This window comes from Microtus pennsylvanicus, chromosome 10 (genome assembly GCF_037038515.1).
Source record: "Microtus pennsylvanicus isolate mMicPen1 chromosome 10, mMicPen1.hap1, whole genome shotgun sequence".
Taxonomy (NCBI): domain Eukaryota; kingdom Metazoa; phylum Chordata; class Mammalia; order Rodentia; family Cricetidae; genus Microtus; species Microtus pennsylvanicus.
The window spans coordinates 88,275,697-88,347,785 of record NC_134588.1 but is presented as its reverse complement, the minus strand read 5'-3'; the positions used below and the strand labels follow the sequence as shown (position 1 = coordinate 88,347,785).

At 44.2% G+C, this 72,089-nt stretch overlaps 1 protein-coding gene across 1 annotated transcript; it reads right to left on the bottom strand.

Annotated features, from left to right (window-relative positions):
* Nucleotides 1-27,695: 27,695 nt before the first annotated feature.
* Rft1 (RFT1 glycolipid translocator homolog) lies at nt 27,696-71,474 on the bottom strand. Its single transcript, XM_075988935.1, has 13 exons — nt 71,348-71,474; nt 67,738-67,823; nt 65,891-66,007; nt 64,752-64,941; nt 64,094-64,195; nt 59,826-59,963; nt 50,682-50,760; nt 47,255-47,305; nt 45,994-46,124; nt 43,925-44,069; nt 36,136-36,241; nt 29,350-29,599; nt 27,696-28,930 (listed from the first exon to the last, which is right to left on the bottom strand). Exons 1-13 carry the CDS (start codon nt 71,408-71,410, stop codon nt 28,763-28,765), a joined length of 1,626 nt encoding a protein of 541 aa, XP_075845050.1. The 5' UTR covers nt 71,411-71,474; the 3' UTR covers nt 27,696-28,762.
* Nucleotides 71,475-72,089: the final 615 nt, after the last annotated feature.

Here is a 72,089-nt window from a genome sequence, read left to right as displayed (position 1 = left end):
TCTGACACTCTCAGGCATATGGGCAGCAGTAGGTGGACTGCGGGTTAAACATGAGAGAACATGAACTTGAGGAGAACATGTAATGGATAGTGATCCTGGAGGAGTTAGATGGGGGAAGAAAATAGTTCTAATCAAAACACTTTGTATATAACTGGGCATGGTGGCACACGGGAGGCAGAAGTAGGTAGATATCTGTGAGTTCCAGACCAGCCTGGTCTACAAAGTGAGTTCCAGGACTAAAAAGAGAGATTTTGTCTCAAAACAATAACAAAATACTTGTACATATATTAAATTCTCAAAAAATCAATAAAAATACTATTTTAAAGGGGCCCTGAGATGGGTCCGTAGGTAAAGTGCTTGTCACAAAACATGAAGACCAGAACACAGATTCCCAGCACCCAAAGTATGTCAGCCCAGAGTTTGGGAGGCAGAGATGAGATTCCAGAAGCAAGATGACCAGCTAGATTAGCTGAATCAGCAAGCTCTGACTCAAAATATAAGGTAGGGAACAATCAAGGAAGACCCTGGATGTCAACCTCTGTTCTACATGTAAACACATGCACTTATATGTGTATGGGAACATGCGTTTATTCATGCACATACAACATATAAATGCAAAAACAATTGTGCATCTGCACACACGGACTTGTACAGGAATATTCAGAACAGTTGTGTTCATAAATATCCGACACAGGAACAGGAAGCTAAACCAGCAAGTGTGGGTCACCTACTCTGATGGCTACGAGCTCCAGAGGTGACAAGGAGCCTGTCTCACAGGGCCAAAAAAAATGGATCCGAATAATGCCACATTGCTCAAATAAATCAGAGACTGAAGAGCTGACTACCTTTAGCTGAAGTCTTGGGACGACAAAACTGACTTTTGGGGGCAGAAACCACATGAAGTGTACTTCTGGGGCTAAGGACACTGCCAGTAAAAAACGACACAAAGGAGTCTCCCAGAGTGGCAGACCCTGCTCGGGTCAATAGTTACACGGCGTGGGTCTAGTCAGGCACCCAGTCAACTACCGACGGTTTCATGCATTTGAGCAGGTGTACACTATTCCTCAGTAAAATCTTAAAAAGGAAGGAAGAAAGGAAGGAAGGAGGGAAGGAAGGAGGGAAAGCAGGCAGGCAGGCCTCCAGGGCATGCTCCCAGAGAAGTCTCTGAGGCCCCACAACAGTACTCCGGGTCTGCACCCTCCCACCCTTCAGGACTCTGGATGGGGACCTGCACCTCCAGGTGCAGAGTTGGGACACCAGAATCTGTGAGCCGCTGGCTAGCGAATGAGTTCATAAACATACAAATAGCAGGGTTACAGCAATTTGAGAGAGTTTTATCCCCAGTATGCCAGTGCCTTTTATGGCAACTCGTAAATATACCTCCTATTACAGTTGTAGCCTTCACAGCCGGAGGGACCAACCGACCCGCAGCTAAGAGTAAAGGAGGAGAGACATCACGTGGCACTGCCAGACACAAAATTTCCCTTTTTACTTTTCTTTGTGAGCCACGCATCACAGGCTGGCCTCAGACTCCCTATGTAGCTACTAATGACTTTGAACTCCTGAGCCTCCTGTCTTTATCTACTAAGTGCTGAAATTAGAGGCAGGCATGACCATGACCAGTCTTCTGTGGTGCTGGGGATTAAACCTGGGATGTATGCACACTAGACAAACACTACCAACTGAGTATATGCCCAGTTCCGAGCCTGGACTTTTCTGAGGTCTGGGGTGGGGCATGATTGCCAGCTGAAGGCAACCTTGCTCAAGGCACTTAGTCCAGTACTTTCTTGTGTGGCACATGAGGACAGAAAGGGGATCTCAGCAACCCTAACAACAGCATCCCATTTAGGCTAAGCTAGTCCCATTCTCCCCACTGTGTCTTCTCTCTGTTTACTTTTTCCTTCTTCCAAACACTGGCAAACTTCAGACTCTACATACCTACTACTTTCTGAGTACTGGCTCTGCAGGAGAAACCACCCAAGGGCGTATGCACACATGTGCTGTCCTGGTGCGCCTCGTGTGAAAACATCACATGCAGAGCAGTGAACATGAACGTATAGATGTACGCAAGCACCCACAGATCTGGGCACACACCTGAACAGGAACTAAGACAATGGTCTCCATTCTTCGGGCTCCTGATAAACACTTAGGCTTTCTGATTAAGAGTTTTGCTTATGAGCTGGGCAGTGGGGGCACATGCCTTCAATCCTAGCACTTGGGAGGCAGAGGCACGTGGATCTGAGGCCTGCCTGGTCTACAAAGTGAGCTCCAGGACCGTTATAGAGAGTAACTCTGTCTCAAAAAAACATCACACACACACATACAAAAGAGTTGCTTATGAGCTAGCACAGTGATACACACCTTTAATCCTAGCTCCCTGGATGATGAGGCAGGCAGATCTCTGTAAACTGGAGGCAAGCCTGGTCTACATAGAGTTCCAGGACAGCCAGAACTACACAGTGCTATCCTGTCTCAAAAACAACAAGAAGGGGGCTGGAGAGATGGCTCAATGGTTAAGAGCACTGGCTGCTCTTCCAGAGGTCCTGAGTTCAATTCCCAGCACCCACATGGTGGCTCACAGTCATCTATAATGGGATCCGGTGCCCTCTTCTGGCATAGAGGTGTACATGCAGATAACTCACCATATATATGAAATAAACAAATCCTATTTAAAACAAACAAACAAAAAAAAAACCTAAGAAGTTGCTTGTGTATACTATGTTGTATTAGATATTATACCCTCAATGGACTCTGGTTTGGTTTTGGTTTTGGTTTTGAAGATGGGTTTCTCTGTATAACCCTGGCTGTCCCAGAACTCACTCTGTAGACCAGGCTGGCCTCAAACTCACAGACAGCTGCCTGCCTCTGCCTCCTAAATGCTGGAATTAAAGGTGCGCACCACCAATCAGCTCTCTAATGGATTCTTAATCCTTACCATAGACCTGGGCGGTAGGCAGTATATTGTCCATTTTACAGATGGCAGAACAGATTCAAAAGCTACCTGCCTATGATCCGCCTACCCGCTGAGCCCTGGACATTCTCCAATGCAGCTCTCAAGAGTGACAGCAACAGAAAGCCTGAGCCGCATCCTTCCCCCTGCATGCTTTCTCTGGTCACCTTCTCCCAGACAGGTCCTTCTGTGGTCACAGTGAGGTGAGCTCAAGACTCCCAAGAGGTCGTTCCCATCTTCAGCTGTTTGGCCCTATTTCCCTAGAGGCCTTCCTTGGTGGCTACTAGCCAGGAATTCTCAGGTTCTCTGTGAGAGGGCAGGAAATGTGACTGAGCTTAGGGGTGTCTGAGACAGCCCCAAAGGTCCCGAGCCTCTCCTAGAATTTTTGGCCATACTGAACTCTAAGGACCAGGCTTGACTTGCCAGCAGCTGCCTATCACCTCCCTACTTTGGCTCCTTAAGATCTTTTTTTGCCCAGTTTCTGAAGAGAAAGAATGTGATTTTCTCACAAAGAGCCAGAGGTCAAGAAAAGCCATCTTTTTCAAGTGGGTCACTTTGGGACAGTAACCCCTAGTTAGGTTTAGCCCATGCAGGTCATGTCTGTCACAACTTCAGCCAGACAGATAAAAACCGTTAGGCAGGAACCTCAGGCTGGGTAGAGGTAGGCCCAGTCTCACAGAGGGAACCTGATAGACTCCTGACTCAAATCTGCAGGATTTTCTGGAGTCTGGCACTAATAGTTTCTGTTTCAGGAGAGGCTGCCCAGACAGCTCCAGCATTGACCACATGCAGACATCTAGGTTGGTGCAGGATCCAGCATCTGGGTACTGCCTGGCCTCGGTGTGGCCTGATGGGAGAGTTGTTTTGCATATTGAAACTGCTGAATTTATACTAGATGATGTAAAACTGACTTTGTGATTTATTCAGTTACAAGATATAATCAGGAATCGGCATATACGTAACACACATCTGAGCCCATATGGGTCAGCCAGGTTCTCTAGCACAAGGTAATGCAGAGATTGATCAATTATTGATTGGAAATGTGTTGAAGGCCTCAGAATTTCATAAAAAACATCATGTCAACAGTAAAGGTTTAAATGTGGAACCCATACCCCTTATTCTCAAAGGGACGAGAAGGAATTTCCTAGCAAAATGTTTTAAAATTAGAAACACAGACTAGCCTTACGTTCCACACCCCCAACCCGGGAGATTCCAAGCACAAGGACACTCAGCTCTAGCACAGGCTGATAAAGATGGCCTGACTCAGAAACAGGATGGCCTTGCTCTAAGGACAAAAAATTAGCTGACAGCAGGATGGGGACCTCATTGCAGCAGGGGTTAGAGACAGATTCCAAACTAGTTTGTATTATGCTAAATAAACCTTGCTTATTACAGTCTGAGCCTCTCTGGTGGTCTCATTGGGGGTCGTAATCTGGGCACAACATTAAAAAAGACTTTTCTATCATGTGTCCACAAGCTAAGGAGATTATAAGGAAATGTTCCACTTTTTCTTTATATAACCAATCAGTGCTACCTGCAGAAGTAACCTAAAGGGTACTCAAAGGAATGAAATCTGGCAGATAGATGTGTTCCATTTTGTAGAATTTGGAAAACTAAAATATGTATACCACACCATTGATACCTATTTAGGTTTTCAATGGGAAACTGCTTTGAGTTTGGAAAAGGCTGATTTGGTAATCACACATTTGCTAGAAGTTATGGCTATCATGAGTATACCTGTACAAATAAAGACAGACATAAATCTCTAGAAAATGAAACAGTTTTTGCTTATTATTATAAAAAGCATATTACAGATATACTACTACATGGCAGGTAGCTATAGAAAGATCAGTTGAATTCTAAAGGATATGTTAAATAAACAGAAAGGTATGATGTTTACCCCAGAAACAGATTGCATAATGCATTATTAATTTTGGATTTTCTAAATGCTAATGAGAAAGGAACAACAATTGTGGAGAGACATTGGATAGTAGAAAAAAACTACATAATTAAATCAGTTGATATACTTTAAAGATGTACTGACCTCAGAATGGAATTCGGGATATGTATTACATTGGGGAAGGGTTTTGCCTCTGTTTCCACAGAAAAAGAAAAGCTACAGATACCATCAAAATTGGTAAGATTCAATTTAAACAAGAGACACCTCTGAATTAGAAGATATGATAGTTCAAACAGCATGGCCGTTTAATCTAAACTAAGCTATAAAACTAACAAATGCTTATACTGTACTGTCTGTCTGAGTGCTTGTGTGAGTGACGTGTGCTTGCATAATTAATCGGAAAAAAAACCTAACAAATGCTTTTCATTTGATTAGAAATAACTTGCCAAAAGAGGACTTACTGCAAAATTAAAGTTGGGGAAGAGTTTTGGTTTTGTCTTTTCAGCTAAGAAATCTGAAGACCACTGCACTGGACAAATGGGATATCTGTTTTTTTTCTTTTATTAATTAGAATTTTTGTTCAAGGCCCTCCCCCCTCCATCCAGGCTTAGGAAGGTATGCATCCAAATAAAATAGGATCCCAAAAAGCCAGTTCATGCAGTAGAGACAAATCAGTGCCATTATTATTGGCTTCTCAGTCTGCCTCAATTGTCAGCCACATTCAGAGGGTCCAGTTTGATCCCATGCTTGTTCAATCCCAGTCCAGCTGGAATTGGTGAGCTCCTATTAGCTCAGGCACACTGTCTCAGTGGGTGGACCAATATGACACACATATTTCTAAGAGGTGGGGTGGGTGGTTTTTTTGTTCAATGGGTTATGAATATTTGTCACTGTTTAAGGGGGTTTGTTATAATTTGTTATTGGTTATAGTCAGGGGGAAAGCTGAACAAAGGAGATTAGATTCAGAGTTCTTGTTTTGAAAAGAAAAAGGAGGATACTGAAATGACAAGATTAAAAGGTAGATATTGAATCTACTTTTAAAATACAACTACTAGTTTTAAATATTGAATTAGATTTTGTATTTGTATACAAATATTGTATATTGACATAAATTTAAAATTAATTTTGTTAAAACATGCTATACATAAGTTTCTACTCTTGATCAAGGCATTGTACCTATACAGCCCATTTAACAATGTAATGCAAATCTCTAGTCCTTGAAAGTTACTATTACCAACTGTTTAGGATAATAAGGAAATGCAGGTTAGTAATTAGTCACCTATTACAAGTAAACTTGTAGTCATATTAGGTATGTTTTCAAGGTCAAACAGAGATATATTTTAAATAGGTCATCTACAAACATTTCCTCTGAATTTGTCAAATGCAAATGAACTAGACATTGTTGATGTACTTATTGCCTACATATATTGTATACAGTTATTGTATTTATTTTATATAGTTTTTCTTATATTAATTATAACCTTCTTTTTAAATTTTAGACAAAAAGGGGAAATGTAGTACTATTTCATTGTATTTTAATAAGTAAAGCTTGCCTGACGGTCAGAGTGCAGAGCTAAGCCACTAGAGGCCAGGGAGTGGCAGCACACACTTTAATCCCAGGACTCAGGAGCTCGATCTCTGTGAGTTTAAGGCTACCCTGGGCTACATAAGATAAATCCAGAAACAGATCCAGGTGGTGGTTGTTCCCACTTAATCCCAGTGTTTGGGAGTCACACACTTTTAATCCCAACACTAAGGAGGTGGAGATAGGAGTGATATGGCTGGGCAGAGACAGGAATGGATATAATGGGAAGAGGCAGGAACTCACTGGAGTGTGGAGTCTGAGGTTTGGGGGAGACAGTGCAATCAAGGCAGTCTGAGGATCACCCCTTCAATCTGAGCCTTTTGGTAGAGGTAAAAGGTCGCTCTAGCGGTTTACTGCTCTGCTTCTCTGATCTTTAGCTCTAACCCCTCTATCTATCTATTATTCATGTTACAGACCACCACTGATCTACTGGAGCCTGGGATTTGTGTGAGTTGTGGTGTTGCTTTGCTACCTAGGCAGGCCTCCTACCTGTCTCAAGCAAGCGTCACCGTCTCAGCAGTGGAATACAGGTGTGTGTGCCGTCTCGCTTGTGTTACATTTTCTTCTTTTCATTTTGTTTTGAGGCATGGTCTTTCTATGTAACCCTGGCTGTTCCTCATCATGTAGACTAGGTTGACCTCACATTCACAGAGATTCACCGTGCTTCTGCCTCTTGAGTACTAGGATTAAAGGCGTGGGCCAACCTGACTTGTTACAGCCCTTTTCTGACCAGCAGCCTTTACCACCGTCCTAGAACTCCCTAAAAAGACCAGGCTGGCCTTGAATTCACAGAGATCCACCTGCCTCTGCCTCCCAAACACTGGGATTGAAGGCACGTATCACCACACCCAGCCCTTAAGTTACATTCTTAAAGTGAGGCTGTACTGATGTTTCTAGTGTGATTAAAAACTAAGTAACTGGGATGGGAAATGGCCCAGGAGTTAAGATCACTGGCTTTACAAACATGGAGCATCCGTCCTCCAGGGTAGTCAGAGCTACATAATAGAGACCCCCCCCCCAAATGATGAGGTTCAATTCCCAGCACCTACATAGCAGCTCACAGTATCTGTAATCCCAGTCCCAGGGGATCCAACACCGTATTCTGACCTCCTCAGGCACCAGACATGCATGTGGTACACACACATATATGCAGGCAAAACACCCAAATACATCAACTAAAATATAAATTAAACAACTAAGCAACTTTCTTCTCTGGAAAACACTAAATGGCAGACTGTTCTAGTACAGCAGATGCCTTGTAGGGAGGGCTTCAGGTTTGGGAGGCCAGGGAAATTGGGTCAAAGGCTTGGCGGCCTTGACGGTGACTCTGGTCACAGTTTGATGACAGCGCCTATAAGGGGGAAGAGTGTGAGGTCTCCATCCCAGCCTGGACAGAGGTACACTTCCATCTCTCATTAACTGTGCTGATGAGTATTCATGGATGTCCCAGTGCTCGCTTGGCACTCGGGCCTCCCTCTTCGTGGCCTGAGACCCTGTGGTTCAGCCTAGGACTCCTCGGGACCTCTAACTGGGGGTTACCTCTAGAAACAGGGATCTCAGAACTCAAGGGTGTTTATATATCAGGATCCCTGGGTCACATTTCTTGGTACTCTGCCCTTGTGGCATGAACCTGTGTACCAGGCACTATAGAAAGCACAGGGGCCTTGGGAGCCTTGAGAGAAGAGCGGCCGCTAGGGGCCAGGACTCCCACGTGTTTCCTCTTTGAGCTGTGAGCAGATGAGCCAGAGCCTTTCGCGGCAGTTCCAGGGAGGCTGCAATCAGGGGTCAGCAGAGGTTATGTTAGCCAGAAGTCCGTGTGGAGCCTAGGCCTAAAACAAAACAAAACAAAAAACCCTCAGGGGGTAAAGGTGCTTGCTGACCAAACCTGGCAGGAAGAACACCACAGTATCTAGAGAACCTGACCCGGGCTTGACAGAAAGATGCTTTACCTATGGGCACCCCATCTCGGAAGCAGAAACACAGGCTGTGGGGAATGGGAAGCATGGTGGAAGTCTCACTTCTCTAGGAAGGGCCTCTGGACCTGTTCCCTGAGAGGAGAGGAAGAGCAGGTGCACACCAACCAGGAACAGAAGTTCTTCCTTTATCAAGCTGCTGACTAGGCTGGACTGAGGAGCAGGGAACTCCCAGGATGCCCCTAGTTCCTCTGTGCCTCTCTCAATGGCTCTGAGCCCCTCAGACTTCAGCTTTAGAACCTGGGACCAGTGAAGAGCCTTAGCGAGGAAGACTCCTCAGAGACAAAAGGGAGCCTGCCCTGCCCTGTCCTGGGGCCACTGGCATGGGTTGTAGGTGAAGCTCAATGTCACCAAGTTCTGACAAGGACATCATAGCTCCGGATCTGTGCATACTTCCCGATTCCAGTTAACACTAACTGAACTAGTGGGAAAGCCCACCACCATGCAGCAAAGACAACAAGGTCGGCTGAGTCTCTCATGAAGGCAGTGCCTTTACGGGGCCAGATGAGGTAGGCTAAGGGGGGTGGGCCCTCAGGCGTCTGTCTGGGGGATCACTGTGATCATTCTGGAAGATGGAAGTCATTCCAGGGACAGTAGATGGGGATGAGGAGCCAAACGAAAACACCCTTGTCTCAGTGTGGCATTGAAGGCCTCCTAAGCTCAAGCCTACCAGATTCCTCTCCTCAAATCTGGGCGGTTTAATTTCTTCTGTTCCCACTCCTGACTACCCAAATCAACCATTTATACAACTGTTCCTGTTTCCTGAGCTATCCCTAGGGACCACAGAGATGGACCAGAGGCCTCAGAGGCTTGCTAAGTTGCTAGGCCCTTGTTCGAAGGGCCCAAGAGCATTGATTGGTCAGAAGGAGAACAGAGATAGGAGGGGGACAGGGAAGGCTTCACATACTTAATTATTTCCCCACTTTATAGCCTTCTCCTCTTCTGCCTATCCAGGCCTGGGCCCAGGCATAGACCAAGGGAATGCCCAGCTGGCTCTCCTTCCAGCTCAGTGGAAAGGAAGGGGCCAGGCTGGTAGGCTAGGTGTTTGTAAATGGGGTATCAGCTGTTGGCACCTGGGTGAGACTGTAGGTTTTCTGATCCTTCAGATAAGACTCTGGGGATATGCCACACTGTGCTTACACACCAGGCAACAGGTGGGAACTGAACACTAGAATAAAGGCAGGAGGAGTTAAAAAAAAAAGGCTCTAAATATGAGCTCTCCAGGTGGGGCTAGCCCTCGGGATAAGGGCACAGCCTGAGACATCTAGTCCTTAAGGACGGCAAGCATTCCCTGAGCAGAGGGTTGCCTCTGAAATTTGGTATGGGCAATCTGGGCACTCCCCTTCAGAGTGAGGAAGCAGGGCCAGCCTGGCCCATGGTTCCTACACCAACAGTTCAGACACCTACCCCGAGCTGGAGTCATGGGAAGAACTGCTTTTTATTCCTCAAAACAATCTCTACCAAGGAGGTAGAGGCTTCTTAGCTCTGCACACTCCACCCCCCTTAGAGACCAACCTGGTCCTGGGCAATTTACTGTTGCCATGACAACCACACAGTTCTTCCTTACTTAACCGATTAAATCCAAGTTGCAGATTAAATCCTGGTGAGTTGTCTTCATACATATGAAGAGATCCGTGTATCTTCCATCTCATGCATGCCTCGGATACCTGCCCCTTGTCTCTTACTGTCTGAGGCAAGGAAGAGGCATCTTGTACATTCTTATGCCCCTGGGGTAGACTTGGTGGCAGAGCTCACTGGAGATAAGGCTTGTGGGAACACATCCCTAGCAGTACTGTAAACGGCTGCTAAGGCAAGCAGTCTTGTAACTGATCGGTGGTCCTTAGATCTCTCAGTTCAGAAGGTTCCCTTAAGTCAGTGGCTCTCAACCTGTGGGTCGAGAACACTTTGGGGGTCGAATAATCCTTTCACAGAGGTCACCTAAGACCATTGGAAAACACAGATAGTTACATTATGATTCATAACAGTAACAAAATTACAGTTATAAAGTAGCAACAAAATAATTTTATGGTTCATGGCAACGTTAGGAAGGTTGAGAACCACTGCCTTAAAGACTTGGTTCACCAAGTCTGGGGCTTGCCTATGTGTGAACTAGCATTATTGTGTGACTGGCACCTTGGACCTAGGGCTCCCAGACTAAACCTTTTTGAGTTTCCAATGATTGACCTTAGCCTCCTCTGACCAGGAAGAGAGAAGAATCACCTGCAGTGTGGAACTTTTTGGCAATGGGCTCATGGCTTAGCCCTGCAGGATAGAAGAGAGGCAGAGCAAGTCAGGCATGGTGGCACACGCCTTTAGTTCGGTACTCAGAAGGCAAAGGTAAATGGATCTCTGAATTTAAGGCCAGCATGATCTACAGAGTGAGTTCCAGGACAGCGAGGGCTATCCAGAAAAACCCTGTCTTAAAAAACAAAATAAAACAAAACAAAAAAAGAAAGAAGAAAAGAAAAAAAAAGAAGAGGAGGAGGAGATGTAGGGCGTCAGTAACCAAGAATAGCCCTGTCTGCAATAAGCAAGGTGCAGGTGGCCCTGGGAAGATGCCTCAGCTTGTCAGTCAGGTAGGAATGGTTTAACACATTTTGTAGAAGGTAGCTATGTTGTAAGTTTAGAAACGCATGGACCTCCCTGTCAGGCCAAAGTTAAGGTCTAGCCTGCTCTCAGGTCTGTCTGAGTCACTAGAAAGAGTCACTTAGGAAGAACATAAAACCTGCCTCTGCCTGGATGGATGGTCAGAGGCCCCTGCTCTGTGATCCTGACTTTGCATGTTGAATGGTCCTATGCACAGGGCTGTTGCCCAGCTGGGCTGCAGAATCCTTTGGTCAGAGCCAGTCCATGTTACGGGAGGTCCTCCCACTCCTCCAGCCTATCGCCGCTGAGATACCAGTCCCTTGGGGCGTGGTCTCTCTCCCTTTAAAAAAGCGGCCACTTCCCTCTCCTCTCTCTCTTCACTTCCTGCTCCGCCGGTGACTTGACTTCCTTCCTGGTTACGCAGAGGGCTGACAGTGATCTGTAAGTTTTTTCCCCTTTAAATAAATACCACCCTATTAATCATAATTCCAAACTGGTGTGGCATTGTTTGTGACTTACGCCTTCATTTGGCGCCCAACGTTTGGTTTTAGAACCTCTCCCGGCTCGCAGCCGCGAGTTCGGCTTGGCGGCCGGAAGTTCGGCTTGGCGGCCGCAAGTTCGGCTTGGCGGGCGCTTGTTCAGCTTGGCGGGAGCCCTTGCTTCCTCAGCCGCTGCCTGTGGATTTAAACTCCACAGGCCCGCGTAGTCTCTGCCCGCCTGGTTTGCTCTTTTCTGAGTCGTTTTTAAATCTCCCTTGCAAGCACAGCTCTTAAGTGACGCGAACCAGAGCACGCGGTTGCTGAAAGCTGCAACCCCTCAGGGTGACTCTGTCACGTGGAGGCATAAGCGGCTTCCAGGTTGCTCTTCTCTACCCCTGGATTCTGGTTTCTGGTTCCATCTCTGGAATTGATTTAATTACATTTACTTTGTTGAGCAACTTACATTTTCCAGTTTTTAACAAATACTAGGCGGACTCTGAAACAGGACGGTGTTTTCGTCGAGACTTGGCAACAGCGCCACCTGCTGGATAATAGGTAATATGGCAGTTCCCGTTTCCAACGCGAATTTTACTGTTCTGGTTACCAATACAATGGGTTATATCATGCAAGGTTTATATGACTATGGGGATAACTTAATTTACTGGTTACTAGGTTTTAGTATTCTTTTGCATATTCTATCATTTAGGAAGATCATGGCACTCCTAAGAACCATACAATCTTTACTAGAAACTCACGCAGGTCAGGAGATTAAGGATTCAAAAGAGACAATAATAAAAAGACTTGAAATGATTGAAGAAATGATTGGAGCTGGTGAACAGAGTAATAAGGCACAAGGACAGGATACAATGCCAACACCAGCTATTAGAACTGGCTTACCAAAGGTTTTAGCAGCATACCCTATACTTAATTCTGACAAAGCGTCAACTTCTAAAGGCTCAAAGGGAGTCAGAGAAGCTAGATGGACGCCAATAGCAATGAATGATCTAAAAGAAATTAAGCAAGCTATTGTTAATTTTGGCTTGCACTCTGCATACGTAAAGGAAATGATAAGGACTTGGGCTTCTAATGCTAGAGCTACCCCCCATGATTTCCATCAGTTAGTGTCTGCAGTTTTAGATAATGGACCTTCCTTGATGTTTGGAATTTATTTCAGAGAAGAATCCAAACATATGGAACAGCAAGGAAGAGCAAAAGGTATTGAGGTTTCCCAAGACCAAATTCTTGGTGCAGGAGAATATGCTGATCCACAGGTCCAAGCTCTTTATGATGATGAAGTACTGTGTCTATGTCACCAAGCAGCTTTAAATGCTTGGAATAGGATACAAGATCCAGCAAAAAGGGTTGAATCATATACCAGAATTAGGCAGGGACAGAGAGAACCCTTTATTGACTTTTTGCAAAGATTAATTAAGGCTCTGGACATAGGGGTAACAGACCCAGAAGCTAGACGAATACTTCTTGAATCTCTAGCTTTTGAGAATGCAAACATAGAATGCAAAAAGATAATTGGGCCTTTAAAGTCTAGATCAGCACCTATGGATGAATGGATTCAGCATACGATGAATGTTGAGACGTTTAGCTATAACGATGAATCTTGGGTAGGAGAAGCGATTTCCACAGCAATGAGGAGACATCAAACTGCCAGGTGTTTTAATTGTGGTAAATTAGGACATCTGAAAAGGGATTGCAGGCACAGAATTTCTAGGAATATTATCTCCTCTGGGAATGACAAAGATAGGAGACCTAGGCCTTCAGGTATATGTAGGAGATGCGGTAAAGGCCGACATTGGTCCAATGAATGCAGGTCAACAACAGACAAACAAGGCAACCCGATACCGTCGGGAAACTCCTTGAGGGGCCTCTCGCAGGCCCCCAAGCCAACAGTGGCCCAGTCATTCCCAGTCACAGTGGAGAACGTGCCTCACCAAGAAAATTAAAAGCTCCAATTTCTGCTGTAAAAAGTAATACTGGTCTAAATGATGAAATCCATGTGGAGGATGAGTCAAAAAACCCAGTTGGACAGAGTAAACATATATTTTGGCAGACTTCTATTAATGATCAAAGACCAAAGCTAAGAGTCTGTATAAATGGCACTTTTATTGAAGGCTTATTAGACACAGGTGCGGATGTAAGTATCATTACCCCAGAATCTTGGCATCCGAATTGGCCTCTTAAAGAGGTAGATGTTCAGTTCCTGGGAATTGGAACCCTATCTCGTGTGAAACAAAGCACAAGATGGGTTGAATGCATAGGGCCCGAAGGGCAAATAGGAAGACTAAGGCCATATATAGCCAATATTGCCATAAATTTATGGGGCCGTGACCTGCTACAGCAATGGAATACCCAGATTAACATTCCTGTAGTTCCAGGAACTCATAATTCTGGGAAGTATATGATGAGGTATTATGGAAAAAGGTCACTAGCCATTCAGGCTGTACAAGAACATACAGCAAATACCAAACCTTTAGAGGTACCAACAGCCCTACCTTTAAAATGGCTAACTGAGAAGCCAATATGGATCAAACAGTGGCCTCTAGCTGAAGATAAACTACAGGCATTGGAACAGCTGGTGCAGGAGCAACTAGATGCTCACCACATTGAAGAATCAACCAGCCCTTGGAATTCTCCTGTGTTTGTTGTAAAAAAGAAATCTGGTAAATGGAGAATGGTGACAGATCTAAGAGCTGTCAACAAAGTAATTCAACCTATGGGCTCACTACAATCTGGAATTCCTTTGCCTTCTCTGTTACCAAAAGGATGGCCTCTTATAGTTATTGATTTGAAAGATTGTTTTTTCACTATACCGTTACAAGAAAAGGATAGAGAAAAATTTGCCTTCACAGTGCCTACTTATAATAATTCTCAGCCCAATAGGAGATATCAATGGACTGTCCTCCCACAGGGTATGCTCAATAGTCCTACACTGTGCCAATATTTTGTAAGTAAGCCATTGGAAATAATTCGTAAACAATTCCCCAAGTCCATTATTTATCATTACATGGATGACATCTTGTTATCTGATTCAAATAAAGATACTTTAGAAAGGATGTTTGAAGAAGTAAAGAAAGTCTTGCCTAGGTGGGGATTACAAATTGCCCCTGAAAAGATTCAAAGAGGAAATTCTATTAATTACCTAGGTTACAGAATAGGGTTAGAGAAAATTAAAACGCAAAAGGCACAAATTAGGAGAGACCGGTTAAAGACTCTTAATGACTTCCAAAGATTGTTAGGAGACATTTCCAGTCTACGACCAGCTGTTGGGATAACACCTGATCTAATAGTTCATTTAAACAAAACCTTAGATGGTGATAAAGATTTGAATAGTCCAAGAAAACTGACAGCTGAAGCAGAAAAGGAACTGACAATGATTGAGGAAAAATTACAGGAGGCACATGTGGATAGGGTGAACCCAAATCTTAGCTGCATCCTAGTCATATTGCCTTCCAGAATTTCTCCTACAGGGATTCTAATGCAGAGGGACGATATTATTTTAGAGTGGATATTTATACCTAATAAACCAAGTAAAAAATTAAAAACTTATGTGGAAAAAGTCTCTGAATTAATTATAAAAGGTAAGCTGAGACTTCGTCAACTAGCAGGTATAGACCCAGCAGAAATTATAGTGCCTTTTACTACTGAAGAAATAAGAAAGTTATGGGAAGACAATGAACCGTGGCAAAGAGCTTGTGCTAATTTTTTGGGAGAAATTAATAGCAACTATCCCAAAAGTGGTAGACTTAATCTCATAAAAAGAACTTCTTGGATTCTTCCTAGAATTGTACGTGATGCTCCAATAACTGGAGCCCGTACGTTCTATACTGATGCAAATAAATCAGGGAAAGCAGGTTACAAGTCAGATGAATTGAGTAAGGTGGAACAAAGCCCTTATAATTCTGTCCAGAAGGCAGAATTATATGCCATTCTTATGGTGCTAAGGGATTTTAAAGAACCTCTTAATATAGTTACAGATTCACAATATGCAGAAAGAGTTATCTTGCATATTGAAACCGCTGAATTTATACCAGATGACACAGAGTTGACTTCATTGTTTATCCAGGTACAAGACATAATCAGAAACAGGCTTTGTCCGATGTACATAACACACATCCGGTCCCATACAGGTCTGCCTGGTCCTCTAGCCCAAGGCAACGCTGAGATTGATCAATTATTGATTGGAAGTGTGTTGCAGGCCTCAAAATTTCATAAGAAGCATCATGTCAATAGTAAAGGCCTAAAGAAAGAATTTTCCATTACTTGGCAACAAGCTAAGGACATTATAAAGAGATGTCCTACTTGTTCTTTCTATAATCAAACACCGTTGCCTGCAGGGAGTAACCCAAAGGGCACTAAGAGAAATGAAATCTGGCAGATGGATGTGTTCCACTTTATAGAATTTGGTAAATTAAAATATGTACACCACACCATAGACACGTATTCAGGTTTTCAATGGGCTACTGCCCTGAGCTCAGAAAAGGCTGATTCAGTAATCACACATTTATTGGAAGTTATGGCCATCATGGGTATACCTGCGCAAATAAAGACAGATAATGGTCCAGCATATGTATCTAAGAAAATGAAACGCTTTTTTGATTATTATAAAATAAAACACATTACAGGTATACCAAATAATCCTACAGGTCAGGCAGTTATAGAAAGATCAAATCGTACTATAAAGGATATGCTGAACAAACAGAAAGGGACCGAAAATACCCCCAGAAATAGATTACATAATGCTTTATTAACCTTGAATTTTCTTAACGCTAATGAGAAAGGAACGACAGCAGCAGAGAGACATTGGATAATGGAAAAGTCTGCTGAACTAAATCAACCGATTTATTTCAAAGATGTGCTGACCTCTCAGTGGAAGCCAGGAGATGTGCTACGTTGGGGAAGGGGTTTTGCTCTTGTTTCCACAGGAGAAGAAAAATTGTGGATACCATCAAAATTAATAAAGTTTCGATTTAAAGAAGAGAAACCTCTTGGAAAGGAGAAATGACAACTCATCCACAATGATTATATTCATACAGGTGGTAAGAAAAACATATAGAATGGGGGCAGGGTTCTGTTCTTATCTCCACAGGAAAACACTCATCTTTGAGAAATTCAAGGGACCCTGGATGTTTGGATACTGACAGATGGAAAAATACCTGCCCGATAGGAAATATCAAGAAAACTGAATGGGTTGTGTAAGTAATATTAAACCATATTTCTAAATTTATAAAGCTGGTTTTGAAGTTGGACTCTGGCTCAGTCCCTCTCCAATTCCAAGCCTGTTAGTAAGAGAAAAACCCAGAGTTTCTGGAGTTTCTGTCTCATGTCAAGAGCCATGATGTGGGACAGAAAGAAATATGAGTTTAGAAAACATCTTTGCTTTTCTTCATATCTATCATACTTTTCATTGAATATATCTATCATGTCTTTCATTGAATATATATATATATATGTCTATATGATTAATGCTTAAGTTTCTCATAATGAACAATGAGTTTTTCCTGAAGTGACATTTGAAGTTTCCAGGAAGAAGATGGGGCCCCATAACAACAACTCCACCTGGTTGATATGACGTCATGATACTGATAGCGCTACAACAAGACCTGCTTTGGGTACCAGCTGCACAAGACAGTTCCAACTTGGTTAGCTGAAATGGTGCACATCTTATACAACATTTTGGCCAGACCTGCACAAAATACTCAGAGACTATTGGCAATTTTAAAAGACATTGATCTTGAAATTTAACCATCATTTTACTTTCACAGGATCCCCCAGAAAGAACGTCGCCCCCATGACAGCTGGAAGTAATTCTAGAGGACGACGTCCCCTCTCCCAGTAAAGTTTGCCCTTGGGTTTAGGGACATCATTTAGGGGTTGATTATAATTAGTATACGATTGAGGGTTGGGGGAGGAATTTTATAAGCTCAGGGATCATTTTGAAAAAAAAAAAAAAGAGGGATGATGGGATAATAGATTTGTAATTGTGAGTTACTGTTTTTAGACAAATATATTGGTATAGATTCTTGTATATTGATACAAAGTTAAATTATATTGACTATTGTATGCATGCATGTTTCTACCTTGTTTAAAACATTTTTATGTATTGACATATATTGTATTGTATATATTTACCATATTGCTGTGTACATTTCTACCTCTGATTAAGATACTTATATAATGTTTGTGTATTGATATATATTTACCTACTGCAATGTATATTTGTACATTGTTTATATTTGGAGGTCATTGTCCTCATTTGTTTCACAGTTGTTTATTGTCTTAATCTTTAAGTTAGATAGATATTGAGAATTATATAGACTAATAGTCATCTAAGTTTGTCATTTATAATTAGACTAATCAGGTTCTTTAGATATATAGAGATTATACTCAGTATAGATAGATAGTCTTCAACTTCTTCAAAGAGCTGTAGAAAATGGCCTTTAATCTAACTCAGAGTTTTGTGGTAGTGAGACACAATTGCTCCTGGCAACACCACTCTATTCCCGAGAGAATGTTGAGCACCAAAGACACTCCACCTGGAGCCTTTCCTTTTGGCAGAACTGGCCTTGGGGCAAAGAAATGCCCATACCTCAACCACTGACAAAGATACAGAGCATGCATCAATGGATAAAACAGGGCTGTCTTATCCTGCCAAGACAGGGTAAGATAGTTTTGAAAAGTTGCTTGCCTTTGAAAATGGTGTGTCAGTTATGTTAGGCCTTAGCCAAAGTTGGTTGCTTCAACACTGCTAATGTGACTTTGGGTGATTGCCTAGGTAGCTAGTTGTCTCTGTGATTTGTTGCATGTTTGGAAGTTGTTTTACTGAACTTCCTAATTAACCAGGTAACATTATTTCCCTTCTCAGATCTTCGATGGGGTTGAAGACTATATAGATGTAGTTACTTTTCTCTCATGACTTGGCCAAGTTATTTATTATACAAGACCTAAGCTAGTTAGAATAGGATATTTGTACTTATTGTATATAATTTCATAGTAGGTTTAGAACTCTCTTATTTAAACAAAAGGGGGAGGTGTTACGGGAGGTCCTCCCACTCCTCCAGCCTATCGCCGCTGAGATACCAGCCCCTTGGGGCGTGGTCTCTCTCCCTTTAAAAAAGCGGCCACTTCCCTCTCCTCTCTCTCTTCACTTCCTGCTCCGCCGGTGACTTGACTTCCTTCCTGGTTACGCAGAGGGCTGACAGTGATCTGTAAGTTTTTTCCCCTTTAAATAAATACCACCCTATTAATCATAATTCCAAACTGGTGTGGCATTGTTTGTGACTTACGCCTTCAAGTCCATGACCATAACTGTATCTCTTAGTTAGACCTGCACTCTGCCTCATCTTTCTACTCTCTGAGACTTAGTTTCTTCACTCCGGGGTACAGCAGAGGGGACAAGAGTCAGGCAGGAAGGTGAGTGGTTTCTAAAAGAGCACTATTTCCAAGATGATTGAGAGCCACAGTACCCCTGGGCTCAGATATCTTTAGAAGAGCTTACAGTACTTGGTCAGAGTTCTAGACTTTGAAAAAAAAAACACAAATATTCATCCCCCCAAAATTCCAGGCAAAAGCAAAAAAAAAATAAGGAACTTAGTTACATCTCAAGGGCAAGATGTGGTGGTTCACGCCTGTAATTCTGCCATTCAGAAGGCATAAGACAAAGGGTATCACCAGAAGAAGAGGTCAGCTGGGCTTCATAGTGCCAGGACAGCTCTGCCTACAGAGTGAGACCCTGCTAGACACACATGCATACACACACAAAACAAATATAGTATATATCTGTAATTCTAGAATTCAGAAAATTGAGGAGGGAGGATTAGCATGAATTTTAGATCAGCCTGGTTTATATATGGCGAGAATCAATTCCATTAGCGCTACATACTAAGATCATGTTTAAACAAATAAAAACTCAGCTTAAGGAAAAACAAAGGATTGTAACCGAGAGGAAACAGAAGCCCACTTTTGGTTTAGCAGAGAACAATGTTTATATACAATATCTTTTAACATATTACATTAAACACTGAACATTAATTGACCGTGAACATTAATTTCCAGGGAGGCATGGGAAGGATGAAGAGGCGTGTGTGGAAGTGTAGCCAGAGCTCCTTCTCACAAAAGAAAGGTGAATGAGGAAGAAACAACACAGGAAGAATGCCACGAGAACAGGAAGCAGCAGGGAGCCAGGATGCTGAGCAGAACCGGCTCTTTTCCATTACCACCCTTGCAGTATCTTTGCCCTTTTAAACCTTTGTTATTTTGATCAAAAGAAAAGTGAAAAGTCAAAGGTAGGATTTGGATAGACAACATGCAGAGGCTTGAGAAGCGGGGTCAACAAGTCAAGGCCATGGAGAGGAGCAGGGCAGAGCTGGGATCCAGATCCTCACCTAAGGTCTGTCTGGGCCAAAGCCCACGTAGGTCTCAGCCGGGAGTGACTTGCTAAGACCTTGGCCTCTACACACAGGCCAGGCATACAGACTCTGAACACTGAAGCACATGCAAACACTATAAAAATGAGATTCAAGCCAAGGGGCTATACCCTAGGTCTCTGGCTAGTGAAATGAGTTCTGTGAGAAGGTCCACTCCAAGGCCACTTGCTAATGAAGCCACCTTGCCCCAAGGAAGGAGCACCAAGAAACTTTTCCTCAGGTTTTATGTTTATTTTGTTCACCAGGTAACTTTCCCCTAGTTCCTCATCCAGTATCACATCCTCTGAGGGAGCACTGGGTTACTGATGGTTTTATTGACAGCGAGAGGAATTGACATAAAGAAGTAATACACCCTTCGTGGCATCTCGGTCACACCCTTCGTGGCACCTTGGTCACACCCTTCGTGGCACCTCGGTCACACCCTTCGTGGCATCTCGGTCACACCCTTCGTGGCATCTCGGTCACACCCTTCGTGGCATCTCGGTCACACCCTTCGTGGCATCTCTGTCACACCCTTGGTGGCACCTCGGTCACACCCTTCGTGGCATCTCTGTCACACCCTTGGTGGCACCTCGGTCACACCCTTCGTGGTACCTCGGTCACACCCTTCGTGGCATCTCGGTCACACCCTTCGTGGCATCTCTGTCACACCCTTCGTGGCATCTTGGTCACATCTCGTATCCTTTTGGGCCTAAGAAATCAGTGACTCTCAAGCCCAGGTGTTGGCTGTTCCCTCCCTGGAAGCTATGGTTTTGATTCCTCAAGCCTAGTTACTGGCATTTCCCTCGGAGTCTCATCTGAATGCCCAGACCCCGTTCTCACCCTTTGGAGAATTTGTAGGACCAGCTGGGCCAAAAGGGCTTCATTTCTTCTTTATAGTGTGCCTTCATAAATAAATAAATAAATGAATGGAAAGAAATATTTCCACTGAGGAAAAAAAGCCTTAATTACATATAGGCCTCTTTTGTGAATTGGGTAGAGAGTGGAGGCAGAAGAGGTAAGGCTAACATCCCCAGAGACTCTTCTCTGCAGCTCTGTGGGCAGATTTATAATTCCACTCTCTGAACTCCACTAGGCTAGAGGTTGGTGCCCCTGCCAGTGCTTGCACTTAGTCTTGCCACCCCACAGCAGCAGGTGCTATCAGGCTTGGAGCACTGAGTGCTTAGCTCAAACATATAGAGCATGAAAGAATGAAGGGGGGCAGGCTCTGGGGTGTGTCTCCAGCGAGAGTTCCCTGATCCCTGCCTTCCTAAATTCAGGGCAGAAGGAAATCAAGGATATAAGAAGAAAGGGGGAAGAGGGTGGGGACAGAGAGGTCAGAAGATGAGAGCACAGGGCCACTGCAAGGTTCCAGGGTGTGAGGAGTGGAGGTTGGCCAGCACCTGATTTGGGGATTCTAGGTGGTACCCTAAGAACCAAGTCAAGCAGAAACCAAGAAGGGTTTGGGACCCTGAGTTCACCAACAAAATGTGGGCTAGGTACATTGTATGGTGTCCGGAATAACAGAGAAGCTGGCAATTACGCAAGAGTCATTAGAAGTGGGCATGGTAGCATATACCTGCAATCCTAGCACCAGGGAGGCTGAGGCAGGAAAATTGTGAGTTCAAAATCAGCCTGGGCTACAAAGTGAGATTCTGTTTTTTAAAAAAAAGTGTGGGGGGGTGGAGGGGTGGAGGTGGAGGGTTGGGTGGGTGGCTGTGGGTGTGGGTGGTAGAGGGGTGAGTGGGTGGGTGGAGTGCTGGGGAGATGGCTCAATTGACAAAGTAGTTAGATCCCCAGCACACAAGTAAAAGACAGATGTGGTGGTGCATGTCTGTAACCCTAGCACTCGGGGGGCAGGGACAGAGAGGGGCAAACAAAGACAGGCAGATCTTCAGAGCTCGCTAGCCAGCCAGTCTAGCTCTTGGTTCAGTGAGAGCCACTGTCTCAAAACCTAGAGAGTGCCACACCTGACACTGACCTCTTGCCTCGGCACACATGGTGTGTTAGTTAGGCTTTCTGTTGCTGTGAAGAGACACCATGACCATGGCAACTTTTTTTTTAAAGATTTATTTATTATGTATACAACATTTCTTCCATGTATGCTTGCATGCCAGAAGAGGGCACCAGATCTCATTATAGATGGCTGTAAGCCACCATGTGGTTGCTGGGAATTGAACTCAGGACCTCTGGAAGAGCAGTCAGTGCTCTTAACCTCTGAGCCATCTCTCCAGCCCACCATGGCAACTTTTATAAAGGAAAGTATTTAGCTGAGCAGCTTGCAGGTTCAAAGATTTAGTCTATTGATGTCATGGAGGGAGCACGGTGGCATGCAGGCAGACATGGTGCGGGTGAGGTGTTTGAGACTTCTACATCCAGATCAGCAGGCAGCAGGAAGAGAAAAGCAACACTGGGCCTGGCTTGAGCATTTGAAACCCCAAAGCCCTCCCCCCAGTGACACACTTCCTCCTACAAGGCCACACCTCCTTACAGTGCCACTCCCTATGAGCCTATGGGGGTCATTTTCATTCAAACCACCACACACAACATATGTGCACAAACACACACATATACTGCATAAGCATACATGTAAAGGTTAAGACACGATTCATTTCATTTTCTGATTAGACAACTTCTCTGTTAAGCTTTAACTTAGCCAAGAGCTGCTATCTATCTATCTATCTATCTATCTATCTATCTATCTATCTATCTATCTATCTATCTATCTATCTATCTATCTATCTATCTATCTCAGGTTCTCTGTCCTTTATTAACTCATCCATAGCAGGATTTCGAGTTGGATGAACAGAGATGCTGGGGAAGGACAGCAAAGCCTGGTAGGATGGTACCTCACTTGTCACATGTAGATAATATGTTACATGTAGACAAGTAAAGAAGATGTGTTCAAGGTCAGTGAGCTAGAGAAGGGCTGCCGGGACAAGTAATACCCAATGCATGAAATGCAACAGAGCACCCTAAGAAAATCACAGCCACATATACGCACATGCATGTACATGTACACGCACACGCACACACGCACACACACACACAAATGCCTGATGGATGCTTAAAAATAGAGACGAGGACATAACCCACTTTCTCCACTGACGATGTACATAGAAGAAACGAGAAGACAGGACATCCTCTGGTGGCCTCTCACCAGGCCTCCTATCCCAGGTCTGCTGCAGGAGAGCCAAAAGGAAGCAGGGGCAAACACAAGGCATGTATCTGGGCATTGTGCCCATGAGCCCTGCTGGCAGCCAGACCACCACATGACTTCACTGAGTTACAAAAGAAACTAACCTAAGTGGCTCTGTCCTTCAATTGCCCCCTGCAGCCTGACATCTGCATATCTACATGAACATGTTCTTGTCTTTAGTGAAATGCCTCTTAGGGGTATCAGAAGCCACATGGGGAAAAGAGCGATCTTCAGTTCTAATTTGAGAACATAAAGACATACCATGCTAATCTGTCTTTTTATGGAATTCTGTCAACACATTAGGGAAACAAGGAAGGCTCTCTTAGTAGCATGGCTAGTTAAATGGGAACGTATAAGGAAAACATTGCCACTTGCTTTCTGGCTACAATATCTCATTATCTGGGGTCTTTGTGATCTCAAGGCAGGCTCTGTCAGGAGGAGGAGAGCTGAAAATGAGCTCTGGGGCTGGAGAGGCTCAACCTTTGCCCGTGAAGGACTGAAGTTCCAGGGTTCCCAGCTTCCCTCTGGGAGTTGAGCCTCTCCTGACACCGGAAAGAGGACCCCGGCAACCTTCTTCACCGAGCCACCCATCACGATGCCTTCTTCCTCCTCTGCATCTTTATCCTGAGCCAGGGTCTCTGTAGCCCAGGCTGGTCTCCTCTGCATCTTTATCCTGAGCCAGGGTCTCTGTAGCCCAGGCTGGTCTCCTCTGCATCTTTATCCTGACACAGGGTCTCTGTAGCCCAGGCTGGTCTCCTCTGCATCTTTATCCTGAGCCGGGGTCTCTATAGCCCAGGCTGGTCTCCTCTGCATCTTTATCCTGAGCCGGGGTCTCTATAGCCCAGGCTGGTCTCCTCTGCATCTTTATCCTGAGCCGGGGTCTCTGTAGCCCAGGCTGGTCTCCTCTGCATCTTTATCCTGACACAGGGTCTCTGTAGCCCAGGCTGGTCTCCTCTGCATCTTTATCCTGACACAGGGTCTCTGTAGCCCAGGCTGGTCTCCTCTGCATCTTTATCCTGAGCCAGGGTCTCTGTAGCCCAGGCTGGTCTCCTCTGCATCTTTATCCTGAGCTGGGGTCTCTGTAGCCCAGGCTGGTCTCCTCTGCATCTTTATCCTGAGCCGGGGTCTCTGTAGCCCAGGCTGGTCTCCTCTGCATCTTTATCCTGAGCCGGGGTCTCTGTAGCCCAGGCTGGTCTCCTCTGCATCTTTATCCTGAGCCGGGGTCTCTGTAGCCCAGGCTGGTCTCCTCTGCATCTTTATCCTGAGCCGGGGTCTCTGTAGCCCAGGCTGGTCTCCTCTGCATCTTTATCCTGAGCCGGGGTCTCTGTAGCCCAGGCTGGTCTCCTCTGCATCTTTATCCTGACACAGGGTCTCTGTAGCCCAGGCTGGTCTCCTCTGCATCTTTATCCTGACACAGGGTCTCTGTAGCCCCAGCAGGTCTCCTCTGCATCTTTATCCTGAGCCAGGGTCTCTGTAGCCCAGGCTGGTCTCCTCTGCATCTTTATCCTGAGCCGGGGTCTCTGTAGCCCAGGCTGGTCTCCTCTGCATCTTTATCCTGACACAGGGTCTCTGTAGCCCAGGCTGGTCTCCTCTGCATCTTTATCCTGACACAGGGTCTCTGTAGCCCAGGCTGGTCTCCTCTGCATCTTTATCCTGAGCCGGGGTCTCTGTAGCCCAGGCTGGTCTCCTCTGCATCTTTATCCTGAGCCGGGGTCTCTGTAGCCCAGGCTGGTCTCCTCTGCATCTTTATCCTGAGCCAGGGTCTCTGTAGCCCAGGCTGGTCTCCTCTGCATCTTTATCCTGAGCCGGGGTCTCTGTAGCCCAGGCTGGTCTCCTCTGCATCTTTATCCTGACACAGGGTCTCTGTAGCCCAGGCTGGTCTCCTCTGCATCTTTATCCTGACACAGGGTCTCTGTAGCCCAGGCTGGTCTCCTCTGCATCTTTATCCTGAGCCGGGGTCTCTGTAGCCCAGGCTGGTCTCCTCTGCATCTTTATCCTGAGCCGGGGTCTCTGTAGCCCAGGCTGGTCTCCTCTGCATCTTTATCCTGAGCCAGGGTCTCTGTAGCCCAGGCTGGTCTCCTCTGCATCTTTATCCTGAGCCAGGGTCTCTGTAGCCCAGACTGGTGTCCTGTCTCAGCCTCCTGAGAGCTGGCACTGTAGACTCATGCCATCATGCCTGTTTCATGATTTTCCACAGGAGGTTCATAAAAACAAGGCGTGGGTGAGCTAGGCAGCAGTCAGGCTACGCAGAGTGAAGCCACTCTCCTCAGGCTTCCCTTTCTCAGGGCTGGAGAAAGTCATGCACTATTAGAACTAGAAACATGCTTCCCGTTGTCACCTCCCAACGTGACTAAGGCAGTCATGTCTTAATTAGTCGGTGCTCACGGACGAGCTCTGATGGAGTGAGTACCCAGTTCCATTCCCAGGCCCAGGCCTCTCACAAGATGGTACAGATGACATTCAGAAGAAGAGGCTATTGGAAGGCCCAGGGCTGCGGAATTTTCAGCTTCCTTCACCACCGAGCACAGTGAAGTCAGGTTGCTTCTGCCTAAGGCATTTGTGAAGTCAGAACGACATTGTGACAGTAGCAAGTTTCATCACTTTAGGGGAATGTAACAAGGCTCAGGGTCAATAGGGTCGAGTGACTCAGGAATGGAAATCTCTGGTATCTGGTGAGTGAAGCAGAGGTCCAGGTCACACTGGTGTCACTAAAGTAAAAGCTGCGGTGACACTTCTCTCATTCTTGTCCTTGGCCTGTGAGTTAGTCACATGCCTTTTGTGTGGTTCTTCAGTTATGTGCACCAACATTCCAACTTAAGGAAGCAGTACACATACTTCCTGTGAAGGGTGTGTAGGGACCACACAGGATCAGCATCCAGTGTATTCAGGCCTCGGGGCACTGTGATCTCTCAGAGATGGCTGAAGAAGACACATGGGGCAAAGGGAACAGGGTTTGTGACCTTTATTTTTCTTCCTTTATTTTTATTCTATAGCCTCATGTTCTCTAAGCTGGCTTGAATTCTTGATTTTTTTTTTCTTGTCTCACTGATAATACTACCATGAGCCACCATGTCCAGCTTGCTTGCCACGTGTCTGCAGGGTTGTATTCCTATGGACTCTTAAACTCTGAAATAGCCATAGAGTATATAAAGGTGTTCAATAAGTATGTCTCTACTGGTATAAAACATTTACTTTTAAAAAGATTTAAAAAATTGTATTTTATTGTATTTTATATCTTTACTTGTGGTCTCTGTGCTGATTAAAAAAAATTCTTCCTAGGCCTAGACATTAGCTTCCTATATAGTAAGACATCAATAAAATAATTTATTATTGCTCTGCTAAAAAATAAAGTCCTTAAAAATAAATAAAGTAAATCAGGAAGTAGTGGCACATGCCTTTAACCACAGTACTCAGGAGGCAGAGACAGGCAGATCTCTTTGAGTTCAAGACCAGCCTGGTCTACAGAGTGAGTTCCAGGATAGGTTCCAAAGCTACAGAACAACAACAAAAAAAGGCTGGAGAGATGGCTCAGCAGTTAAGAGCACTGGCTGGTCTTCCAGAGGTCCTGAGTTCAATTCCCAGCAACCACATGGTGGATTACAGCCACCTGTAATGAGGTCTGGTGCCCTCTTCTGGCCAGCAAGCATCCAGACAGACAGAATACTGTATACATAATAAATAAATCTTTTTTTTGTTTTTGTTTTTGTTTTTTCGAGACAGGGTTTCTCTGTGGTTTTTGGAGCCTGTCCTGGAACTAGCTCTGTTACCAGGCTGGTCTCGAACTCACAGAGATCCGCCTGCCTCTGCCTCCCGAGTGCTGGGATTAAAGGCGTGCGCCACCATCGCCCGGCAATAAATAAATCTTTAAACAAAAAAAAAAATGGGAATATAGAATACGATAGAATAAAAGGGTAGATTATTGAATCTACTCTGAAAAGGAAAAAGGGAGAATATAGATATGATAAGATAAAAATGAATAAAAAATGAATTAAAATGCTTGCCACACAAGCCTGGTAGCCTGAATTCAGTATCTGGATCTCATAGCAGGAGAAACAATTCCTAAAAGTTGTCCTCTGATTTCTATGAGTGCATCATGGCACTTGCACACATACACACACAATTAAAGAAAATAGACAAATGCATGAGTTTTGTTGCTTATTTGCTTTTTGTTTTGAGATATGTAGATCAGGCTGCCTTGAACTCACAGAGATCCATCAGCCTCTGCCTCCTAAGTGCTGAGATTAACGATGTGTGCTATACTATTCCTGGCCCAATGCATGCTCTTTAGTGCATAGTACTAGTTACCCTTTTTGGCCCTCCAGGGGCAAATATTGTGCCAGAGGATTATTAACTATTGACAGTCAAGATCAAGTTTGTGCAACCATATCAAAAAGGGAATTCAAAGAAAAAAAGAAAACTATTCTCCAGCCCATAGAAAGGCCTGATGATCTCACCTGCAGGTAAGCAGTGTGCACGGTACAGGAAGCCTGGCTTATGAGGTAGCCTGCAGGCCCAAACTTCCAGGCCTGCCACTCTTGCTGGGCATTGGAATATACTGACCAGTTACTGGAAATAATGTGTCGGCTAAGAGGGTTTGACGCTGATGTTTTTTTTTTAAAAAAAGATTTATTTTATTTCATGAGTGCTGTAGCTGCATGTATACCTGTATGCCAGAAAAGAGCAACAGATCCCATTATAGATGGTTGTGAGCCACCTTGTGGATGCTGGGAATTGAACTCAAGACCGCTGGAAGAACATCCAGTGCTCTTAACTACTAAGCCATTCCTCCAGTCCTTGACTCTGATTCTTGCCATATGCAATTTGTCCTGTTTTATTTCAAGGATAAAAAGAGCTATCTATGTAACTGTGGTAATCACCTGTGCGACTTCCATGGCAAAATTAAAGAAAGCTGGGAAGCAGCAGCCCTTAAGGAACAAAGCAGCTCACACTTCCCATCAAAGCTGCCCCTCTCAAGTGGCTACATCTAAGGTCATCTGACAGTTTCCATAATTGATTTTCCAAATAAGAAATCCTGAGTCCTATTCCAGGGCATGAGCTGCTCTGGGAGATACAGCATGACCATGAGAGCAAAGATCTGATCTGCATCTCTTGGTTTCTTTCATTGTGAGGGCTGGGACTATGGATATAGTTCAGTTGTAGAGGCCCTGGGTTCAATCCCCAGGACTGTAAACATTATTTCAAATATGTCAAAAATATTTCTTATTGAGCTGGATTTTTCTTCTCTCAAAATTAAAGCTACAACACTGACACAGGGAAAGTCACAACTTTCAGGCCACACTTTGTTCTTGTTTGGTGTGAGTTCAGGGCTCCCTACTACTTTTACAGAATCTTGTGATGGGTCACTGGCTACAGCGCTTTTTCTTGGTCAAATGATGACTAACCATTAACATTTAAGACAGTTTGTTAGAAGATGTAACTTCAAAGGTCAATCACATGCAGAAGGAATTAATTCATTAACAAAATGGACTTTTGGTCTTCACTTAAAGGGATATTCCTCCTTCAGTCGGAAGGCTTCAACTAGGCGTTCTCTTCTCTGGCATCATTTCCAGGGTGACGCTCATTCACAGAAGGACTTTTGCACAGCGACACACGCTGTCCAAGAATCACTCCACGGTGGGTCCAGGTACCAAAAGTGTCAGAGCAGCATCAAAATCATGTCATTTTGTCACTGAGTCTGGATCTACCAAACTGAGTCCTGAGAAAGTGGACTAGCTTGGTCTCTGTGAAGAATGCTGTCCCAAGGGTCACTCCTAAGCAGATGGTCCCCACAGCGATGTGTGCCAGTCTAGCAGACCAGCCCTGATCACAGCAGAGGACCGCCTAGAAGAGAAACTAGTGTCACTGCCAGACAAACCAGGGCACAGTTACCATACAGCTGCTTCTTCTTTTACGTTTATTTATTTTATGTGTGTAAACTTATGTGCATATGTGCCCTCTGGGTGTGTGTGCCCCATGCCTTTAGAGAGACCAGAGCTGATATGGGTGCTGAGAACTGAACCGGGGTCCTCAGGATGAGCCGTGAGTGCTCTGATTTACTGAGCCAACTCTCCAGCCCTACATCTGGCTTCTAAGTCTGATAAAAGGCACAATGAAGAGACTAGGGGTTAAGTACTGCCCTTTAGGTCTGGAGAAGAAGGCCACAAGCACTTGATCAGTCTGTTTTGGATGGGAGGGGAGAATCTAGAGGGAAGGACACTGGCAGCCTGCAGAAGTAGGGTGAAGGCTGAAGGGAGTCTTACCTCTGAAACACCAGTCACGCCACCACTGAGGGCAAACACCCCAAGGAGGATTGGCGACAGGCGCAGGCCAGCCAGAGGTCTGTGGGGGCTCCTCTGAAAGTAGTGATGGATGAAGTAAAGGCTCTGTGTGATCCGAATGCCCATGTTAAAGCAGTTGGCCAAGATGAAGCCCACACTGCCACACCAACTGGTCAGGAGATAGGATAAGACCAAAAATGAGGAAGACAGTGCCAGCATAGTGAAATTGTACCTGGAGAGACAAGCAACATGGTGAGTTAAGTATCTTGCCCGAAGACAAGAACATTACACAAAAAAGTGGCCATATTAACTCACAGAGAGATCTGAGTTCATATTACTCATAATTCAATGTTTTTATGTGTGTTGCAGGCTGGGATGGATTGTTTAGTTCTTGTGCTAGAGAAACCCAAGGCCTTCCTTACCTATGCTAGGCACGTTCCTTTGCCTTTGTATGCTTTTCCTTTTTTTGACAAGGCGTATCACTTTGTAGCCCATGCTGACTTTGAACCTCCAGGGTACAAGGATTATAGGCCTGAGCTACAATACCTGGCTCAGTCCTTAGTTTTGTTGTTCTTGTTTTGTTTTGAGACAGAGTGTTCCTATGTAGTCTAGGCTTACCTCTAACTTACTATATAGCTCAGGCTGGCTGGCCTTCCAGAATCTCAATCTCTGTCTCTGTAGTGTGTCTCTCTCTCTGAGGTACTCAGAGAGTACCTCACAATGCACAAACTAAGCATTCTTTTGTTTTGTTTTTCAAGACAGGATTGCTCTATGTTGTAGATCTCGTTACAACTGGAACTTGATTCGTAGATGATGTTAGCCTCGAACTCGCGGAAATCTACTTCCCTCTGCCTCCCAAGTGCTGGGTTTAAAGGTGTGTGCCACCACCTAGTTAAGCAAGCATTCTTTACTGAGCAACATCTACAACCTTGGGGCCTTAAACTCATAATCACCCTGCCTCAGCCTCCCAAGAGCTAAGATTACAGGTATGTGTTCCCACGCCCAGCCATAACCCATGTTTTTATAACCCTGAATATGAGATAGTTAACATGCAAATGAGACCCCTAAACAAAACACATACAATTCAAGATACTTACACTTCTTTTTTTTAAAAAAAATATTTATTTATTTATTATGTATACAGGCCGGGCGATGGTGGCGCACGCCTTTAATCCCAGCACTCGGGAGGCAGAGGTAGGCGGATCTCTGTGAGTTCGAGACCAGCCTGGTCTACAGAGCTAGTTCCAGGACAGGCTCCAAAGCCACAGAGAAACCCTGTCTCGAAAAAACCAAAAAATAAAAAAAAAAAAAACAAAATTTATTATGTATACAATATTCTGTTTGTGTGTCTGCCTGCAGCCAGAAGAGGGCATCAGACCTCATTACAGATGGTTGTGAGCCACCATGTGGTTGCTGGGAATTGAATTCAGGACCTTTGGAAGAGCAGGCAATGCTCTTAACCTCTGAGCCATCTCTCCAGCCCAATACTTACACTTCTAAGGATAACAATTTATGAGGTGATTCTTTGTAATCAAAACACAAAAATCCTTTTCAGCTGAATCTCCAATGAATGTGACCTGAGTAATAATGCCAACTCTGTAAAGGACTGTGAGGGCTGCTAGGGACAATGGCAAACATTAATATGCATGGCTCCTATCCTGTGGAGCTTACATTTGTTCAGCAGAGAAATGAATCAGCACACTAAGGCTGCAAACCACCCAAGGACTGACCAACTTGCTTTATTAGAGTGCATGATAAGACAGACAGACAGACAGACAGACACACATGCACACACACACACACACACACATATATGCCCATACACATACACGCATGTGCACACGCGCACGCACACACACACACACTGCAACAAAGGATGTATAATTTCATCCAGAATTAAAGAAAGAACATTCATTTACTTCTCAGTAAAAAATCTGATTTCATGACCAATAAGTGTACAAGAGCTTGTATTTCCACACTACTACTCTGAGTTCCTAGCTCCAAATCTTTAGATACAAGTGTAGATCTCACCCCCATCAAGGAAACTTCTTTTTTTTTTTTTTTACAACAAACAGAGACCATTACAAAAAACCACAGCCAATCAAAATGAAGAGTTGTGGAGCACAGTCTCAACTGATCCATCTACAACACAACTCCTACACCTGAGACTCGGGTCACAGCAGAAGAGGAGACACAAAGACTGTAAGAATCAAAGGAACAGGAAGTTTACTGTGAGGTTGTGTTCCCTAGAAATGGAAGAAGCTACACCAATGAAATCTTAACAACATGGCTGCCTGCACATGACCCAAACAAAAACAATACCAATAACCATGTTAAAATGGACAGGGGAAAGCACAAAAGGACACTGAGCTCCAGGCAACTAGGTGTTGTGGGATATTTTAACCAGGCAACGATGTGTTACATTTATTTATGCTGTGGAATATTGCTTTAACTGTGTAAAGGGTGTCACTTCTGTTTATGCTGCGTTGTTTAACGATGTAAGGATGCGTGTTTAATCATGTAAAGATGCATTGCAAATGTTTCACCTTCCTGCCCAAGGCACCTGATTGGTTTAATAGAGAGCTGAACAGCTAATCGCTGCTAGGCAGAGGAAGGATAGGTGGGGCTAGCAGGCAGAGAGAATAAATAGGAGAAATCTAGGCTTGAAAAAAAAAAGGAGGAATGAGAGAAGGAGGAGAAAAGAACAAGGGACACACCCTGGGCCAGAAACTAGGCAGCCATTAGCCAGCCAGAGAAAGATGGCAAGAAAGTAAGAAAAGGTAAAAAACCCGAGGTAAACCATATATAAAGAGAAACAGATTATGTTATAAGAGCTAGCAAGAAAGAGCTAAGCAAAGGCTGAGCATTCAAAACTAATAAACTTCCTGTTTCACAGTAAACTTCCTGTTCCTTCAGCTTTCACAGTCTTTGTATCTCTTCTTCTATAGTGACCCCTCTGTGCCATGATTTGGGAGCTGGTTGGTGACCCGGAAGAAAAATTCTGGTACAACTAAGGACTGTTGAGAGTGACTGAGAAACAGTCTCCCCCCGGGAAGAGCACACCAACTGCTTATCCAATACCAAACGGTCAGCCCTGGAAACACACGTACAAGTGACATACAGACTGAGCGGGTTGTATTTATATATTTAAGAACACACACACACCAATTAAAGGAAAAGAGGCCGTGAATTTGAAAGAGAGCAAAAGGGATGGGGGGTATAAGAAGGGGAAGGGAATTTGGAAATGATTATAATCTTTTAAAAAATAATCCTTTAAAAAATGCTACAACATGCTGTCTAAATTTCTTCATGATTTGGTCATATGACCTCTGTTTCTCTTAAACATTTCAAATGTGTTTTAGCATTGCCTTACCTCCTCCACATTAACACTGAAATTACTGTTAATGAAAATTCCCTTCAAAATGTGGATTCTGTCCCTACATGTTGGGGCACACCTTTAATACCAGCGCTCAAGAGGCAGAGGCTGGTGAGTCTCTTTGAGTAGAGCCAGTTTGGTCTATATAGCAAGTTCCAGGACAGCCAGGACCACATAGAAAGAAACTGTCTAAAAAAAAGCGTGTAATATGTGATAGAGTCCTAGTTTATGTACTGCCCCATCTCTCTCTTAGCAGGCCTTAGATTATATTTTATTTTTAAATTGCTCAATGCTAGAAGCAGCTTTCAAATTGAAATATGGTATTTTTCAAAGTTAAACTTTTTATCCATGGAGAAAGAGCAGACTCAAAGCAGCTCTGCAGCTATGAACTAGCTAAGGTGAAGAGGATGCGTAGACAACTATTTAAGACTATGGGTTGTGATCTACTAATAGGCTGGCAAATTAATTCAATAGGTCATAATGTGTCTTTAAGACTTTTAAATTGTATCTTGTTTGTATGCGATGGCTGTCTGTGTGTATGAGGGTGCACATGTGTGCGTGTGTATGAGGGTGCACATGTGTGCGTGTGTATATGAGGGTGCACATGTGTGCGTGTGTGTATGAGGGTGCACATGTGTGCGTGTGTATGAGGGTGCACATGTGAGTGTGTGTATGAGGGTGCACATGTGTGCGTGTGTGTATGAGGGTGCACATGTGTGCGTGTGTGTATGAGGGTGCACATGTGCGTGTGTGTATGAGGGTGCACATGTGTGCGTGTGTGTATGAGGGTGCACATGTGCGTGTGTGTATGAGGGTGCACATGTGTGCGTGTGTGTATGAGGGTGCACATGTGCGTGTGTGCATGAGGGTGCGCATGTGTGCGTGTGTGTATGAGGGTGCGCATGTGTGCGTGTGTATGAGGGTGCACATGTGTGCGTGTGTGTATGAGGGTGCACATGTGTGCGTGTGTATGAGGGTGCACATGTGTGCGTGTGTATGAGGGTGCACATGTGCGTGTGTGTATGAGGGTGCACATGTGTGCGTGTGTGTATGAGGGTGCGCATGTGCGTGTGTGCATGAGGGTGCGCATGTGTGCGTGTGTGTATGAGGGTGCACATGTGCTGCAGTGCACATGTGTGCGTGTGTATGAGGGTGCACATGTGCGTGTGTGTGTGAGGGTGCACACGTGCGCGTGTGTATGAGGGTGCACACGTGTGCGTGTGTGCATGAGGGTGCGCATGTGTGCGTGTGTGTATGAGGGTGCACATGTGCTGCAGTGCACATGTGTTCGTGTGTATGAGAGTGCACATGTGCGTGTGTGTGTGAGGGTGCACATGTGCTGCTTGCACATGTAGAGATCTAAGACAACTTGCAGGAGTAGCTTCTCTCCTTCAAGCACGGGTTAGAACTCCAGGGTTCAGGCTTGGCAGCAGGCATCTGTACCTACTGAGCCATCTTATCTCACCTGCTCTGAGATGTAGCTCTTTTAAAGAATGAGATAGAAGAGATAAAAAGAATCAATGTATCTTGTGCGTAAGTGAGATGCTTCCTGCTTTACGGAACCTTGCTTTTGTCAAATGCATTTACATGTGTGCCGGGTCATATTGTACTCAGACCAATCGTTTCCATGGCTTCAGATTCAAGATTGCTTGGCACTGGTAATGAATAGTTTCCCTGGTTTACATCTTCTAAAATTCCAATTCTATTGGCCTGGGAGAAGACCAGAACTCCCTAAGATAAAGGCTTCAGTCTGGGCTAGTTATCTTGGCTACACTCCAGTCACGATGCAGCCAAGTCATCAGGCTCCTATGTGCAGCAGTCTAAGACGAGAACAGACAGAGGGTGCTGAGAAGGGAGAAGGACTCCCTGACTCTGGGCTACCCCTTCCTCACTCCACCCTTAGACCAAGCCTCTGAAGTTCACAATGGTACTCAAGGTAACAGAGGCAGCATGGAAACCTTCAAGGATCCAGAACTCAAGAGACAGTGGTTAGTTAGAGAGGAGGGCACACACCTCTTCACTCACACCACCCTTCATATTCTCTCCTTATCGTTTTTATCCTTCTCCTCATCTTACAGTGGCATCATAAAACACTGTCCTAATATTTTGGCATGAGGATATAAAAAGCAGATGGATTTTTATAAAAGACGAAAATGAGGGAAAATTTAAAATACAGTACATGTACAAGGGCCTACTTTGTACAGAAGTAACAGGAGAGTAGTAAAAGTAGGGTGAACAACTATCTCCATGGAAGATTTTGAATCACAGTCAGTGTTAGAACCACGGATGAAGGACCCAGGGCAGAAGTCCCAGTCTGGAGCTAAGAGATAAGAACTTGTGTTGAAATACACATCTGCCTTTGAGCCTTCTTAGGAAAGATGTCACAGAGTCCTGAGATTCTTGGAGAACTACAAGTCCCCTAGGGACAAGAATTTACATAGATATAAGTGACTTGCCTATATCCATGTCTGTACACCACCTGCATTCATTGCCCAAGAAGACCAGAAGAGGCTGTCATGTCAGATCCCTGGAGTTACTGAAGATTGTTAGCTGCATGTGGGTACTGGGACTTGAACCTGCGTCTCTTGAAAAACAGCCCGTGTTCTTAATCATTGAACAATCAATCTCTCCAACCCCTAAGTGGTGTAGGAGGTTCTTCTGTATTTATGTTGCTTTCATTGGTTAATCAATAAAGAAACTGCTTGGCCTGATAGGGCAGAACTTAGATAGGTGGGGAAGACAGAATTGTATTCTGGGAGGAAGAAAGCAGCAGATAGAGCCGAGCCGCCATGAAGCTGCCAGGTCAGAGACGCTGAATCTTTCCCCGTAAACCATGACCTCATGGTGACATACAGATTATTAGAAATGGGTTGAATCGAGATGTGAGAATTAGCCAATAAGAGGCTAGAGCTTATGGGCCCAAGCAGTAATTTAATTAATATAATTTCTGTGTGGTTATTTCATGTGTAAGCTAGCCGGGGGGTGGGATGCAGCCCGCTCCTCCCTACTACACCTAAGAATTTGCTTCTTGAAAAAGCAAAGTAACCGAGTAAGCCCTGAGCTGAGGCTCACTCTTGAACAGGGATGGGGTAGGATGAAGACTAGCTTTTCCTAAGGCTGTCTACAAACCTAACAAAAACAACACTCCCAGGGTGATACCCATCCCCCCCTAAAGGAAGCGGAATATTGGTTTCCTAGACCCACTGTGGGAAGCACCAGGTAAACTGTGTCAGGGCAATGGTGGTCCTAGGGAGAGACCACACTAGTAGTATAGTGTGGCCTCTGAGAAAAGTGTAGCCAAATCCACGCTCAGAATGAAAAGTAAAAGATGAGCACATTACTTCACTTCATCCGAAGGCAAGGATTAAATGTGCACGTTCTACGTTACCCACCTGTCAACCTCCTCTTTGCTCATGGCCGCAAACGTGAAACACTCGGTCACACCATTGATTGCAAGCAGGAGGACATAGAGACAATAGGAACGCATCAACACAGGACCTACAAAGAAACAATCCAAAGAGATTCGAGAGTCAAAACGGGATGTGCCCTTAGCTCCACCATGTGTTCAGAGAATTAGGTCAGGGGACCTGATGGCGACAATGGGAGACTGCATGCCCACCTGAGGACTCCAGTATCTCACCACAATGACCAAATCACTTGGGTAACACCAAAAGGATAGTGACATATAGTGGTATATTATTTGTGTTTTAATAAATAAAGTTTGCCTAAAGATCAGTGCTAAACAGTCACACTAGTTGGTCATACAGGCCAGGCAGCGGTTGCCCATACCTTTAATGCCAGCAGCCACACTAGTTAGCCATCAAGACTGGACAGAGGTAGTGCACGCCTTTAATCCCAGCTCATAAAAAGGGAGAAGACAGATCTCACTCTCAGTCTCAATTTGAAAATTCATGGAGACAGGATAGCCTATTTTCAGTCTAAGGAAAAAGAGTCAATGGCTGGCTGATTTGCTTTTCTGATCTTCAGGCTGAACCCCAATATCTGCTCTGGATTTTTGTTATACATGCTACATTTGGCACCCAACATTTGGGGTACGATTTCACAAAAAAAAAAAAGCCACTTGCCTGTGGCTTTACAGCCACTGTCATATGCCAGAGCTACAAGTACCTGGAGTCACTGCCCTACTTGCTAGATCTTTCTTTTTTCTGTCTTGGCTGGCTCTCCCTGAAACCCCTTCTTGGGCTGCTGCCAAACCAACTGCCTTGAAATCCAGTCAGGCTTTTACTGTTCTATGCAGCAGCAATAAGCCTCATGTCTTCATCAACATCATTGGCAGATTTGGTAAGAAAATTAACGTAATGGCAATTCATTTATATTTTAATAAGTAAAGCTTGCCTGAGGATCAGAAAAGTGAAATGCTGGCCAGACTTACAGACCAGGCAGCAAGGACACACAACTTTAATCCTAGTAACCACACTAGCTTGCCATGGAAACCAGGCAGAAGTGATGCATGCCCTTCGTCCCAGAATGAAAGGATTATAAGATGGGATTCTGAGATTCCTGGAGGCAGGATCATCATTTCAGACTCAGGTAGAGGTAAGAGCCAGTGGCTGGCTGTGTTGCTTTTCTGACCTTAGAGTTGAACCCGAATTTCTGGCTCTGAGTTTTTATAATTGTGCTACAAATTGGGAATTCTTAAAGGGAAGAATTAGTTAGAAGAGAGAGTTTTTTCTCACATTAAAAAAGAGAAAACACCATTACATTGGAGGGATTTGTGTCTGTATGATAAGCTGGACAGTTTGAAAATGGAACAATTAAATGAGAAGATAACTAATTTAGAAGGGATTTATGTAATGTCAATTGTAAATGTCAACATTATCATTTTTATGGTATCATTTAAAAAGTTGACTAATCTGAGTGCTAGGATATAGGCTTTAGAGAAATCTAATAAAACAGATCATAGAGATATTCAAATCCAGACAGAGGAATTTAATGGAGAACCAATTTCTGCGTTGCATTATAAGAATAGAGGGGAACAACCTAAGGTTTTCAAACAACCAATCTTAATATATCCAGCAACCTTACAGGAGTTGTCAAATGATAGAGTAAAAAGCTGAAATGGACTCCTAGGCCAATGTTAGATTTAAGGAGATTCAGGGAAGCAATAGTCTCATATGGCATGCATTCACCTTTTGTGAAGCAAATGTTAAACTCATGGTCAGTTTGGAATAGAATTATCTCTAATAACTGGATAGAGTTGGTTAAGTTGTTTTAGAGCCTGGTCACAATTACAATGGAGTAGCTTGTTCAGAGAAGAGGCCAAAACTATTAAAGAATGCAGTAAAGCTAGATGTAGGAAAATATCTTATAGGCCCATATTCCAAATCTGGTTCAGTCATTTCCTGCAATAGTAGAGTAAACACCTTCCCAGAGCAAATAAAAAAATAAAGAACCTAATGCTTACTGGAAGAAGCCATACTGCTTTGGATAATAAAACAGGTTTAGAAGAGAAGAGAGAACAAAAAATTCAGAAGAAACCATAAAGCAAATATTTTGGGAAACTTAAATAAATGAACAAAGACCAAGATTAGAAATATAAATAAATGACATTATCATTGAAGGACATCTGGTAGACCCAGGTGCAGATGTAACAATAATTTCATCAAAATCTTAGCATGCAAATTTGCCTCTTCAGGATGTAAATGTTCAATTTTTAGGTATCAGAACATTATCTCAGGTAAAGCAGAGCACAAGATGGGTTGAATGTATAGGGCCAGAAGAACAGAGAAGAATATTAAAACCATATGTGGCTAACACAGCAATGAATTTGTGGGGACGTGATTTGTTACAACAGTGGAATACTCAGATTAACATTCCCCCAATCATAGAAACAAACCATACATTAACATATGTTTCTGGGGAAAAAATTAGAAGCTTTATAAAGAACAGTCACTGGCCATTCAGGTTGTACAAGAACAGGGCACAACAGCTGCTGATCTTATAAAAGCACCAACAGCCCTACCTTTAAAATGGTTGACAGACAAACCTGTATGGGTTAAACAATGGCCTTTAACAATAGAGAAACTGCAGGCTTTAGAACAGCTGGTACATGAGCAACTAAATGCTCAGCATATTGAAAACCAACCAGCCTTTGGACTATTCCTGTGTTTGTTGTTAAAAAGAAATCTGGAAAATGGAGAATAGAAACTGATCTAAGAGCTGTTAATAAGATGATTCAGCCAATGAGCTCTCTACAGTCTGACATACCTTTGCCTTCTCTATAGCCTAAATGATGGCCTCCTATTTTTACCAATTTGCAATATGCAGAGTTGTTTTGCATATTAAAACTGTTGAATTTATATCAGATTATATAGAATTGACTTTATTATTTATACAGTTACAGGATACAATCAGAAATTAGGCATCATCCCATATACATAATATACATCCAATCCCATATGTGTCTACTAGATTCTCTAGCACAAGGTAATGCAGAAATCCATCAATTATTGGTGGGAAATGGGCTGAAGGCCTCAAAATTTCATGAAAAACCATGTGAATAGCATAGGTTTAAAAAAGACTTTCTATTATGTGGTCACAAGCCAAGGAGATTATAAGAAAATATCCTACTTGTTCTTTATACAGCCAAACACCACTGCCTAGAGAAGTAAACCAAAGGGTACTCAAAGAAATTAAATATGGCAGATGAATGTGTTCCGTTTTGTAGAATTTAGAAAACTAAAATATGTACAAATTTGAGATTAACTTTGTTGGAACATACTGTACATACATTTCTAGTCTTGTTCAAGATATTATACCTATATAAGTCATTTAACAATGTAATGCAAAACTCTAGTCCTTGGAAATTATTATTGCCAACTGTTCAGGATACTAAGGAAATGCAGGTTAGTAGTTATTCACCTATTTTAATTGAACTTGTAGTCACATTAGGTATGTTTTCAAGATCAAAGATATAGTTTAGATAGAGAAATCATCTTCAAACACCTCAAAGATCTATAAAATATGGCATCTAAGATATTTAAATAACATAGGCTTTTTTTTTAAAAAATGACTATGAGACATGTCTGCTTCTGACAGCACCAATCTACTTCAGAGAAGATAATGGGCACTGAAGAAACTCCACATGGAGTTTACTTTCTTTGTGTCAAAAGTAAGCCACTGGACAAGAAAGTGCCTTTGCCTCAACTGCTGATAGTATACTGTCTTTATTGGACAAGCAGGACACAAAAGAAAGTGACTGCTGAACATTGTAAGGACAAGGAGGGACAGCCCTTCAGAATATCCTATTTTACAGAAAAGTCTGTTGGATATGCTAACCCTGTAGGCTGAAGATGGATGTCCCAATGTTGCAGAGGAACTTTGGGTGACTGTCCAGGCATCCAGCTGTTTCTGTCATTTCTAAATTTTTGGAAGTCTTTTGCATGCACTTCCTGCTTACTCAGTTAATATTATATTCCCTTCTTGGGTCTCTGAGGGAGTTGAAGACTAGATAGTTATAGTTTTCCTTGTTTACCAGATGCAGAAAGTAAGTTATGATAGAAAGTAAATTAGGTACAAGTCTTTGAACTTATCAAGATAGAACAGATGTAGAGTATTTTCTCTGAATTTGCAAAATGCAAATGGACTAGACATTGCTGATGTATTTATTTTATGTAAATACTGTATATAGTTATTGTAATTATTGCACATAGTTTTTCTTATCTTAGTTATAGCCTTTTTATTTTAGACAAAAAGGGGAATATAGTGGTATATTATTTATGTTTTAATAAATAAAGCTTGCCTAAATATCAGTGCAAAGCAATCATATTTATCAGCCATATGGGCCAGGCAGCAGTTGCACACACCTTTAATCTCAACATCCACACTAGTTAGCCATAGAGACCAGGCAGTGGTGGTGCATGCCATTATTCCCAGCACTAGAGAGGAATATAAAATGGAAGACAGGTCTCACTCTCAGTCTCAATCAGAGGATTTGTGGAGGCAGGACTGCCCATTTTCAGTCTGAGATAGAGGTAAGAGCCAGTGGGTTGGCTGCTTTGCTTTTCTGATCTTCAGGGTGAATCCCAGTATCTGTCTCTGGGCCTTTATTATACATGCTACAGTGAGGAATAGAAACACAGATCTTATGCCGAACAACTAAAAGTTTATCTAGCCACAAAGCAAAGCTGTAAGCATTTCAATCAGCATAGAGGTGATGCCTGCAAGTTTGAGCTCTGAAGACACCAGCATGTATTAAGGGAAGCTCAACTGAGCAGGCTGCAAAGACCTTTCAGGAATAGCCAGCGCCAGGACCAGCAGCAAACTCCTGAGACAGAACTTCACAATCCACAGTGAGAATCAGAGGCCCCAGTGGTACGTACGGTGTTACAATGAGCTATACATTTTTAAGAACTTTGTTGATCCAGGGCAGTGGGATGGCTCAGTGGGTACGGTGCTTGCTGCAAAGACTGATGCCTAAATTTGATCCCTGGGACCCACACAGTGGAAGAAGAGAACTCACTCCTACAAGTTGTCCTGATTTCCACATACTTGTGGCACCTGTATACACACACACACACACACACACACACACACACACACACACACAAATAAAGTGTCATGTTTTAAAATTACAGACTAGAAACTAGAAACTTTATCATGGGTTTGATGCCTCATTTTTCAGAAGGCTATTATGATACAGAGATGAGCAAGTAATCTCTCTCTCTCTCTCTCCCCCCCCCTTTCATTTCTGTTATTATCATTTGATTTTGGGAAGACAGTGTTTCATAGAGCCACGGCTGACCTCAAACTCTTTACCTCTTGTTTCCACCTCCTGCATGGTATTTCAAGCATGAAACACCATGATTTTCCTGAAAGAGCAATTTCTAATAAAAAAAATGATCATTCAAACTATAACCCAGCAATTGCACCCGAGGTATCCATCCAACAAAATGTGGACTGGCTCTATTCATAATCACCCAAACTGACCAGCAATAGAAAAAAAGACAAGCCAACTGGTGCCTTCCATTCAGAGAAATGCTCCTCAGCAAGAATACTTTTAAAAGGGTGGCTAGAGAGATGGCTCAGCAGCTAAGAGCACTTTCTGTTGTTTCAGAGGACCTGGTTCCGTTCACAGCATCCACATAGTAGCTTGTAACTGTCTAAAATCCACTTCTGGTGACCCCATTCCCGCTTCCAGCCTTCAAAGACACCGTGCATGCATGCGGTACAGACACATTCACACAGGCAAAACATTTGTACACATAAACTTTAAAATAAAAATTTAAAAAAAAAAAACAAAGAAAAGATTTCTGGGCATTGTGGTGCACACCTTTAATCCTATCACTCAGGAATCAGAGGCAGGTGGATCTCTATGAGTTTGAGACCATCCCAGTCTACAAAGTCAGTTCTAGGATAGCCAGCGCTGTTACAGAAAGAAACCCTGTGTCAAAAAAACAAAACAAAAACCCCAAAACAAAAACAAAAAGCCCCAAACAAAGCAGAACTGAAGAAGCTTGGGCTGAGAGTGGTTAAGAGTCTGCTTAGCATCTGCAGAGCCTGGAGTTCTATCCAGCACCAAATAAACAAATACACACAGCAAATAAAGTAGTAAGGCCAAACCACGGAGATAGGACATTCTTTTCTGCTTAATGCAGGAATCCTTTCTAGGCAAAGTCAAGTTTTATGAAAATAATTAAGTCATCAGAAAAAACCTTTTAGGCTGGGCTGGGAAGTCCTGTGACGTGAATGTTTTCTGACACACACCACTAGTTAGAGCAAGAAGAGAAATGGAGTTCGGGACACCCAATAGGCACAGTCCATGGGCTTTGCAGGGTGGTAGCTTGGTGACAGCTTTGAGGCAGGTGTGGTGGCAGAGGCAGCGTGATGACGGCAGTTAATAGACGTCTCTAGGATGAATCGCCCCACCACACTGAGCAGCCCCTCTTGCAGCTGTGTTGAAGCAGAGGTTGTTTCTTGGGGACTGTTTTCTCAGGGGGCAGAGTTGGTATGAAATAGTTGGACCCCATTTCTGCACATAAACTTCCTAATGGCTTCCCAATGAGGCCTCCCAAGCAGTTCCCTGATGGAAATGCACTACTTAAGGCGCACACCCAAGGGAGCCACAAACCATATCATAGGTTTCACAGCAAGTATTTCCTCAAATTTAACAACCTTTGCTCTGGTATAGAAACATGGTCTTTTCCCCCAATACCAAAAGTCTGAGCTCCATTGTGGTCACTGAAACATGGAAATGTAAAATTGTACTGGCAGGGTTCTTTATTGAGATGGGTCAGCAGAGAATCTTCCTGTTCCTTCTACTGATCTGAGAAAGCAAAAACATCTCTGCTTATTCCAGGATAAAAACTGCAAGTCAGTCTAGAGCCTAGCATAGTTTGAAAGGGTAAAAACTCCCAAGGACTAGCAAGTACAGTGAAATTCTAGGCAGCCTGGGGATCAAGAATTTCTTCTATTTCTTCTGTTCCTCCTCCTCGTTCTTCTTCTTTTTTGTTTTTGTTTTGTTTTGTTTTTTTAAGACGGAGTTTCTCTGTGTAGCTTTGGAGCCTGTTCTGGGACTTGTTCTGTAGACCATGCTGGCCTCAAACTCAGAGATCTGCCTATCTCTGCTTCCTGACTGCTGGGATTAAAGGCGTGCACCACCACTGCCTGGCGTGATCAAGTATTTCATTGATAGATATAGTCTATGCTTTTCTCCTTCCAAATCAAGAGTCCATAGATTAAATATATATTGTGATTTGCCAAAATCAATTTTATTCTAGGCAAATGGCTCTGGGTTATTTTTCCAAGGCTTTTACTAAACACACTCTAAGATTTACAAGGCACTTACTATCTCAGATGATGTATTTAGTACCCAGTAGAGACCCAACATAGACCACACTCTGCTTTCCTCCCTCACTTAGAGGAAACACAGATAAGATAAATACTTGGCAAAATATTTTATGCCTGAGAGGAACATCAACAACAAGGAGGATTCACCACTTCTTTACATGAAGGTGGAAAACTGATCTCCCTGGTGCAAGCCCAGACTGCACACTGATTGTGCACTGATAGTGAAAGAACAGCCCCAAAGCCCCAGCTATCCAGAATTTTGCCCCACAATGACACAGAGGTCACCCAAGTGTGCACATGGCCTGAATTTCACGAGCTGCCTCTATTTCTCTTCAGAAATCAGAACAGACTGTTACAAAGTCTAGCACATACCCGATCCTGAACTAAGCATGGCTCCTCCATAGATGTCCAGAGCCAGTTGAGAATAGGCAAAGCCAAATACAGTGATGGTCAGGCCAGTCAGCACGGCCAGCTTGAGGAGAGACTCCAAAACCACAGCAGCCACAGCAACGTCCTCCTGGGCCAGGGGAAAGGAAGGAAGTCAGAGTCCGAGCTGAAGTGTCCTGATGCAGGCAGGCTCTCCCAGGGAGGCCTGTGAGCCTCTGCTTTTCAACTCTTCAGGAGAAATGTCCGGTGTGCTGAGGAGACACTGCTCTATCCCCACATTTCCACCACACTAGCCAGATCTGTGCTGCTTCTGACTGATGGCAGGGAACTCTGCCCTTGTCACTGCACACTTAGGAAAATAAGTCAGACTTGGAACCAGATCTTACTTTCAGATACTGGGCATAAATTGCATTTTGTCAAATATCTCCTAAGACACATAACAGGTGGATCTAGATTACTTTTAATTGCAAAATACGTCAGAGGGAGGCAGAGGAGAAGGCTCCTCAAGTAAGAGTGCTAGCTCTGCACGCATGTGGGCCTGAGTTCAAATCCTCAGCACACAACAAACAAACAAACAAACAAACAAAAAAAAAAAACAGCCAGGCATGGCTTTCTATGCCTGTAACCCCAGCATTGGGGACTCGAATAAGCAGATCGCAAGAGCTTGTTGGCCAACTAGCTGAGTCAAAACGGTGAGCTCCTCATCAGTGAGAGGAAGTCTCAAGGCCTAAGGCAAAGAAGGCAGAGAAGACACATGGGCACCCGCATACTCATGTCTGGTCTCTACATGTGCATGCAAGGACACCTATCTGCATACTCACATTCTGGTCTCTACATGTACAAGCATGAACACCTGCATTTGCATACTCACATATGTGCATCTCACACACAGTAAATTAATAAAATAATAATTTTAAGGCCAAGCAGTGGTGGTGCACACCTTTAATTCCAGCACTTGGGAGGCAGAGACAGGTGGATCTCTGTAAGTTCAAGGCTACCCTGGGCTATAAAGTGAGTTCCTGGGCGGCTAGGGCTATACAAAGAAATCCTATCTCAGAAAAAAACAAAAACAAAAAAAGACCCAAAAATGTTTTAAAGTAAGTCAGAATTTTCAGTGGTTACGGGGCTGGGAATCTAGTTCAGTCGGGAGGGTGCCTGCCTGACATGTACAAGGCTCCTAGTGTGACCCCTCATGCACAGACTGCCTGAAGGGACACACGTCTGAAATCCCAGCACTTGGCAGGTTAAAGCGGGAGACTCAGAAGCTCAAAGCCATCATTTGCTACATGAAACCCTGTTTAAAACAAACAAACAAACAAACAAAACAAAACAAAAATAGAAACCCAAGAATTAACTAAAGATTAAGGTCAGACAGGAAGACAGCCAGGAACCAACGAGAAGTAAACTGAGTCCTGCCAGCAGTAAGAGTGTGGCGGGAGAATGACCCAGGTGTGATGACACACGCCTTTAACTCCACTATGTAGGCAGCAGAGGCAGAAGGATCAAGAACTTCCAAGTCTACCTTGGCTACAAAGGGAGTTCAAAGTCAGCCAGGGCTACAAAACCCTGCCTCAAAAAACACAGCAAGGCCAGGTGGTGGTGCACACCTTTAATCTCAGCACTTGGGAGGTGGAGGCAGGCAGATTTCTGAGTTCGAGGACAACCTGGTCTACAGAGTGAGTTCCAGGACAGCTAAGGCTACATAGTGAGATCCTGTCTCAAAAACAAAACAAACAGGGGGCTGGAGAGATGGCTCAGTGGTTAAGAGCATTGCCTGCTCTTCCAAAGGTCCTGAGTTCAATTCCCAGCAACCACATGGTGGCTCACAACCATCTGTAAAGAGGTCTGGCGCCCTCTTCTGGCCTTCAGGCATACAGACAAAATATTGTATACATAATAAATAAATATTAAAAAAAAAAAACAAACAAACAAAAACCAAAGCAAAACAGGAGAAAGAAGAGGTCTAGAAGGAAGCATCAGCTCAAACTGAAGGAACACCAACTGCCCACATTTCTTCCCATCCACCCAAGAGAAGTCATGAGCGCCAACCTTACCTGCTTCTGATGTGCGGCATCCTTTTCCCTCTCTAGTACCTTAGCAAAGAATATATAAAAACTCTCCTCTACTGGCTGGAAAATTAGCCTGGCCACAAGGGACCCGAGATTATTCACTATATCATATACGCCTACAAACAGAAAGGAAGAACAATAATCACATTAGTTCTTAATTTCACAGCACTACAGGAAAAATTACTTCTTTAATTTAATGTTTAATTTAAAATTTTTAATTGTTTTTTATTTCTTTTGGCTATAGGATGTCATGTAGCCCAGGCAGATCTTGAACTATCTATGTAGCCAAGAAAAACTTGAACTTCTGATCTCTCACCCTCTTCTCCCAAGCGCTGGGACTGCAGGTGTGTGCCACATACCTACTTTCCACGGTGCGGAGGATTAAACTCGGGGCTCTGTGAATGCCAGACAAACACTGTACTAACCAAACTGCTTCCCCAGCCAAAAGTTTGCAAAGTTGAAGATAAACTGTATATTCCCATGTGGTTGAAGAAATGCTAGATTTATGCACCAAATGGTAGCATCTGTTAAATCTGGAGAATAACCCCAGCCCCTGGCATCCATCCCAGCCCCCTGGCCTGGGAGTTGCTTTGGTCTGGACTCCAAATCCCAGCATGCCAGGCCCTGACCCCTCTGAGGGGGGAGAGGATCAGGACCAATCCCACAGGGTATTTAAGTAGGCTCCCAGAGGAGATACACATGCATGTGCTCCCCGCTTTCCTGTCTCCCCGCCATGTGCTCGGCCACCCGAGAGCACCGTATTTAATAAAACAATGGGCCTTTTAATTCAGTTTGATCTGACCTAATTGGATTTCTTTGCACCAGCAGAGCTGCTAGTCTTAGGATTTTTTTCTAACAATATCTTGCAAAACCTGCAGTACAATATTGCAACCATGATCCTGCCATTGTCACAGTCATGAGAGAGGTGCATTTATCACTAGCCCTTTAGAAAGTAAGTCATCAACTCAAAACTAACCTTTTCTCTGCTTCTACTTCCATGACTCTGGTATCACACTGGAAAATCAATATGAAACAAACCCTGAGAGACTTACCCAGGCGCACTGCCTGGGAGCAAAACTTTGTGACTGTGATGAGCTCCGCCCCTCAAAGTGACTATAGGAAGCAGGGAGAGAGTGAGGGTCCAAACAAGCCTGCCACTCAGATCACACGACAGGGCATCATCAAAGACCTAGTGTCTATTAATGGCATCCATCTTTAATGAAAACACTACAGAATTTCATCTTACCCTGGTCGCCAAAGTTTAATACATTCAAAAATGTCATCACATATCGTTCACCTGTAAGAGGAAAGCAAAGTTATTAGCATTTCAAATGAAATAGTCATTTTTTCTTTCCTTTTCTTTATGATCTATCAGTGCTTCCAATTGATAAATATACTCCCCCACCCCCACCCTTTTTGTGAGTTCAAGAACGGACTCAATCTTGAGAATCTCCTGCCATACGTTCCTGGGTACTGGGCTTACAGGAGTGAGCCACCATGCCTGGATCTAGTTCACAAGTATTCTCAGAGAAACTTAGATAACCAATTAAAGACCAATGTCCTAGCACTGAATTCCCCACCACCTCACAGCTACAGTTCAGAAAGTGCTGAGGTCTTAATTGATGGAGTCTTAAAGCCAAATTAAAACCAAATAAAGAGTATTTTAAAATCAGTCTATTAACAATAAAATATGGTGAGACTGCGCTAATATTAACAGTGAAAACGGCTTCTAAGTCTTAAGGGAGGCCACATACACACTCACCCTCCCTCTTTCGCTCTCTCCCTCCCTCTTTCCCTCTCTCCAGGGTTTCTCCATGTAGCCCTGGCTGGAACTCACTCTGCAGACCAGGCTGGTCTCAGACAGAGAGATCCGCCTGCCTCTGCCTCCTGAGTGCTGGGATTAAAGGTGTGCAATATCATGCCTGGCTTGAATTTTCTTTTCCACAAATGAAACAGCCTGGCCATAATAGAGACAGAGTACCAAACAGTGGCCACAGTCCCAAGGAGCAAGTTCTGGCTTTCTGGCAACTCGAAAGTATCATAAGGTCAGACACCCATCTTCTCACAAGACTCCTCTCTGAAAAGACAACTGTGCGTGACAGGGACCGTGTGGGTCCTCCCAGGCTCTGATCTCCCTCACTGCAGACAGTTCCAGCTTTTAGAAGCAGTCAGTCTCCACACCCAAGAGTTTGTGATTCTAATGATCAAACTAACTGTAAATCAAAAACACTCAGAAAAAAAATGCATTAGAACTGAACACGCTGAACTTAAAAGTTTGAAAACAGTGTGGAAATTCTCATTTGTCAGTGTAAATATAAATTGCTCATGTCATCTAGAGGATTTTCACTATATTGCTTGTTTTCCCTAAGTTTATAGACACTGTTCTTTTGTCAATTTATTAAAGCTGCTGTTTTCTTAAAAAAAAAAAAAAAGAACTGAACACATATGGCTCCTTTATTATTATTCTCTAAACAATATCATATATGATAGCTTTATATAGTACTTGCACTAATCCAGGTACAATTAAGGTCTTCTGAAATGATTTAAAGAATAAAGAAGGATATGCTTAAATCATATGCAAAAAAAATACATTTCTTACACAAAGAATTTTAGTATACCTGGGATCGGTCCAGGAACCAAAACCTGATACCAAGGGACAACTGTGTAGTTCCCTATCAATCTCTAAATTCACTCTTTCAAATGGCTCAAACCCAGAGGTGGCACAAGCCTTTAATCCCAGCACTCTGAAGGCAGAGGCAGGTAACACTAAACTCAAGGCTAGCATGGTCTACTGAGTGAGTTCCAGGGCAGCTGGGGCTACACAGAGAAACCTTGGCTCACAGAGACTCACATTGGAGCAATGGACTGAGCTCCCAAGGTCCAAATGAGGAACAGAAGGAGGGAGAACATGAGCAAGGAAGTCAAGACAGCGAGGGGGGTACCCACCCACTGAGATGGTGGGGCTGATCTATTGGGAGCTCACCAAGGCCAGCTGGACTGGGACTGAAAAAGCATGGGATAAAACTGGACTCTCTGAATATGGTGGACAATGAGGGCTGCTGAGAAGCCAAGGACAATGGCACTGGGTTTTGATCCTATTGCATGTACTGGCTTTAGTGGGAGCCTAGCCTGTTTGGATGCTCACCTTCCTAGACCTGGATGGAGGGGGGAGGACCTTGGACTGCCCACAGGGCAGGGAACCCTGACTGCTCTTCAGATTGGAGAGGGAGGAGGAGGGGAGTAGGGTGTGGGGAGGGGGAGGGAAAAGGGAGGTGGGGAGGAGGCAGAAATTTTTAATAAAAATAAAATAAAATGAAAACAGAAAAAAAAAACCCAAAACTTAGCAAAATAGTCCAAAACAAAACAAAAAACCCCAAAAAGCCTGAGGGTTGGTTCCTCTCTGAGTGCTGACTGAGTGAGATCCAGGCACAGTCCACAGGCACGTACCACTGTTGCTCACCTGTCTGTTCTCAGCACCTGACACTGTACAGGAAACATGGGGCAGAAGGGGAGACGTGCACACTCTCACTACTGCACACAAGACAGCTTTTCTGCTTTATTTTTCTGAGACAGGGTTTCTCTGTTTAGCCTTGACTGTCCTGAAACTCACTCTGCAGACCAAGCTGTCCTCAGACTCACAGCACCTGCCTCTGCCTCCCATGTGCTGGGATTAAAGGTGTGTGCCACCATTGTCCAGCTGAAAGACAGTTCTTAATAGAGTCAAAAAATGTAATATAAAAAAATGTATAAAAAGTTAGGTTACGATAATGAGATTATATGTTTTTCTCTAATTTTCAAAATTTCTGTCATTGATCTAATACCTTTATAATAAATTTATTAAATGTTATAATTTGGGCTTTTCCAGTTAGATTTTACTGCAGTTTGGGTATGAAGTGTTCCTCCAAGTCCCATGTGTTTAAGGTTTGAGCCCTGGGCACGGTGTTACAGAAACCTCCAGGAGGCAGGGACTGGAGGGAGAAAGTCAGGTCACTGGAGCATGCTGCTGAGGGATATATTAAACTCTGGCCCCTGTCTGTTTCCTGGCAAGCCTCCTCTGACATGCACTAGCGCCATGATATGCTGTGTTACTTTGGGCCCAAAGCAACAAGGCTAAGTAGCCATGGGCTAAAAGTGTGGGCCAGATTGAACCCTTCCTGCTTTTAAGTGATTATCTCGGGTGTTCGCCACAGACTTAGTTCAGTTAAGCCATCCTTTGTTACTACAGGACTCCCAAGTCGGTCCACACAGAGCACGGCCCCAGTCTCCTCATCCCTACACAGAGGGAGAGAATGTCTTTTATAAGGCTGTGGAGAGATTTAAACTAGACAGCTCAGGTAAAACACAGAGCTAAACAAATAATGGTTCCCCTACCTTCATTTAAAACAAAACATAAGGGGCTGGAGAGATGGCTCAGTGATTAAGAGCATTAACCATATGGTGGCTCACAACCATCTGTAAAGAGGTCTGGCGCCCTCTTCTGGCCTTCAGGCATACAGACAGAATATTGTATACATAATAAATAAATAAATATTTAAAAAAAAAAACACAGCAAGCATTTTCTAGGTGTCCTCTGCGAGGACCCCAGACAGGCACTCTGGAGTCAGGGTCCCGTGAGATCTTTTGCTTCTATCATGATCTCCCAGTTGCTCGGCGTGACCTTTTGCTTTACTTACCTTCTGTCAAAATCTGTTTCAAGAAAGACTGTTTGAAAAAACTCCAAGTCAATTTAGCCTCTTTCCAATTGACAAATGCCTAAAAGGAAAAGAAATCATACAACAAAATTACCAGCATTTCAAAGCTAAGAGCTACCTGGGAGGCAAAGGCCCATAAGGTCCCAACTTGAATAGTTCCCTCTGAATCTTCAATCAGGGATAAGCACACAGAACCAAAACATACCAGAAAATAATGCATACGGCAGCTATAATTAAAATCTTGAATGTTCCTGAAGGCCTGTGGTGAAAGCCTGGTCTTCAGTAGGACCTGACTGGAAGGTGGCAGAGCCTCTCAGCGGTGTGCAGTGAGAAAGGACTAAGGCCACTAAGGGTGGGCTGTGGGGAGCACTGTGCCAGCCCCTTCTCTTCTTTCCCTTCCCAGACAGGAAGGAACTTTTTGTACTTCCACCACAATGTGCCACCCTGACACAGGCCCAACGCATCAAGACCAACTGACCATAGATGGACAGGCATCTTGTAATCTCAGTACCCAGAAGTCTGAAGCAGAAACATTCTGAGTTCAAAACTAGCCTTAGCTATAAAGGGAGCTCTAGACCAGCCTAGATTACAAAGTGGGCCCCTATCTCAAAAAACAAAGCAAAAAACTTCAAACAGGAGTGGTGGCTCCTGTAATTCTAGCATCAGGAGGCAGAAAAAAAGGACTGACCTCTATCCAGAATATTCTGGTGACAGAGTGAGTTTGGGGCCAGCTAGACTATAGAGTGAGACCTTGTCTATAAAAAAACTAAAACTGAACTAAACTTTCTTTATGATTTGTTTCAGTTAGTTGTTACAATAACAGAAAGCTTACTTCCAAAATTGGAAGGCAAAGTCTTAGGCATATCTAAATCATTACATAAAGAACCCTAAAGAATTACTAGTGTTCCTTTGGATGCCTCTGCAAATATAGAAAGAACACTACCACATCTAAAACACAGTTCACATTCAGTTCTTTCCTTAAAAAAAGATGATAGATAGATAGATAGATAGATAGATAGATAGATAGATAGATAGATAGATGATAGATAGATAGATAGATGATAGATAGATAGATAGATAGATAGATAGATAGATAGATAGATAGATAAGGTAGATTTGTTCTTCAAATTCCACCCCTTGTATTCCTTATCTTAAGGATACCTTTGGCCACTTAGCCTTGACACCGTTATAAGGTGTACTCACATATTCCAGAAGAAAACCAGCCTTCCTAGGTCAGGTAAATCACTCAGAATCGGTACAACAGATCAAAGTCTAGATTAATAATCACAACAACAAAACCCTAACTTTACCTCTGCCTCTTCTGAACCTTCCAGGAGCCTCAGGCTGCCACTTCCTAAAGACAATGAAGGTGAGGAAACAAACACTCAGCGAGCCTTCAAGCCAGAAAGTGAACAATGGATAACTGGTTTCCTCAGTTCCCAGCGAGGACTCTCTGTCGCAGGCATCCTAGAATCTCAGACATTAAGTCCAGAACAATGCTGCCCAGTGGAATTATACTGCTTAGTTTTCTGCAGACACAGAAAACAGGAAAAAGAAACAAGGGAAATCATTCTGTTTTGCTTTTCTTTTATGTATGTATGTATTATGTATACAATATTCTGTCTGTATGCCTGAAGGCCAGAAGAGGGCACCAGACCTCATTACAGATGGTCGTGAGCTACCATGTGGTTGCTGAGAATTGAACTCAGGACCTTTGGAAGAGAAGGCAATGCTCTTAACCGCTAAGCCATCTCTCCAGCCCCTCTGTTTTGCTTTTCAACACATGTTCTAGCCATATAGCCAAATAACTTTCAATTCACTGTGTGGCTTAGCCCTCTGTCTCATTGCCATGACAAAACACCTGATGCGAGAGGCTCAAGCAAGGAAGTTAGGCTGGCCCACACTTCCAGGGTCCGTCCTGGAAAGCCAGGAGCTGAGGCAGCTGGCCGTGCTGTATCCACAGTCAGAAAGCAGAAGACAATGAATTCCAATGGTCAGCTCCTTTCCCCTTTAGTCTAGTCCAGGACCCACTCATGGCTGGTTCTGAACGCACTAAGAGTGCACCTCCCCACCCCAGTCAACCTAATCTAGAGATTCCCTCACAGACGTGCTTAAAGGGGCCTTTTCTAAATGTTTCTAGCTCCTGTTGGGTTGATAATCAATAGTAGCTATTATATGTAACCCAGGCTGCTGTTACTGATGATCCTCCTGTCTCAACCTCCCCTCCTGAGTGCTGAGATACAGATATGCAACACCATAACTAGCTAATTAAGACAAATGTGTGTGTGCGCGCGCGCACGCACAGTGATTAGAAGACACCTCTGGGGAGTCAGTTTTCTCCTACGTTTACATGGATTCCAGGGTTTGAATTCAGGTTACCAAGTGTGCTCATCCAGAGCAGCTCTTCCAGCAGGGCCATCTCACTAGCCAAACCTGACTGTGAACTCTCTGCTTTCTTGCCTCCACACCCAAGTGCCAGGACCTCAATCCCACACTACCACACCTCATTTCTTTTAAGATAGGGTCTCAGATGGCCCATCTAACTATGAACTCAATATGCAACAGAGGAAGACAGTGAACTCTGGATCCTCCTGCCTCAACCTACCAAGTGCTGGAATTATGGGCACGCCATCACATCCTGCTGAATAATTTTAATATACTTAACTCAAAATATTATTCTGTTGGGCAGTGGTGGCACATGCCTTTAATCCCAGCTCTCAGGAGGCAGAGGAAGGTGGATCGCTGTGAGTTCAAGCCCAGCCTGGCCTACAGAGTGAGTTTCGGAACAGCTCTGTCTTGAAGAATCAAAAGGGAAAAAAATATTATTCTTTTACCACGTGCTGAAGATAAAGACACAGCGCAGCATTTCACACTGTTGTTTTCACACAACCTTTAAAGTACAATACGTATTCTAAACTTACTGCTCCCTCAATTCAGATTATCCCAAAATGCTCTACAGCTGCATGCAGCTCAGGCAGATGACTATTTTAGCCAGGGCAATCCTAGAACACCTGAGAAAGTGGGGGCTCTTTTTCAGCCCTGATCCTTCTCCCCTTTTCTTTTAGAAGAGGATGGGCCTGAGCCCCCCCAAACTGTGCTGCCTTCAGGGTGTCAAAACTCTGAGAAGATGCCAAAGTATCTCTAGCCCTGAAGGGAGCCTTCCCCAGACAGAAGGAAATAGGGCCAAAGATGTTTGTTCTCCAGAACAAAAGGTGCCAGACAACCTAGCACCACAAGAGGGCACTGTGGACCACTCATTCAGAAGAGAGACAGCATCTCCCATCTCCCATCGCCCCCGCCCCAGCACAATGGTGTCCCTCTGAGGATCTGTGCTGTAGCACCTGTGCTAGTTCAAGGGAAACGAGAAGCTCAAGTTTGCCCAAGGGCTCTTGGTTCCTGCCACCTCCGCCCCCTTTCCCAAGATACTCTCACTTAGGTGGCCCAGGCTGGCTACCTCAAAAGCTTGTAGCCACTGTCCCTCCCCATCCTCTCAAATGCTGGGATTGGAGGTGTGCGTCACTACATCAGACCCCAAGATACTTTTGTTGAAGCCTACTTGCCAGTAAGTAGTAGTGTTTGGGCAATCAGTTCAGCTTTCAAAAGAGAAAAGTCCTCGGGAGAGTGAATCCTAATGCCTCAGCATAGATTCAGAAGGAAAGGCCACACTATTTACTATGGCCAAAGTGTTCATTAAGGACACGTTGGCAGGAAGTCCACTCTGAGGCTTGGGTTCTCAGGCCGCTAAGTGATAGAAAAGAGGAAGCAAATTCTGGGAACTTATATCCTCCTACTTAGAATGGATCCACCAACTACTTAATAAAGCTGAGCTAAGACGGGCATGAATTCCTCTGAAATCTCCCGAGCAGACATCCACAGCCTTCTGTGTTAACTGACACGGAAACTCGGAGGGTGAAAGGTGAAAGGCACTGTATGAACGATGACAGGCTTAGAATCAGAATCAGGCTCATCCTGCTGAGTCACTCTTCCCCTCCCAAACTCTCTGACTCAGGATGAGCAGCTGTAGCCCTCCACACAGAAAAGTCACTGGGAAGCCTGAGGCCACGGGCATCACGGGCATTGCCTCCACTGCTCCGTCTCCATACAGCACTCTCTCCCTTCTCCTTTCTCTTCACATACCAGTCCTCACAGGCCACTGGCTGCCCCAGACTTGCCCATCCTCCCATTTTCAGCACCTCATGACTGTCCTCGTCACTTCCTCCCAGCCAGACTTTTCACTAGAACTTCTGGTCTAGCCCATCCTTTTCCCTGCAGGTTCAGGCTCTGCACTAAGCTCAGAGCCTAGTTTAAACTGCTTCTTGACTTAGCCCAAAGACCATGGGCAAGACAGCTAACTTGCTAAGCCTTGTTTTTGTCGCCTGCAAAATGAGATAAGCTCTATTGTACAGGAAAATTAGTTAGGCACTCAAACTCTGAGGCACAAGGGACTAAGAGCTTAAGGTTAGATAAAATTCTTCTCAAAGAGAGAGAGAAAGAGAGAGAGAGAGAAGTCCTATTTCACGGAGATCTTAGGGGCTGAATGAGAGAAAAGTCAAACACTAAAAAGCCACCCAGCACCATTAAAAACCTTTCAGATGGGTATGGTAGCCCAGCACTCAGGAAGTAGGGACAAAACCCACAAGTTTAAGGGTATCCTCAGCTACATGGTTAGAAGCTAGCCTGGGTTACAATAGATCGTGTTTAAAAAAAAATTCTAAGAGAAGACCAACCATTGTCTTCACTTGGATACCCACTGCTAAGCCCACCTAGCTCCAAATATCCCAGCCGACGGCCACACAGAAGGCCCTTGCTGAACTCAGTAGGTCACAGAATACAACAAAAAGCTGTAGAGCTCACTGCAGCGAGCATGTGATGGAATACCCAATGCAGACTCAGCCAGCCACGCTGTGTGCTGCGTCATCACAATGCACAGGACCGTGTGCATCTAGTGTCATCAGAACAGAAGCTCGGGACGGCTAAGAATCCTATCCGAGTTCAGGAAGGCTTCCTGGAGGAAGCTGCCTTGAGAGAGAGCTTAACAGGGGTGGGCAGAAGTGAGCCATGTATGTGTGGTGACACTCAGAACCGCGGGAGAACAAGAGATGCTTCAGAATATGGGGATGACTGGGGTCCTTGAGTGGACCAGATAGGGAGTGACAGAATAAAGGTGGCTAGAGATTATGAAGGGAGGGGAGCATGGCATGATGGGCTAGCACCAAGTAGTGGTAACCCTGGTTTGAACTTAATTTGGGAGCAGTGGAGCTTAAGGAAGGTTTGGTTTTGTTTTAGAGTAGAAAAAAATTGGTTATTTTTAATTTTTTAAAATTAAATTTGCTCTTCAACAATTTTGCACACATACAGTACTGTACTGACCCGGCTCACCCTTCCCCAGCTCCCTATCAGCCCTGGCTACCTGCCATTCCCTACAGACCGTTCTCATTTCATGACTGGAATGTCCGTATTCTGAATCCCAGCCCAGTGATGGGCACAGAGCAGGTTAAACAACGCTTTTGTTCTCCCGCGGTTCTGAGTGTCACCACACGTACACGGCTCACTTCTGTCCTCCCCTGTTAAACTCTCGCTCAAGGCAGCTTCCTCCAGGAAGCCTTCCTGAATGCCCCAGATAGGATTTTCAGTCGTCCCGAGCTTCTGTTCTGATGACACGAAATGCACACAGTCCTGTCATCGTGATGACGCAGCACACAGCGTGGCTGGCTGAGTCTGCATCGGACACTCCACCACAATGCACTCAACATGGACTCATGCTGAAGACATGCGTGCTGCGGTGAACTCCACAGCTTTACTTAAAAATCTGCAGCCTTGGGGGCTGGAGAGATGGCTCAGTGGTTAAGAGCACTGGCTGCTCTTCCAGAGGTCCTGAGTTCAATTCCCAGCACCCACATGGTGGCTCATAACCATCTGTAATGAGATCTGGCGCCCTCTTCTGGCATGTGGGCACACATGGAGTCAGAATGTATACATAATAAATAAACAAACACTTTAAAAAAAAAGAAAAAAAAATCTGCAGCCTTTTCAGGCATGCCAAAGAATATACAAAGTGGTGATTATTTAAGCTGCCATTAATTTATTACAAATCTAAATGAAGCCAGGTGGTAGTGACACACACCTTTAACCCTAGTTCACGAGGCAGGTGAATCTCTGAGTTCAATCCAACCTGATCTACAGAATGAGTTCCAGGACAGCCAGGGCTACATAGAAAAGCCCTATCTTGAAAAGCAAACAGACAAAAATATCTAAATAAATACCTATAAAGAAAATGGAATTCTAGAAGATTAGGAAGAAAGCCTTATCATTTGGTCAAATTGATCATGCATGACTGTGAGAATGGTTTTGCACAGGAGCCTGGGGCAGACCGCCGCTCCAGGGAGACAGACAGGCATGCTGCTCACGGGTGAGCTGAGCACACACAGACTATTCTCTTCTTGACTTTTGTTTTGTTGTTTTTGAGGCAGGGACTCACTATGCAGACCAGGCTGGCCTTGAATTTATAGAGACCCACCTGCCTCCTAAATGTTGGAACTAAAAGAATACACCACTACATCTGGCTTAAGACTCTTCTCTTTACCCCATTAAAAATAATAAGCCTGAGCAATTTTTCTACCTGGAACTTCTCAATCTTTAAGTAAATAAAAACTACCTGATAAAAAAAGCCCGATTCTTTTGGAAGACTAGTTAACCACATAGATCAGAGCCAGTCCACAGAAAGCAGTCTCAAGGAAGTGGATTCAAATCAAGCTACATGGTTTGGGGTTACAGTCACTTAACTCCTCTGACCTTCAGCTCTCCCATCTGTAAACGGAGACAACATTTACCTCATAGGACCTTGTGAAGATGTAACACAAAAACCCACGTCAGTGCTGGCAAGAGTGGTTCCTGTACTAGACTGCTCTTTCCTCCCTCCCTGAAGCTCTCTATCTCCCCCTGCATGGTTTCTGGCACTACTTGGAATTGAACCAGGACCTTACAAACATTAGGCTATAATCTTAGACTTTTTCCTCTTTTTTTCAGTTTTGAGACAGGGTCTCACTAAGCTGCCTATGCAGTCTGGAACTCACTATACAGCCCAGGCAGTCCTTGAACTCTTGATCCTTCTACCTCAGCTTCTTGTGTGGTTGTCATGTGCTATCAGGTTCCTCTTACATGGCTCTTTTCAAAGTTCGAATGACTTTGTGGAGCTCCTGAGTCTTCAGATGAGCCTCACGAGTCAGAGAAGCCAATTCTAAACATAACGACTCTGGCCAGGGGTGGGGGAAGTCTAGAGTCCCAATTATTGGTGAAGATGAGAAAGAAGATTGAGCCCAAGAGTTCAGCACTAGCCCAGGCAAAAGAACCAAGTCTCCTCTCAAAACAAAACAAAATCAGAGTCTGCAGGCTTCAGATCTAACCCCACAGATCTAATGCCTTCCAGACCCACAGGAAGCTCTCTGAGACCTAGAAATGTCTCTTCCTGTATGTCTGTGTCCTGAGTCACACCAAACGTGGGGACAGTCATTTCAGAATTTTGGCATCTGTCCCAGCACTACAAGTGCAGGTACTTTCAGTGTGGACTGCTTGTTAAACTGTAGTGTTCTCATGCCATTGTCATCAGTGTTAGCCTTGCTCCAGCACAGCCATGTGAAGACGGTGACATCCACTGTGCTAGGCCAGTGTTCAGCCTGTATAGGTCCCATCTCATTAGACTCTCAAGACCTTAAAAGGGATGGGTCATTATTACCCTTATTTGGCATGTAAAGAAACTATTAACAATTCAATTGCCCCTTTCCAAAACATACTGGAGAACAGGGCTGGTCCAATAAGAAAAGCTGGTTAGATGACAGTGGGCACTGGAGAACAGGGTAGCAGAGGGAGTCTTCGAACCTGCAGTCCTAACGATCTACACCCACAGAGGAGGAGACGCAATGGTCCCAACCGTCCCTGACTCAGGTTTGCTAGGAGCAGCTGATGAGTATGGCCGCTCCTTGTTAACACCTGAGGACACACCTGGCTGACACAGACTCTGGTCCTTCTTAGAGAGCTGTACAATGGGACTCCATAAATCCTGAGACTATTGCCACGTGTTGGCTACCTCTTCACGTAATGGCAAGAGAGAAGTCCAGTGGATACCCTTCTACTGAAAGCGAACAAGCAAACAGGTGCCGAGAAAAAGGCACGTGCTCAACAAGGAGCGAGTGGGTCTGAGGAAAGGCTGCGGTGTACTGTTCCACAGATGCTTTGGCTCCAGGCCAGCCAGAAGCACTGACTCAATGGAGCTGGAAAATACACGGCAAACAGCCCGAGAGTGAAAGAGCTGAGTGGAACAAGGCTATGCTTCATCCCCACATGCCAGCACCCAATTCTCTCATTTGGTCTGACGGGAAAACAGTCATGTGAGATGTTGGCCTTGTGCCAAGATTAAAAACAAAACAAAACAAAAGTGACCTTGAACTAGACATGGGGTCTTTTCCTATCTTTCACACCAGAACTCTGAAGGCTGAGGCAGCAGGACTGCAAGTGAGAGGCTGGTATGAGATAAAAAGTAAAACTTTGTCTCAAAAGGGTCCAAAAAGAAAGAAACTAACAAAATAACCACTGGGGGTTATTCGGGCATTCTCAAATTTTGGACTGCCTCTGCCAGAGGTCAACACAGACTAAAGGAAAAGGTATAGATGCAAGTGGAACATGGGGAACTTGGTCCCCTGCAGGCTCCTAACTTCACTCCACCCTCCTCTCGGGCAGGTACTTAATGTGCTCAGTCTCTGAAATACAAAGAGTCACGATGTCAGCCCCACTGGCTGAGAACATGAAGCACTTAAAGGGCCTAGCATAGTTTTTCCTCTCCCAGGAGCAGGTCCGTCTTTGGGGAGACACTGCGAAGTGTGAGAGCCATTGAGAGGCCAGGGATGTTCAACATTCTGCAGTGCAAACCACAGTCCCTATACCAAAGAGCATCCTGCACCCAAATCACCAGTGCTAAGATTTGGAAATCCTCACCTGGTATGTGGTAAGGACTCACTCAATAAATACAACCTGCAAAATTATCTTCCTATTATAATAAGCCAGTGCAGTTTCTTTATCTCAAGGCCAACCATCATCTGTGAATTAAATAAGAGATAAAAATGCATTACTCACTCTGCTTCTTGTAATAGTGGGCAATAGTTGTGATATTCTGGAGACAGGAAGAGTTAGTTGCTTGGTTGATTCTGGGGAATGCAGCAGTTTTATTAAATAAATCACATAGCAGAGCACCAGAACAGCAGTATACAAAAGCTGAAACAAAAAAAAATAAAGGGTTGAAATGAAATTGTTTTGCTACAGGCATAATTACAACAGGACTATAAATATTCTCTTCAAGGTAAATAGAACTCGTAATTAACCACACTTTCCAAAGAGCAGCACAGCACTGACCTCAGGCCAGCTCCGCCGCAGCACCTTCATGCACAGGCTCCAAGCACTTCACTTGCTGGAGAACTGAAGCACTGTGGCAGACACCACTAGCTCAGATCCAGCAATGTCAGGTACCCACCCAGCAAACTGCGGCTCTAGGTGCCCTCACCGTGCTGACAGCCAAGAGTCTGCCATCATTTAGTACTGGCTTTTCCATAAACTGTGGAACCTGTGCTATTTATGATTACAATGGAATTGGGCTACTGGCTCGCTCCTCTGGCAGGGTGACAGCTGATTCAAGCTGTAGGAGGAAAAGGTGGGGTCATAAGAAGGTCCCCCTCACCCTCCACCCATCTGGGACAAAAGAATCAATTCTGGCCAGAAGTGGGCCATCCAGCTTTTGTTTGCAGGTTGAAAATGAGTATCCATTCTGCCCTCCTTCCCTTCTGAGAATGGCAGCACACCCTAGCTCAAGAACTGGGGCCACCAAGTCCCTCTTTCTACTTGCCTGCACCAAGGAAGCGCTTGTCAAAAGGCATGTGGCAGGGAAAAAGAGGAGCCATGGTAGGTAGGCTGCCTCTTATGCGCTCTCTCAGCCCCGCATAAAGCCTGTCCATCAGCCTTCAGGCATCAAGTCCTTAAAACACAAGCAGTGTGGTTGGGAGCCACAGCAGCCATGTAGATCTTCTGCTGAGCAGAGTTTTGGTGAACAGTGGCAAGCTGAAGGCAGGGTACCACAGCCACAGGACCCTCCCTACTGTTTCCATAAGGACAAAGTCACATGATAAAAGTTACCATTTTAACTACAGAATTCAGCAGCTTGTAGTATATTTATATTGCTGTACAACCATCAATGTATCACCACTATCTAATTCCTTAATATTTTCATCACCTCAAAACAAACTATGGACCCTTCAAGCAATTACTGCTCATTCCCCATCACTTAGCAACTGCTAATTTGCTGTGTCTGTGGACCTGCCTATCCTGGACATGAAACATCAAGGGCACCATATAATTGGCCAACTACTTCTTTCACTTAGGATGTTTTCAAGGTTTACCTCCATCATAGAATCTATCAGTAGCTGTCTGTTCTTACCACTGACCTCTGGCTGTCCTGGGACTCTGAAGACCAGGCTGACCCCAAATTTACATGGCTCCTCCTGCTTCTGCCTCCAGAGTGCTGCGATTCATGTAAGCCATCATGCAAGGAACTTCTTAGACCTGAATAACATTCCATTACATGGACACACCAAATTTTGCTTATCCAAGTCAGTGGCTAATGGGCAATTGGGTGTGTCTATCTTTTGGTCACTATGAACAGTGTTATGGACGTTCTCTTTGATGCGCATACTTGAGAGTGGAAATGCTGGGTCATATGACAGAGCTGTTTAATTCTTAGAGGCACTGTCATACTGCTTTTCACGGCAGCTGCATTCTTTATGTGTAGACCACAGATGTACTAGTTTCAACTTCTCCACGACCTTGTCTACAGTTGTTAGTCTATACCTAATAAAAATAATTCCCGCCCTAGTAAGGAAGAAGTGATAAAAGTGTGTTTTAGTCTATACCTAATAAAAATAATACCCACCCTATTAAGGAAGAAGTGATAAAAATGTGTCTATTGTAGAATATTATTTTCCAGTGTGTTGCTTTTGTTTATGCTGCATTCGATTAACTGTGAAGCTGTGATTCTTTGCCTGTCTAAAACACCTGATGGTTCTGATAAAGAGCTGAATGGCCAATAGCGAGGCAGGAGCAAGGATAGGCGGGACTGGCAGGCAGAGAGGATAAGTAGAAGGAGAAATCTAAGAGCAGTGAGAACGAGCAGCAAGAGAACAAGGAGAGGAGACATCAGGGGCCAACCACCCACCTACACAGCAAGCCACAGAGAAAGAAGCAAGGAAAGGTGTACAGAAATAGAGAAAGATAAAAGCTCAGAGACAAAAGGTAGTCAGGATAATTTAAGAAAAGCTGGCAAGAAACAAACCAAGCTAAGGCTGAGGAATTATACATGAGAATAAGTCTCCATGTGTGATTTATCTGGGAGCTGGATGGTGGGTCCCTCAAAAAGCCAAAAGAGTAAAAATCACATATTTGTTTGTTCATTTTTAATCAGATTTTCTCTGTGTAGCCCAGGTTGTCATGAAACTCACAAGGTAGACCAGGTTGGCCTTGAACTCCCAGAAGTCTGCCTGCCTCTGCCTGCCCAGTGCTGGATTTAAAGGTCAGGGCAGGCCCTCGCTATGGTATTGATTTGCATTTCCCTAATAATTATTGATCCTAAACATTTTTCCATGTGCTTATTGTCCATTTATTTTATATATTCTTTAGGAAAATGTCTGTTCAAGTTCTTTGCCCAGTTTTTATCTGAGTGGTTTACCCTCATTGTCAGGTATAGGCATTCCTTATTTACTCTGAGGGGAGTTTCACGGGCAATTCAAGGAAGACCTGGGAGGCAGGTTTAACAAGGGGACTCTCAGTGCCCGGGCAAGGGTCACGTGCTGCTCTGCAGTGTCACTGCATCTATTACACACCTGTCAGTGACTGTCCTGTCTCACTGTATGGAAACAAATGCCTTCAGTTTCCTTTGCTGAACTAAGACCCTGCCATGGGTAGGGCTGTGCATTAGAAACAATAGTGCCAAGTGCCTTTCCCACAGTAAGAGCGGATCATACTGGGTGTTCCTGAGGCCTTCTTTCCTACCAGAGAGAACGCATAAAAACAAGGATAATGACGAGAACTATAGGTCTAGGTCCAATAAGACAAGGGAAAAATAACCACAGATAATTTCTCTAAACTATGTATCTCTTTCAAATTGACTTTGTGGGCAATTTTCATTCTTAATTAATTTTAAATCTAATTAGTTTGTGTTCCATAAAAAATCTGTAGTTTTCAGAGGACATAGGAAAGAACGTCAAATAAATCATTATGAAATCATTTGCCTTCTCAAACACTAATAGAAACTACAAACTAGAAATCCAGGCATGGAAGTTCATGTCTCTAATCTCAGGAGTTTTGAGGCTCACTTAGGAGCACTGCTGTACGTTCAAGGTCAGGCTGGACCACAGTGTGAAACTGTCTCCAAAACAAAACCACAAACAAAACCAAAACACGGAAAACCTACAAAATGAAGCCAGGAAAATTGTGAGTGCAAGGTTACACAGCAAGACAGCAATACCCTGTCTCCAACAAAAACAAAAGCAAACAAACAAATAAAAAAACCCAAAAACCCAAAACCAAAACAAACCCTGCAAACCACTTCACACATCTTTGATGCCTGGTAAATATCTGATCTTAGGCTTCATTTGTTTACTTTCATCTTCTTTATTTCTTTAGGTCTTTGAGACAAGGTTTCTCTGTGTAGTTTTGAACTCTAGTAGGCACTGAGCTTGTAGGCATGAGCCTGCCCCACCTCTTGAGTGCTGGGATTAAAGGTGAGAACCCCATGACCAGCTTTAGGCTTCACTTTTACAAACAGTTCTTTCAGTCCAGCACAATCTCTATCAGAGCTGGAACTGCAGACCACAGCTAAAATACAAGATGGGGCGAAAAATGCTAAACCTGAAAATGGACTTGCTTGGACTTGAGTCATCCACTCTATTATGCGAGATTTCAGTCTAAGTTTCCTCCTATTCTGCCAACAGCTGACTGAAATTCTAGGAAAATAATACACATACAATTTGATTCCTACCCCACCCTCTTATTCCCTGCCACACACTCCTCCATTAGACTATGAGACAATCACGAACCAGTTTGATATGGGCCCACAGAATGTCTAAAAGGAGTTTCTGATGCCGGACAACTGGAAAGTATGACCCTCCCAGGTCCCTAGGGACACTAGTGGCACTGTGTGAAACAGGATGGATATAGCAGCTGGAGAAGCAGTGACAAGCCAAAACTCTGGAGTTTCCAACTATTCCCACAAGCATGAATACTGTGAACATAAACACGTGCTAGTGGGAACAAGGCGGGAAAACAGATGTGGACGATGTTGAGTAAAGCATGAATCTCACCTGCGCCAGAGAAAAAATGTACAGACCCCAGTGAGGCAACCACAGCACAAGGAAAGCCGTCAGGACACTCCGGAAGATGACGGCCATGCTCTCAGCAACGACCTGCGCACAGAGAGGAAATATAAAAAGTCATCACACACACAAAACTCAGCATGGTGGTTACCCTGGTAGAGAGGATGGGGCATCCACAATAATGCTGTATTTCTTGGGATAGGTGGGCAGTTCACTCATCTTTAGTATGGAGGCTGGAGAGATGTCTCAGAAGTTAAATGCACTGACTTCTCTTCCCAAGGACCCGGGTCCAATTCCCTGGACACATATAGTGGCTCACAACTGTCTGTCATTCCAGCTCCAGATCTAATCCCCTCTTCTGGCCTCCAGAAGAACCAGGCACCCGGCTAGTGCACAGACACAAAGGTAAGCAAAACACCCATACACATAAAATTAAGTAAAAAATAAATAGACTGCACTTCCAGACATGGTGGCACACACCTTTAATCCCAGCACTTGGAAGGCACAGGCAGGTGGATCTCTGTCAATTCCAGGCCAGCCAGGGCTAATAGTGAGACCCTGTCTCAAAAACAAATAGTCAATAATGACTAAAAACCCACACTTTCTCTTACTGCCCACATTTCCTATTCACAAGAGGGTCACTGACCTTGAGCTTAACAAACATGTGTGCTTGTGCCAAGACCCAGAAAGGCTCTCCCAGAAGCTCCAGCACTGCTGAGAGACCGAAGAGCGCCACCGCAGCTCCATAGTGCGGCACCACATCTGGATCGGGCACTTCAAGCAACTGCAACCAGACCCAGCCCAGGAGTAAGGACCAAAATATACCCAGGGGGACACTAGAAGAATAGAAAAGATGTTTTTAATATATAAAGTTTTGTCTTAAGTATAAAAACACATTAAAATAATAACACTGAATGAAAGCAACCATCATCATAAAAACAATCTCCACAATAAGCAGCTGTTAGTGGGGAGTAGACATCACCTACAAGCCTGGCACTATGACCAAACCCTTCATCTCACTGGCACTCCACAGTGATCCTCAGTCATCATCCCCATTTAGAAGGAAACTGAGGCTGAAAGGGACCCATGACTTGGCCAAGAACAAACACAGGACCCAATCGTGATCTAACGCCAAAACCTACACTACACCCACTGGTTTAGACTATGTCAGGAGAGAAGTTTTCAGAAAAGCCTGTTTGTTGCCTATGCTTAGAATGGCAACAGACATTATACATCTTGCACCCCAAATAACCAATAGTCCCCAGCATGGCACCCATTTCATGTGTGTATCACAGGGCACACAGTTGGCAGTCATCTTGCCAATCAAATGGACACTTGCCAGCCCTTCTGACAGGCACTTCTGTGAGGCAGCAGTTATGCAAGAGTGGCATTGGGAAACACCTCCGCCACCAGCCTCCGGCGGGGATCTAACTAAAGAAACCATTTTAATTTTCAGCTGACATACTTGGTCTACAAGAACATTCTAAAGAATGGAAGAAAGGTGAAAAGAAGCCTTACCAGACTTTTTAATACTAAAAAAGTAGTTGCTAAAAGCTCAAAAGAAACCACAGGGCAAAAAGATTAGGAATAAAAAAAGTGGAGCAGGAAGCCAGCCCCCTTGCTACCGGAGAGGAGACCAAGTAAGCAGTATCTCCAACCAGACTCCTTTCTTGCTGCTACAACTAGTGCCCAGAACCCAGTCTGGAGACAGCTAGCTCTGTCATTTCACTAGGCACTCTTGGCGTGTGTGTTCTTAAAACTCGTCGTTTCTAAAGCACAACTCACGTTAGCCACAGGAGGTTGAGGGTCTGCCTCCAGTCCCGCTGAGCACCGCCACTCAGACAGGCTCTTCGGAAGGCCTCCCTGGCCAGGAAGACAGCCGTTGAGTAAAGAAGGGTTAGTCTACAAAGCAAACATAGCAATTGGTAAGGCCTCCAAGCTAGTTTTTAATTTTTTATTGAAAGACTTTGAGATTTTCCTAGTAAACGAAACAAAAAAAGACATTGGTCATAAACCAATGGTGAGTCTGGTGGCTCAAACTTGTGATTCCAACTATATGGGAAGCTGAGATAGGAAGACAAGTTCAAGGCCTGCTGGGCTACAGGATGAGTTCAAGGCCAGCCTGAACAACTTAGTGAGACCCTATCTCAAAATAAAAAGTAAAAAGGAGACTAGGGATGTGGCTCAGTGGTATAGCACTTGCCTAGCATGTGCAGAGCACCTCAGAAAAGACAGACAAACTCCCAAACCCCCACACCAGATGGGGATATAGAGCACAAAGTCTCTTACAAGACCCCCACCAGTCTGATCCACATGGCAATCAGCGTTAGGACCCACACGAGGTACACTTGATTGTGTGTGCCTACAGCTACATCAGAGACAGAAAGCACTGCAGTGACCTGAGAGCCTGCAGCCAATGGCTGTGGGCAGAGGTGTAGTCCTGGTCATAAGGAGGAAAAGACAAGCTTATCAGCCCACATAGCAAGGGCACCTCCTGATGACACTGGAGCCTCTGAAAGAAGCAGGGGTTCCGTCACGCGGAGGTGCTAGCCAAAGAGTTTTAGGGCAAACAGCAATGCAGGCAGCCGTTAGATGCTGCTGCAACCTCCACTCAGTAGGATTTGCCTGAGTTCCTTGCAGATGGCCAGCACCTGGGTCAGTCTTCCTGTACCCAGAGAAAAGCAGCTGTTGAGGTGCATCCTGCTCCCCAGTAGCCCACCCACATTGCAGATGAAGAGCCAAAGCCACACCTTAAACAGTGAAGACGTCAGGGCAGGCACCTGACATCTGGAGGAGAATGCACGGGAAAAACCTCTGATTCCTCTTCCTTTTCTGCTTTTCAAATGCATATCTCAGTGACTCCTCTCTGCTTCAGCTCAGCCTCAGGACGCTAAGAACCCCACCTAGTACAAAGCTAAGCTTGGGAACTGCCATTAGGCTCTTTGGTTGGTAAATACCAGGAAATTCTGTATGGAACATACTGTTTGTTGTCTTGTTTATCAGGAGATGAAGAAACACCCGAGAAGCTGAGCGATTCCAAGGACATAATTTCATTTGTCTTTGTGTCACTTGTGAAGACAAAATAAGTGTGGGTGTCCTTGAGCAGAGAAGAAACAAGCTGGGTCTAAGACAGAACAGTTCGCTTTCCACAGAACCAATCGCAAGGATTCAGGCTCTGATCCTAGCTACCCTATCTCAACTCTAAAAGCACTGAGGCGGAAGCGAAGTGGGCTGGCTGTTCCAGCCCTGCAATTATGAAGCACATCCTCACGAACTACAGAACTACTGCTTCCTGTGTTGTGTCAGCAGGACAAGAACACTGGATTATACCTGAGACAAGGTTTGCAATGAATTACTCCCACTCTCTCCTGGCTTCTAAGAGCAGAGAAACTGGAAGAGCTGGGGGAGAAATGTGCATTTAGAGGTTGCTAATGGAAAACCCTGCATGGGTCCATTAAACACAGCAGGACCCGCTCATCCCCCACCCTGCACTTCTCTTCAGCCCACTGCTAAAACACACGGCTACTGGGAAAGGTATGATTCTAAAATCTGAGGGTGGCACATGGGTACAGTCTGAAAAAAACTGTGATTCGTGACGAGTTGCGGACAGCGCCAGGGTGCCTTCCTCTTACCTGACATTCACTATGCCCACGATCTCCTTAGACAGGAAGCGAAGGATAAATGCATTCAAGACAAAAGTGATTAATCGAAACAATACCTGTAAGAAAACACAGATGAGTTACGTTTAGAGTGTTGACTTCACTGAAGGGAGGACTGTGGAGCTGTCCTTCCCACTGCGATGTGACATCACAGGCAGCTCTGCTATGGAGACTCATCTCTAACATCCTTACCTCACTTGGTTTCTGCGAACTGTAATTCCTTAGAGGCTCTTGCCATCCTGAGCAGGAAGCAAAGAACCCAGGAAGGAATGTGGGAGTCTCCCTTATTCACTAAGGAGATGAGAGAGGCCGGGCAGACTCAGTCTTCAGGCTCCAAGTCAAGGAGACAGAGCGAGAACTGCAATAGTGGTTCACATTTATCCAGGGCCCTAGCTAAACCTCCAGACACATCTAGCCTACAGCCAGTGGGCCACTTGCATTCCAGATAATTATGGAGGACACCCAACACATTTCCGGATGACAATGTCAAAAGACCAGACATGCCCAAATCCTATTTAGAAACTGAACACACTAAAGAGGCTGCAGAGTATAGTAGGCTCAGGAAGAATCTGGGATCTAATTTTCTTCTTCTCTGCCTGGTGATATCTAGGGATTCCAAGGATATTTAATCTCTTTAAAATTTGATTTTCTTAGTTACACAGGAAACACTATGTTTATTGAATGCTTACCACTTTCCAGAAAGGAGTTGATGCATCTTTTAAATAACAATTGTAGTAATAAGATAACATGAAATCATCATCTAGCTATTGTCATTTAACACAGACACATCCTAAGACTTTCAAATCTGTCCATTAAAGAAAACCACCCAAGAGCCAGGCAGGGCAGTGGTGGCGCCTGCCTTTAATCCCAGCACTGGAGAGACAGAGGCAGATGAATCTCTGAGTTTGAGGCCAGCTTGGTCTACAGGGAAAGTTCCAGGACAGACAGCCAAGGCTACACAGAGAAACCCTGTCCTGAAAAGCCAAAAATAAATAAATAAATAAATAAATAAATAAATAAATAAATAAATGAAAACAAAGAAAGAAGAAAGCCATCTAAATAAAGAGTCCTTCCCATGAGATATAGGAAAACAAGAACCCGCAATTAAATGGGGCTCCCAAATGGAGCTGCTGAATAGGATGCAAGTCTCACTCATGCTCACAAACCACTTCAGTGTTAAGCATGCTCAAGGTTACCCATAGAAGATTCAATCAGACTAGAGGACTACCATGGCCTGAAAATGTCTGGGCCATTAACACAATAGGCCGTTCCTAAAGTGTTACCAGTGTCAAGAATATCACCATGTTTATGGGGTCAGTCATAGGTGACCTTCTCTATCTGACAGAAGCTCTGAAGTCTCTTAGAAACATGTAGGTTCATATATACATGTCAAATTCTGCACTCAGTGCTGGTGGTGGTACGATTCTTTAATCCCAGCATTCACAAAGCAGAACAGGCAAACCTATTGAGTTTGAGACCAGCCTGGTCTACCTAGAGAATTCTCATCCAGCCAGAGCTAAACAGATCATGTCTAAAGCAAGACAACAGCAAAAGCCAACCAGAGCTGAGAACATAGCTTGGTGATAAAAACACTTGCTTAGACCATGTAGGGCACTAGGTTCAACTCCCAACACCAAACAACAACCAGGCAAATGTGCCACAAACAAAACTCAGAGAGAAAGGGTCTGCCTAAGAACAAACAGCAAACAGGTGAATTCTATGGTTAAGTCATTTGACTCCAACTCCTGCGTGTCTTCTATAACCTGTTTCTTTTTCTCTGGAAAAATAAACACTATGGATAACACACTGAAGTCACATATATTGTGAAGTAGGAAAACAAAGAACTAGACAAATGGAGTTGAACAGAGTGGCCAGCACTCATTAAGCACACACCGTGAGCAAAGCTTTTTTTTCTATCCTGTATCTGTACTTATGTAGCTTACCTCATTTCGTCCCTACACTGCCGTTCACAAACTTATGACACTTAAGAAAAGTAGCTGACATTGGTCAGTACCATGTAATGTGCCAGGACATAACAGGATTTTATCTAATCTTCCTAAAGGCCCTGTGAGGCTGTATTTCTGTTCTCAATGAGGACGCTACTGGGATGGTGGTGCCTGCCCATTATCCCAGCACTTTGTAAGCAGAAGAGTATCAAGAATTCAAGACCAGCCTGGACTACAACACAATACCTTTCCTCAAAAAATAAAAAATTAAAATGCCAGGAGTGGTGGCACACGCCTATAAATCCAGCACTCAGAAGGCAGAGGCAGAACAGATTTTCAAGTTCAAGGCCAGCCTGGTCTACACTGTGAGTTCCAGGACAGTCAGGGAGGCACAGAGAAACCCAGTTTCAAACACAAACAAAAACCCCAAAAGACTGCTCAAAAAGCCAAGCAATTTTTTTTTACTTTAGTTTTTTCTTTCTTTCTTTCTTTCTTTTTTTTTTTTTTTTTTTTGAGACAGGGTCTCACTGTGTAGCACTAGCTGAGCTGGAGCTCAGTTGGCCTTGAACTCAGAGAACCACTTGGCCCTACCTCCTGAGTGCTGGAATTAAAGACCACCACCACCACACACACACACACACACCTAAGCCAAGTAATTCTTATCTTAAAAGCAGTCCTCTAACCCATCTAACTCAGCCAGGTTCTCTCTCCTAACCTCTTTGTGCTAAGATAATGGTGAAGTGTGATTCTGCACTTCTGTGCAATTGGATTGACAAGTTGGAGAATGAGGGCGTTGGGAAAAATGAGGAACTTGACTTAGAAAAACTGACTAATCGGACAGAATCTTTTTATACTATTCGGATCAGTAGTTCTCAACCTTCCTAATGCAACGACCTTCAATATAGTTCCTGTTGCAGTGACCCCCCCCAACATTAAATTATTTTCGTTGCTGCTTCGAAACTGTAATCTTGTTACTGTTATGAATCCCAATGTAAATATTCTTTTAAGATAGCGGTTTGCCAAAGGGTTCACAACCCATTGGTTAAGAAACGCTGATTTGAATGAACTGGCAAGTGTCATTTAGGGGGAAAAAAGGACAAAAATGTCTGTCAAAGACACACAGAAGAGGCAGTTTATTAAGTGCACACTAAGATACAGGTGCTGTACTAAGTGTGCTTATTCAAATGATCCCAAGCAATACTTGCAAATTGCTTTCTGAATTAGATACTATTACTCTCATTCTGTCACTAAGTAGCTAAGGCTCCGGGGCTGAAGTGATTTATCCTGTCTTGGCTAGGCCATATGGTCTCTCTAAACAGTACGAATCAGCGTTGCTGAAAGGTGTTTGATAACCAAGAATGGCACACACAGGAAATGAACCCCTTAAAGTAAGATACTTGAGCCTAAGTAGCCTCTGTCTTTCCCATTGGATTAAACTGTGTCCTACGGCTACATGGAAATGCAATCTTCAGAAAGAAAATGACAAGTTTGCAGTCATTCCGCCAAGACTCCGACCGCGGTCTTCAGACTCCTAACCCGGCGCCCCTCCCAGCCGCCGTGGACTCCCGGGGAACCGGGTAGCGCGGGAAACCAAGACAGCCTCCCCGCGAGGCGCTGAAGTTGGCGCAGCAGAGTACCTGCAGCAGGAGACTCGAGGAGGCCAGCCGGGCTGCCTGGCCCAGCACCTCCTGGCTACCCATAGCCTCAGTGCCACCGCTCAGAGGAGGAACCGCGCCTTCCGCCCGCTCCGTCGCGGGAAGACGACGTCACGAACAGGTGCGCTCCTGATTGGGGGCATTGACGCGGGGGCGGGGCACAAATAAGCTGCGTGCCGAATGCCTTGTGAGCCTGTGTCTTAGTCGTTTTTTGCTTTTGTTTTGTTTTGTTTTTCCTTTCTTTTCTTTCCTTTCCTTTTTCCCTTTTCTTTTTTTCCTTCTTTTTGTTATTATTGTTGTTTTGAGAGTATGTTTAACTTTGGACCCTGTAGTCCAGGTTGGCCTAGAACTCGCAGCCGTGACCCAGGCCTAACTGCTGTCTTTTGGTTTGTGTGTTGATTTGTTTTGTTTTGTTTTTTTGTTTTTCCTTTCTATAGGATTTCGTTATGTAGCTTTGGCTAGCCAGGAACTCGATATGTAGACCAGGCGTGCCTCTAACTCAGTGATACACCTGCCTCTGCCTCCCAAGGATTCCAGCTCTTATTTGAAATAAAGTCTTGCTGTGTGGCCAAGGCTGGCCTGGAATTCACTTACAGAGTCTAAGATGGCCTTGAACTGCTGATCCTCCTCTCTCGAGCTCCCAGGAGATGAGAATACAGGAATAGACCACCACACCAAGCTGGCATCTTCTTTGTTGAGTTTTGTTTTTCTAATTAAATCTTTA

Coding starts and splice junctions, on each gene's coding strand:
- Rft1 (XM_075988935.1), bottom strand. CDS start 71,410: ATGGGTAGCCAGGAGGTGCTGGGCCAGGCAGCCCGGCTGGCCTCCTCG. Junction 64,942..65,890: donor CTCAACCTCCTGTGGCTAAC/GTGAGTTGTGCT, acceptor CTATTCTTCTAG/TGTCCCCCTGGGTATATTTT. Junction 28,931..29,349: donor GCGTGACTGGTGTTTCAGAG/GTAAGACTCCCT, acceptor TTTCTCTTCTAG/GCGGTCCTCTGCTGTGATCA.